The sequence below is a fragment of the Lepus europaeus genome, unplaced genomic scaffold, assembly GCF_033115175.1.
Source record: "Lepus europaeus isolate LE1 unplaced genomic scaffold, mLepTim1.pri SCAFFOLD_3_1, whole genome shotgun sequence".
NCBI classification, from domain to species: Eukaryota; Metazoa; Chordata; class Mammalia; order Lagomorpha; family Leporidae; genus Lepus; species Lepus europaeus.
The window spans coordinates 14,647,099-14,719,187 of NW_026909276.1; the positions used below are offsets into that span (position 1 = coordinate 14,647,099).

General features: G+C 41.3%; 1 protein-coding gene and 1 pseudogene across 2 annotated transcripts; one reads left to right on the plus strand and one right to left on the minus strand.

Moving 5' to 3' along the window:
* Positions 1-579: 579 nt before the first annotated feature.
* Positions 580-50,934, minus strand: LOC133755272 (zinc finger protein 665-like). 2 transcript variants are annotated; one of them, XM_062185447.1, is made up of 5 exons: positions 50,701-50,934; positions 8,900-9,060; positions 8,563-8,655; positions 2,557-5,193; positions 580-2,472 (listed from the first exon to the last, which is right to left on the minus strand). In XM_062185447.1, exons 2-5 carry the CDS (start codon positions 9,051-9,053, stop codon positions 2,261-2,263), a joined length of 3,096 nt encoding a protein of 1,031 aa, XP_062041431.1. In that variant the 5' UTR covers positions 9,054-9,060; positions 50,701-50,934; the 3' UTR covers positions 580-2,260. The 2 variants fall into 2 exon arrangements, with proteins under 2 accessions (XP_062041431.1, XP_062041432.1); XM_062185448.1 differs by having other exon boundaries at positions 2,375-5,193.
* On the plus strand, positions 25,760-36,928 carry LOC133755240 (vacuolar protein sorting-associated protein VTA1 homolog; annotated as a pseudogene).
* Positions 50,935-72,089: the final 21,155 nt, after the last annotated feature.

Here is a 72,089-nt window from a genome sequence, read left to right on the forward strand (position 1 = left end):
TCTTGCTATGTTTTGTAGAAGGTATTTCCCATTATAATAGAGTCATAGGATTTTTTTCTTTTTGTGAGTTGTCAGGTAACCATTGAGAGGTGACGTATGGTACATGACTTTTCTATGCATATGTTTTCTTATTTCTGAGTCTCTTCATGTGAATTGATTAATGGCATAATTTTTTCACATTCATTAAATTGACATTTTACTTTATGAATTACCTGATGTTACTTGATGTTTAATTTCTTGTTTTTTAAGATTTTTATTTATTTGACAGGTAGAGTTAAAGACAGTGAGAGAGACAGAGACAAAGTTCTTCCTTCTGTTGGTTCACTCCTCAAATGGCCACAATAGCCAGAGCTGCACTGATCTGAAGCCAGGAGCCAGGTGATTCTTCCTGGTCTTCCATGTGGGTGCAGAGGCCCAAGCACTTGGGCTGTCTTCTACTGCTTTTCCAGGCCAAAGTAGAGAGCTGGATTGAAGAGGGGCAGCTGGGACTAGAACTGGCACCCATATGGGATGGCAGCATAGCAGGTGGAGGATTAACCTACTGCTCCATGGCACCAGCCTGATGTTTAATTTCTGGCTATGGTTTTTTGAGGTCTATTGCACTTGAAGGATATGACCTTTTTTGAGTTGCATATTTATGCAAGCCTGAATTCCATGAAAATATACTTCCGCATTCATTACACTCCTAAGAAACCCCTTGTGTGAATTCTGTGATGTATAATGATCGATTTCTGACAAATGGCTTTTTGTAACACTAATAATATTTCCGAACTTCTTCATTTTTTAATGATTTACTTTATTTATTTGAAAGAGTTATAGAGAGACAGAGAAGCTGAAAGAGGTCTTCCATCCACTAGTTCACTCCCTGGATGGATGCAATGGCTGGAGCTGCCACAATCCAAAGCCAGGAGTCAGGAGCTTCTTCTGCGTCTCCCACATGGGTGCAGGGCCATCTTCTACTGCTTTCCCAGGCTATAGCAGAGAGCTGGATCAGAAGAGGAGCAACTGGGACTAGAACCAGTGCCCACATGGTATGCTGGCATTTCAGGCCAGGGCTTTAACTTACTGTGCCACAGCGCTGGTCCCAACCTTTCTTCCTTATGGGAGTACCTATTGTATGGGATGTAATTTCCAGCAAATGGCTCTGTCACATGGTTATGTTGATTTTGGAAAAAGTCCTTCACATTCATTATATTCTTAATTTCTATCCCTTGTTTGAATTACATGTGTTATGAGGTATTCCTTCTGACTAAAGGCTTTCCCACATTTATTACAAGATTTCCACCATGAAATAAATTCTCGATGTTATATTGTGTGATATTGGCATAGTTTTCCAACACTCATTCCATTCATATGGTTTCTCCCCCATGTGAATTCTGATGTTTTATGGGGTGTTACTTATGGATAAAGGCTTTTCCATATGCATTATATACAAAGTGTTTTCCCACATATGAATTAGATGATGTACAATGAGGGCTGAACTATGGGAAAAAGCTTTCCAAGTCATTATGTCCAAAAGGTTTCTTTTCATGTGAATTTTCTGATGCATTCTGAGATGTGACTTATCGCCAAGGGCTTTTCTACAGTCATTGCATTCATGAAGTTTCTCTCCTATGTGAATTCTCTGGTGTGATATGAGCTATGATTTACAACATATGATTTATAAAGGCTTTTCCACACTCATTAGATTTATACGGTTTCTGCCCTGTGTGAATTCTGTTTTGATATAACTTATAGAAAAAGGCTTTTACGCAGTCATTACATTTATAAGGTTATTTCCCTGTGTGAATCCTCTGATGCATTTGGAGTTGGAATTTAAAATCAAGTTTTTCCACAGTCATTACATTCATGAAGTTTCAACACTGTGTGCATTCTCTGGTGCATTATGAGGTTTGATTTTGTACAAAGGCTTTTCCAGTCATTATATTCATAAGGTTTCTGCCCTGTGTGAATTCCCTGATGCATGATGAAGGTTGACTTATGGCTAAATGCTTTCCACAGTTATTACAATCATGAGTTTTCTACCCTGTGTGAATTCTCTGCTGTGATATGAGTTTTGTCTTTTGTCAAAAGGCTTTTCCACAGTCATTACATTCATGAGGTTTCTGCTCTGTGTGATTTCGCTGATTTTTCATGAGGCCTAACTTACGGCCAAGGGCTTTTCCACAATCATTATTTATGAGGTTTCTCCCCTGTGTGAATTCTCTAGTGTAATATGAGGTATGACTTGTGTCCAAAGGCTTTTCCACAGTCATTACATTCATGAGGTTTCTCCCCTGTGTGAATTCGCTGTTGTTTCATGAGGTGTGACTTGTGTCCAAAGGCTTTGCCAGTTATTACATTCATGAGATTTCTGTCCCATGTGAATTCTCTGGTGTACGATGAGGTGTGACTTTCGTCCAAATGCTTTTCCACAGTCATTACATTTATGAGGTTTCTCCCCTGTGTGAATTCTCTGATGTTTCATGAGGTCTGACTTTCATCCAAAGGCCTTTCCATCACCATTACATTCATGAGGTTTCTCCCTTTTGTGAATTTGCTGGTGTACGATGAGGCCTGACTTTCGTCCAAAGGCTTTTCCACAGTCATTACATTCATGAGGTTTCTCCCCTGTGTGAATTCGCTGGTGTATGGTGAGGTGTGACTTCTGTCCAAATGCTTTTCCACAGTCATTACATTCATGAGGTTTCTCCCCTGTGTGAATTCGCTGGTGTATGATGAGGTCTGACTTTTGTCCAAATGCTTTTCCACAGTCATTACATTTATGAGGTTTCTGTCCTGTGTGAATTTGCTGGTGTATGATGAGGTGTGACTTGCGTCCAAAGGCTTTTCCACAGTCATTACATTCATGAGGTTTCTCCCCTGTGTGAATTCGCTGATGTTTCATGAGGTCTGACTTGCGTCCAAAGGCTTTTCCACAGTCATTACATTCATGAGGTTTCTCCCCTGTGTGAATTCTCTGGTGTATGATGAGGTCTGACTTTTGTCCAAATGCTTTTCCACAGTCATTACATTTATGAGGTTTCTGTCCTGTGTGAATTTGCTGGTGTATGATGAGGTGTGACTTGCGTCCAAAGGCTTTTCCACAGTCATTACATTCATGAGGTTTCTCCCCTGTGTGAATTCGCTGATGTTTCATGAGGTCTGACTTGCGTCCAAATGCTTTTCCACAGTCATTACATTTATGAGGTTTCTGTCCTGTGTGAATTTGCTGGTGTATGATGAGGTGTGACTTGCGTCCAAAGGCTTTTCCACAGTCATTACATTTATGAGGTTTCTCCCCTGTGTGAATTCGCTGATGTTTCATGAGGTCTGACTTGCGTCCAAAGGCTTTTCCACAGTCATTACATTCATGAGGTTTCTCCCCTGTGTGAATTCGCTGATGTTTCATGAGGTGTGACTTGCGTCCAAAGGCTTTTCCACAGTCATTACATTCATAAGGTTTCTCCCCTGTGTGAATTCGCTGGTGTATGATGAGGTGTGACTTGCATCCAAAGGATTTTCCACAGTCATTACATTTATGAGGTTTCTGCCCTGTGTGAATTCTCTGGTGTATGATGAGGTCTGACTTTTGTCCAAAGGCTTTTCCACAGTCATTACATTTATGAGGTTTCTCCCCTGTGTGAATTCGCTGATGTTTCATGAGGTGTGACTTCTGTCCAAAGGCTTTTCCACAGTCATTACATTCATGAGGTTTTTGCCCTGTGTGAATTCGCTGGTGTATGGTGAGGTGTGACTTGTGTCCAAAGTATTTTCCACAGTCATTACATTCATGAGGTTTCTCCCCTGTGTGAATTCTCTGATGTATGATGAGGTGTGACTTGTATCCAAAGGCTTTTCCACAGTCATTACATTCATGAGGTCTCTCCCCTGTGTGAATTCTCTGATGTATGATGAGGTGTGACTTGTATCCAAAGGCTTTTCCACAGTCATTACATTCATGAGGTTTCTCCCCTGTGTGAATTTGCTGATGTTTCATGAGGTGTGACTTGTGTCCAAAGGATGTTCCACAGTCATTACATTCATGGGGTTTCTCCCCTGTGTGAATTCTCTGGTGTATGATGAGGTGTGACTTTTGTCCAAATGCTTTTCCACAGTCATTACATTTATGAGGTTTCTCCCCTGTGTGAATTCGCTGATGTTTCATGAGGTGTGACTTTCGTCCAAAGGCTTTTCCACAGTCATTACATTCATGAGGTTTCTCCCCTGTGTGAATTCGCTGGTGTATGATGAGGTGTGACTTGCATCCAAAGGCTTTTCCACAGTCATTACATTCATGAGGTTTCTCCCCTGTGTGAATTCTCTGGTGTATGATGAGGGCTGACTTCCACAGAAAGCCTCTTCCACAATGAAGGCATTTATAAAGTTTCTCCCCTGTGTGAATTCGCTGATGGTTTATGAGGTATGACTTTTGTGTAAAGGCTTTTCCACAATCACTACATTCATGTGGTTTCTCTCTTGTGTGAATTTGTTGACATTTCCTGAGGACGGACTTTTGTCCAAAGGCTTTTCCACAGTCATTACATTCATAAGGTGAATTAATACTGAGTGATTTTCCACAAGGGTTACATGTGTAAAGTTTTTCCCTTGTATTTAGTCTGTGATTTATTGCAAGATGTGACTGGTGAATGACAGGTTCAACATACTTAATGTACTTATAAAATTTCTTTCTTGTGTGAGTTTGTTGATGCATATTGAGGCTAGAATTTTCATGGATAGCCTTTTCTATTTGAGTTGCTTTTCCAAAAGTGACAGTTGATTTATTACAGTTTTCTGCCATATGAACCCTCTCAGATTTACAGAACATCTTTCTTGTGAAGACTTTTGCTTGTCCAGTGGGTCCAAATGGCTGCTTCATGATGTGGATATTGTCATACTGACTAAGAGGCTCACAGAACTGGAGAGATTTTCCAGGTATCTTAGTGTTATCAAATTTCTCTCCAGCCTGTAGTTGATCAGGCCCACTGTGGGGATACACAGTGTGACATTTATTGCATTCCTCAGGCTTCAATCCTGAATAGATTCCCTTTTTAATAATCATTGTTGGAATATGGCTTGAATTTAAACTAAGGGTTTTTCTTAATTCAACTCTCTTGTGAGCTGATGTCTTGTTATTTTTCATAAAATCCTGATTCAGATTTTTGTCCTGACTTTCCTGGTTGATCTTAATCAGGTCATCCATTTTCATGACCACTGAAATGAGAAAAAAGCAATCATGTCACTGAATCACATGTTACTGTTTCTCCTGGCATACTCATGTAAAGAGAATGAAGTTACTTGTTATCCAAGTGGCATAAGATTTTCACAGAATCAGTATGAGGTATTTATTTGTGACCATTATATGGTTTTTCTCCTTCAAACCTGATCCTTTTTACTATGGGAATTTGTCAAGGATGGTAGAATGACATTTGTGCTATGATGTGTGGGATGCCTGCCCTGGCTACTCTGCTTTCAGTACAGATCTCTGCCTATGTAAACTGGAAGGAAGCAGATAATGTTTCATGTGCCTGGGAACCTGTGAGACACCAGGGAAGACTAGAGGAATTCTAGAGTTCTGGTTTCAGACTAGTTAGACTTAAGTGTTGCAGACATCTGGGAAGTGAGCTAATAGAGGGCCTCTTTCTCTCTCTTTCTTCTCTATCATCTGCCTTTCACAAAGATGAAATAATTATAAAATATTTTAAAGAATGGACAAATATTTAATAAAAATATTCACCCACTACCTAGCAACCATTTTTCCCCTGTCCTTTTTCTCCAGTTTATTTTTATAAAAATTGTGTGCTTTTTGATTCTCCGATATTTCAACCATAAACATGAAAAAGTTTTACTGATCATTTACTTGCAGGTGGAGAAGAGTGAAATGTGCCTGTACTTTAAGCAGGACAGCATTTAAGGAGTATGATTTGGATCTAAGATTGTCTCATGTTCAGTCTTCCTAGGTAAACATCATTTGTGGGATTTTTCAAATGAAAAACTACTTTGTCTCTACTCTATGCCAGCTTCCCCAAATTCCTAAGGACACCCAACACCTTCAGCCTCTCAGAAATACAACAGGTAGAGAAAAGTCCCAATATACCACTTTAGTTAAACACTCCCAATCAGTTTGAAGAATTTGTTTCTGCAAACTGGGATGTGCTCATCTTCTTTGAAAAGTGTTTTCTAGCTCATTCCGAAATCATCAGTGCTGGTTACCTCCTCTCGATTCTTTCTGTAAACATTCCTGTGTGATAATTTGAATTTCTAGATGCTTTTAATCAGTTGCCTCCTATTTTCACTGAAAGCTTCATTTCCTATGCTTTTCTTATCTTTTTATTTGCTTATTTTTCAATGATACTGAAAAATAAGAGAGAAATCATACTTCAAACTCCACCCTTAACAAAATCTGAGCCACTCAACATAAACCCAGGAGGCTACTTGACCTTGGGTCTCAAAAGCTCATTACTTTCTTGGTGAGTCTAGGATCACTTATTTTCATGTTTTATATAAGTTCATGCTTAGTTTATGATTTCTTTTCTTTCAAAGATTTACTTTATTTACTTGAAAGCTAGAATTATAGAAAGAGATAGACAGAGAGAAGCCTTCCATATGCTGGTTCACTCCCCATATGGGCACAACAAACCAATGCTGGGCCAAGATGAAGTTAGGAGCCAGGAGTGTCTTTCCTGTCTCGCACATGGGTACAGGGGGCCAAGGACTTGGGCCAACCTCTTCTCTTTTCTCAGGTGCATTAGCAGAGAGCTGGATTAGAAGAGGACCAGCTGGGACTTGAAATGGCACCCATATGCAATGCTAGTGCTGCAGGCTGGAGCTTTAACACACTGCACCACAGTGTCATTCCTAGCTTCATAATTTATGATGTCACAACACAGAGGCTTACTCATGACCATTTTTTTTTTTTAAGATTTATTTATTTAATTGAAAGTCAGAGTTACAAGAGAGAGGAGAGGCAAAGAGAGAGTAAGCTCTTCCATCCAATGGTTCACTCCTCAATTGGCCACAGAGGCCAGAACTGTGCTGATCTGAAGCCAGGAGCCAGGAACTTCTTCTGGGTCTCCCTCAGGTGCAGGGGTGCAAGGACTTAGACCATCTTCTACTGCTTTCCCAGGCCATAGCCGAGAGCTGGTTTGGAAGTGGAGCAACTGTGTCTCAAACTGGTGCCCATATGGGATGCTGGTGCTTCAGCCTAGGGTTTTAATTCACTGCACCACAGCACTGGCCACATGACCATCTTTTAGCATTTACTTATTTGCTTACTTGAGAGTCAGAGAGACAGAATGAAAGATAAAGACAGACTGAAACAGAGGTTTGCCAACTATAGGCTCACTCCTCAAATGTTTCCAACAGACTATAATTTTCTTATTTATTTGAGAGGCACAGAGGGAAAAAAAAAGAAAGAGACTAAAAAAGAGAGTTCACACTTATTGATTCAGTCCTGAGCAAGTTCTATGCCTGGGCAAAATCATGAGAGAGAACTCAATCTGAGCAACGAGTTAGAAATAAGTTTCCGGGGGCTGGCGTTGTGGTAAAGCAGGTAAAGCCACCACCTGCAGTGTCAACATCACTTATGGGCACCAGTTTAAGTCCTAGCTGCTCCACTTCTGATCAAGCACCCTGCTATGGCCTGGGAAAGCAGTAGAAGATGGCCCAAGTCTTTGGACCCCTGTACCCATGTGGGAGACCTGGAAGAAGCTCCTGGCTCCTGGCTTCAGATCAGTACAGCTCCAGCCATGACAGCCAATTGGGAAGTGAACCAGTGGCTGGAAGACCTCTCACTCTCTGTCTCTCCTTCTTCTCTCTCTCTGACTTTGAAATAAATAAATAAATCTTTAAAAAAAAAAAAAAAACAACAGAAACAGGGCGGCACCGTGGCTCAATAGGCTAACCCTCTGCCTGTGACACTGGCACACCTGGTTCTAGTCCCAGTTGGGGCACCGGATTCTGTCCCGGTTGCCCCTCTTCCAGGCCAGCTCTCTGCTGTGGTCCGGGAGTACAGTGGAGGATAGCCCAAGTCCTTGGGCCCTACACCCGCATGGGAGACCAGGAGAAGGCTCCTGGCTTCAGATCAGCGTGGTATGCCAGCCACAGTGTGCTGTGGCCATTGGAGGTGAACCAATGGTAAAGGAAGACCTTTCTCTCTGTCTCTCTCTCTCACTCTCCACTCTGCCTGTCAAAAAAAGAAAAAAAGACCAGAAACATTAAGATTAAAAAAATAAGTTTCTGTATGTTGCCTAACTAACAAGCACTGAAGGAACTAATAAGTGCATGAAGGAAAAGGTATAAAAGTATAGATAAGGACAAGTTAGAATTTGGGGAATGTATCAAACCTAAATAAAAGCCTTAGTAACATCAGGAAATGACTGGATTTTTTTTTTTTTTAATCAAAGAACATCTTCACTAAGAACAAAATTTAGAAAAGATACTGGTATCTCTAAATGCCTGTGTCTGATCCACAAAACCAGCTGTCAGCAGGAGTAAGGCTTGAGAAAATTTCATGGAAAGACTACTAGTCAACATATGCACACTTTCTGCTTTGGCCTCCCTGTCTCTTATGTGCAGACTGACCTGAAAGGCTCTGATTCAAGCATTTGTCCACCATCCATGGCTCTTCTCCTTGCTCCAACTTGAAGATTAAGTCAGGTTTGGTAATGCAGTGCCCTATTAATGAAAACAAAGTAAGACTTTGTAAAATCACTATCTTGGGTTATTTGAAGGACTACAGCTTGGTTAAGGAGCTATGCAACAAATGTTCCAATTTGAATCTTTTGTTAGATGGTAGATATTCAGATTATTCATGGACTCAAATTCTAATCCTGTCCAATATTAAACATTATAAAGTGTTCCCTTGCTTGTCAAATAGCAAGAAAATGTTATCTATGGGAATGTGATGGGTGTCACTCACCCAAGGAGAAGAGGCTGCTGTAGGTCTCCAGCATCACATCTCTGTACAGGATTTTCTGAGCATTGTTCATGTTCTGCCATTCGTCCCAGGTAAAGTACACAGCCAGGTCTTCAAATGCTATCATCACCTGTAACATTACACTTCCAGTCAACATGTTAACTCTGTCACAAAACAAACACTGACAGTTGTGTATGAATATGAAGGAAAAAGGAAGGATATGGTTTTACATTAGACTTGTTGAGTGTTTAGAAAGCCACACAGAGCATTCAACAGAGTCAAACCCATTATCTACAGGCTGTGAGAAATGCCCAAGCTGGAGGGAAACAGGAGGTTTAAATCACAAAGGCCACATCTGTCAAGGGGAATTGCACAGCAGGCTAAAAGAGGGGCAATACTGACTACACCGCAAGGTGGAGGCGCTGGCCTATTTTTTAAGATTATTTATTTGAAAGGCAGACTTACAGAGATTGGGAGAGACAGGGAGACAAAAGGATATATCTTCTATCTACTGTTCATTTCCCAAATGCCCACAATGGCTGGGACTGGGCCAGGTCAAAGCCAGGAGCCTGGGACTCCGTGGGTCTCCCATATTGATGGAAGGGTCCAAATACTCAAGTAATTTTCACTGCTCTTTCAATCAGATTAGCAGGGAACTAGATTGGAAGTGGAGCAGCAAGGACTCAAATCCTTTGTTTACATGGGATGTCAGCATTGATAGTGGAGGCTTAGCCTGCTGGATTACAATTCTGGTGACTATTGCAGGTTCTTAAACAAATCTCTAAGCATTTTTCTCAGTGAGTCACAAATGCAGATTGTACTGCAGACATTCCCAGGTTCTCTTTCTGGGCAAATAATTCCATTGCTTTCACTTTAATTATGTATAATGTTATTTCAAATGTTTATCATTTGAATGTTTTGGGCAGTATTTCCATTGCTTTCACTGTAATTAGGTATAATGTTATTTCAATTGTTTATCAGTAGAATAATCATAGACAAGGGCAGAAGCTAATTTGTATTCTTTGTCTTACCTGTATTTTCTCTCTTACTTAAAAATATTTATTAGCTTGATAGAGCAAAATGTTGATGTACTGAGAGATAGAGAGCTTTGACACATTAATTCACTTCCTAGATAACCACACCAAACAGAGGTGGGGCAGGACTGAAGCCAGGATTGAGGAATGGAATCTAGGCCTCCTTCATTAGTGACATCACCATTGCTTCCCCAGGTCTGCATTATCTGGGAGCTAAAAACTAGAGCCCGCATTGGAAATCAAACATAGACACTCTGAGGTGGCATCATAAACACTAAGCTAAATGTCTGCCCTGTCTTTTAATATATTTTTTCTCTGACATATTGGAAATGATATGCATGGTGTTTTCCTGGAAATTATTTTCTGTTCATTCCCATTGCAGTTTCACTGATGATTTCTTGCCTTTTATTCTCAATGCTTCTACATACTTCTCCTTAACATTGCCCATTCAAGAGTCAGTATTGCAGACCGGCACTGTGGCTAAACAGGCTAATCCTCCACCTAGCGGTGCCAGCACACCGGGTTCTAGTCTCGGTCAGGGCACTGGATTCTGTCCCAGTTGCCCCTCTTCCAGGCCAGCTCTCTGCTGTGGCCCGGGAGTGCAGTGGAGGATGGCCCAAGTCCTTGGGCCCTGCACCCGCAAGGGAGACCAGGAGAAGCATCTGGCTCCTGGCTTTGGATCAGCATGTTGCGCCGGCCACAGCGCACTGGCCGCGGCGGCCATTAAAGGGTGAACCAACAGCAAAGGAAGACCTTTCTCTCTGTCTCTCTCTCTCTCTCACTATCCACTCTGCCTGTCAAATAAATAAATAAATAAATAAGCCTCCAGTAGATTCTTCACACATTCCTTATTCTATTCCAGAATCCAATTCAGCTTCTCAAAGGTATTAAGGACTCCATTACTCTAACAATTCAAAAACAAACTTAACTGATTTGTGTTTTAGCACTAGGTAACTCTTCCACTTGCAGAATGCTAAGTGTTTACTTCATAGGTAGCACTAAAACACTGCTCAGTACATCATCTACATTTAGACTGTTTCAGACAACACGACCCCAAAAATGTAGCATATTGTGCTTAGTTTCAACTCAATTCATGTAACAAATATATATTTTGCTATAGCAACAGAAAGACAAGAGACCAAACTGCATTATGATAGATGACAGTAATGATTCATAATTGTGCCAAATTCATCATTCATTTCTGTATATACCATGAGAACAAATTTTATGTTTATTTTTCTATTTTAAAATTTTTAAAGATTTATTTATTTATTTGAAAGTCAGAATTACACAGAGAGAGGAGAGACAGAGAGAGAGAGGTCTTCCATCTGCTGGTTCAGTCCCCAATTGGCTGCAATGGCTGGAACTGCACCAATCTGAAGCCAGGAACCAGGAGCTTCTTCTGGGCCTCCCACATGGGTTCAGGGGCCCAAGGACCTGGGCCATCTTCCACTGCTTTCCCAGGCCATAGTAGAGAGCTGGAGCAGAAGTGGAACAGCAGGGTCTCAAACCGGTGCCCATATGGGATGCCAATGCTTTAGACCAGGGCATTAACCCACTGAGCCACAGAGCCAGCCCCATATTTTCCATTTTCATTAACTAGTATACTGGGACCAGCACTGTGGCATAGCAGGTAAAGCCACTGCCTTTAGTGCTGGCATCCCATATTGGTGCCAGTTCAAGTCCCAGTGGCTTTCCTTCCAATCCAGCTCTCTACTATGGCCTGGGAAATCAGTAGAAGATGGCCTAAGTCCTTGGGCCCCTGAACCCATATGGGAGGCCCAGAAGAAGCTCTTCACTTCTAGCTCTGGATCAGTGCCACTCTGGCCATTGTGGCAAATTGGGGAGTGAACCAGCAGATGCAAGACTCTCTCTCTCTCTCCCTCTGCCTCTCTGTAACTCTGGCTTTCAAATAAATTAAAAAAAAATCTAAAAAGAAAATAAATAAATAAACTAGCATTAAACACCTAAAATAAGTACTGACAAACTGGGGGATAATTAAAAAAAAAAAAAAAAAAAAAAACACTTACAGGTGATATATTCATTTTCTTTCCTCTTAGAAACATGTGGAGGACCCAGAATCATACCTGGAAGAGAAGGTGAATGACAAGAGTTCAAAGAAAACTCTGGAGGCCAACGCTGTGGCATAATGGGTAAAGCTGCTGCCTGCAGTGCCAGCATTCCATATGGGTGCTGGTTTGAGTCCTGCCTGCTCAACGTACAATCTAGCTATCTGCTATGTCCTGAGAAAGCAGTGGAACATGGTCCAAGTCCTTGGGCCCCTACACCTTCATGGGAGACCCAGAAGCTCTTGGGTCTTGCTCCAGCCTTTGCAGTAATTTGGAGGGTGAGCCAGCAGATAGAAGACTTTCTCTCTCTCTCTCTCTCTCTCTCTCTCTCTCTCTCTCTCTCTCTTTCTCTGCAACTCTTTCAATAAATAAATGAAATCTAAAAAAAAAAAAAAACTGTGCTTTCCTTCTGCACTGAACAGTGGGAAAAAAAGAATATGATAGAATGCATAAATAACAATAAATACATTAACCAAGAAAACACCAGCTTTACTGTGGAGGAATAAACCTGTAAAAATGGAAACACATAGGAAAATGCACCCACCTATATTATGTGGCAGAGATTAAACAGAAGTTATCATTGGTTTAATGAAAGCATTATCTACAGATTTTTTAAAATAATAGTGTAAAAGTAAAAAGAAATGATAAGAGTGTTCAAATAAATGATTATCAGAGATAAACATTATGTTGTTATTAAAGGTTACATTAAAAAAAGTTAACAAATACACATAATGTATATTTAATGCAGTGCTCTTTACCAGTAATGATTCTAAATAGACCTTTTCCCTTCACAAATCCCTGGATTGGGGCTGGCAATGTGGCCTAGCGGGTTAAGCTGCTGCCTGCAAACAGCATCCCATATAGGCACTAGTTTGATTGCCAGCTGCTCCACTTCTGATCCAGCTTTCTGCTATGGCATGGGAAAGCAGTAGAACATGGCCCAAGTCCTTTGGCCACTGTACCCATGTGGGAGCTCCTAGATCCTGGCTTTGGATTGGCACAACTCTGCCATTGCAGCAAACTGGGGAATGAACCGTTAGATGGAAGATCTCTCTCTCTCTCTCTCTCTCTCTCTCTCTCTCTCTCTTTGCATCTCCCTCTCTCTGTGTGTAACTCTTTAAAAGAAAATAAATCTTTTAAAAAAAAGACCCTGAGAAAAAATATTTGCAAACTATACTACAGATAAAGGGTTGATAACCAGAATCTACAAAGAAATCAAGAAAATCCACAACAACAAAACAAACAACCCACTTAAGAGATGGGCCAAGGACCTCAAGAGACATTTTTTGAAAGAGGAAATCCAAATGGCCAACAGACACATGAAAAAATGTTCAAGATCACTAGCAATCAGAGAAATGCAAATCAAAACCACAATGAGGTTTCACCTCACCCCGGTGAGAATGGCTCACATTCAGAAATCTACCAACAACAGATGCTGGAGAGGATGTGGGGAAAAAGGGACACTAACCCACTGTGATGGGAATGCAAACTGGTTAAGCCACTATGGAATTCAGTCTGGAGATTACTCAGAAACCTGAACATAACCCTACCATACAACCCAGCCATCCCACTCCTTGGAATTTACCCAAAGGAACTTAATTTGGCTAATGAAAAAAGCCATCTGCACATTAATGTTTCTTGCAGCTCAATTCACAATACCTAAGACCTGGAACCAACCCAAATGCCCATCAACAGTTGGCTGGATAAAGAAATTATGGGACATGTACGCCATAGAATACTATACAGCAGTAAGAAACAATGAAACCCGGTCATTTGCAAGAAGATTAAGGAATCTGGAAAACATCATGCTGAGTGAATTAAGCCAGTCCCAAAGAGACAAATATCATTTGTTTTCCCTGAGCACCAAAGGGGAAACCTGTTGAAGTGAAATGGACACTATAAGAAACAATGACCTGATCAGCTCTTATCCTGACTCTAGATGTACAATGTAATACTTAATCCTTTTTAGTATTTGTTGTTCTTATTGTTGTTGTTCTAGTACTATTGGTTGAACTCTGTAATTAACACACAATTATTCTTAGGTGTTTAAATTTTAACTGAAAAGTGATCCCTGTTAAATTTCAGAGTGGAAAAAGAGAGGAAGAAGATGTACAATTGGGGACATACGCAATCGGACTTGCCCCAAATGGTGGAGTTAGAAATGCGCCAGTGGATTCCAATACAATCCCATCAAGGTGGCATGTACCAATGCCATCTCACTAGTCCAAGTGATCAATTTCAGTTCACAATTGATGGCTCTGATAGGTCTAAGAGTCAAAGGGATCACACAAACAAGACAAGTATCTGCTAATACTAACTGATAGAATCAAAAAGGGAAAAAAATGATCCAACATGGGAAGCGGGATACACAGCACACTCATAGAATGGCAGATGTCCTAAGCAACACTCTGGCCTCAGAATCAGCCCTTAAGGCATTCGGATCTGGCTGAAGAGCCCATGAGAGTATTGTAGGCATGGAAAGCCAAGATACCATGGAAAAGAAAAAAAAAAAAAAAAAAGAAGAAGACCTAAATGAAAGATCTCTGTGAGTAAGATCCCAGTGGAAAGAATGGGTCATCAAAGGAGGTACCTTTCTCTGAAGGGAGGAGAGAATTTCCACTTTGACTATGACCCTATCGGAATAAGATCAAAGTCAGCCCACTATGAAGGCTTCCATAGCCCTGGCAACTCATGACTAGACCCTAGGGAGATTACTGAGGCCATGAACAGGAGTGTCAAATTGTTAAGTCAGCAACAGGAGTCACTGTGGACTTACATCCCATGTGGGATCTGTCCTTAATGTGTTGTCGAATGTGAAGTGATGCTATAACTAGTACTGAAACAGTATTTTTACACTTTGTGTTTCTGTGTGGGTACAAACTGATGAGATCTTTACTAATTATATACAAAATCGATCTTCTGTATATAAAGATAATTGGAAATGAAAAAAAACCCCGTGGTGTTAAATTGGAAATGGCATAGAAAATTATTTTTTTTGAAAAAATATTATGTAGGAACTCTGTCTTTAATGTGCTGTACACTGTTATTTAAAGCTATAACTATTACTCCAACACTATTTTTCTCACTTTGTGTTGCTATATGGGGGAAAACTATTGAAGTTTTTACCTAATATATACTAAACTGATCTTCTGTATATAAAGAGAATTGAAAATGAATCTTGATGTGAATGGAAGGGGAGAGGGAGCGGGAAAGTGGAGGGTTGCGGGTAGGAGGGAAGTTATGGGAAGGGGGAAGCCATTGTAACCCATAAGCTGTACTTTGGAAATTTATATTCATTAAATAAAAGTTTAATAAATGAAAAACAAAGTTCATATATATAAATATTTACAATGTAAAAAAAAAAAGACCCTGAATTTCACTTGACTTACCCCATGACATACCAGTAAATGTGATAGAATTATAAAATTTGTTAAAAGATTTATTTATTTGAAAGAGTTACACAAAGAGTAAAGGAGAGGCAGAGAAAAAGAGAGAGAGAGAGAGAGAGAGGAGAGAGGAGAGAGGGGGAGAGAGAGAGAGAGAGAGAGAGAGAAGAGAGAAGGGGAAGGGGGGGAGAGGAAAGGAGAAAGAGAGGTCTTTGAACTGCAGGTTCACTCTCCACATGGCTGCAATGGCTGGAGCTGTGTAGATCCAAAGATATGAGCCAGGAGCTTCTTCCAGGTCTCCCACAAGGGAGCAGGGGCCAAAGGACTTGGACCATCTTCTACTGTTTTCCCAGGCCATAGCAAAGAGCTACATCAGAAGTAGAGCAGCCGAGTCTCGAACTGACACCCATATGAGATGCTGGCACTGTAGGTGGTGGCTTTACCTGCTATGCCACAGAACCAGCCCCAGAAATAGATAATTTGTAAAGTATTTGCCTTCTCATATTTTCTTTTTCTGACAGTTATCTTCTGAAAAACCCTGGGGCCTGCCTATTGAAGAGATAGTATATAGGCTGGCGCCACAGCTCACTAGGCTAATCCTCCACCTGCAGCACTGGCACTCTGCATTCTAGTCCAGGTTGGGGCACTGGTTCTGTTCCAGTTGCTCCCCTTCCAGTCCAGCTCTCGGCTGTGGCCTGGGAAGGCAATGGAGGATGGCCCAAATGCTTGGGCCCTGCACCCACATGGGAGACCAGGAGGAAGCACCTGGCTCCTAGCTTTGGATCGGCACAGAATGCCGGCCATAGTGGCCACTTGGGGGGTGAACCACTGGAAGGACGACATTTCTCTCTGACTCTCTCTCTCACTAACTCTGCCTGTCAAAAAAAAAAAAAAAAAAAAGATAGGAACTGCCCAGCTGAGTGCAGCCCATAACTCAGAGTCAGAACTCCAAATCAAATGGCTATTTGTTAAGCCATTGTGTTTTCTGATTTGTCCTACATCAAATGCTGATATATATCAGTAAGTATGGCAGAAAGTTGAATTACATGCAAACTACAATGCATACAACTTCAAAATTTCATTTAGAAGTTCCCATAAAACAGGGCCAGCATTGTCACATAGCAAGTAAATCTGCCACCTGCAATACAAGCACCCCATATGAGCACTGGTTCATGTTCTGACTGTTCTGCTTTTAATCCAGCTTCCTGCTGATGGCCTGAGAAAAGCAATGGAAGATGATCCAAATACTTGGGCAAATGCTACCAATGTGAGAGACCCAGATGAAGATCTTGGTTCCTTGCCTCATTCTGTCCCGGCCCTGCTCAATGCGGCCATCTGTGATGTGAACAAGCAGAAGGAAGATCTCTCTGGTTCTCTCCTCTATATACAATATTTTCAAATAAACGTTTTAAAAACTTAGAAAAAATCTGCTATAAACACAATCTTTGCCTATCAATTAGACCTTAGAAAAGCTGTTAATACTAAAAAAAAAAAAAAAAAAAAAAAAAAAAAGTCCTGAGATTCACACAAATAAATTATCTGGAGACCATAAGATTGGTCTTCACATTTCAGCTTATATATGGTCATTGTGTACTTTGAGTTTATATTTTAAGAAGCTTATTATCACATGAAATCTAATTTAATATAATTTTACTATCTCAGAAAGCAAGATAAAGGTTCACAGTAATTTTCTGTAGCTGCATGTATACTGCATATTGTTCAAGAAGAATGACTGAAAGGGAGAAAATTTTTATGATATGTTTTTTGTTTTTCTTAAAGATTTATTTATTTGAAAGTCAAAGTTACACAGAGAGAGGAGAGGTAGAGGTAGAGGTAGAGAGAGAGAGAGAGAGAGAGAGAGAGGTCTTCCATCCGATGGCTCACTCTGCAAATGGCAGCAATGGCCAGAGCTGCACCAACTAACGCCAGGACCCAGGTCTCCCACATGGGTGCAGGGACCCAGGGACTTGGACCATCTTCTACTGCTTTTCCAGGCCATAGCAGAGAGCTGGATCAAAAGTGGAGCAGCTGAGTCTTGAACCCATGCCAATATGGGATGTGAGCACTTCAGGCCAGGGCATTAACCCACTGTGCCACAGCACCAGCCTCATGATATGCTTTTTGAAGTCACACACTCCAAATATAGCATTAGTAGCAAAAGGGAAGACATGCTCATGAAAGTTGTCTAAAGCAGTACTGTTTGAACTGGTGACAATTTCTGAAATGGATATGAAAAATAAAATGTTTTTTAATTAAGTGTGGCAAGATAGAGAACATTAGACAGAAGTTACAGTGCCAGGTATTTACAAATCATGTGACACTACACAAAGCACTTTCCGTGATCCCTGTTAAATATAACAGTGGGAAAAATAGAGGGAGGAGATGTACAATCGGGGACATGCTCAATCGGACATGCCCCAAATGGTGGAGTTAGAAATGTGCCACGGGATTCCAATACAAACCCATCAAGGTGGCATGTACCAATGCCATCTCACTAGTCCAAGTGATCAATTTCAGTTCACAACTGATGGCTATGATAGGTCTAAGAGTCAAAGGGATCACACAAACAAGACAAGTATCTGCTAATACTAACTGATAGAATCATAAAGGGAAAAAACGATCCAACATGGGAAGTGGGATACACAATAGACTCATAGAATGGCAGATTTCCAAAACAGAACTCTGGCCTCAGAATCAGCCCTTAAGACATTCAGATCTGGCTGAAGAGCCCATGAGAGTATTGTAGGCATGGAAAGCCAAGAAACACTGGCAAAAAAAAAGAAGAAGAAGACCTAAATGAACGATCTCTGTGAGTGAGATCCCAGTGGAAAGAATGGGGCCATCAAAGAAGGAAGTACTTTTCTCTGAAGGGAGGAGAGAACTTCCACTTTGACTATGACCCTGTCGAATAAGATCAAAGTTGGTGAAATCTAAAGGCTTCCATAGCCTTGGCAACTCATGACTAGAGCCTAGGGAGATTACTGACACCATAAACAAGAGTGTCAAATTGTTAAGTCAACAACAGGAATCACTGTGTACTTATGTCTCATGTGGGATCTGTCCTTAATGTGTTGTCCAATGTGAAGTGATGCTATAACTAGTACTAAAACAGTATTTTTACACTTTGTGTTTCTGTGTGGGTGCAAACTGATGAAATCTTTACTTAGCATATACTGAATCGATCTTCTGTATATAAAGATAATTGAAAATGAAAAAAAAAAACCTGGTGTTAAATTGGGAAATGGCATAGAAAATTAATTAATTTTTAAAAAAATATCATGTAGGATCTCTGACTTTAATGTGCTGTACACTCTTATTTAATGCTATAACTAGTACTCTAACAGTATTTTTTCACTTTGTGTTGCTATGGGGGGGGCAAACTGTTGAAATCTTTACTTAATATATACTAAACTGAACTTCTGTATATAAAGAGAATTGAAAATGAATCTTGATGTGAATGGAAGGGGAGAGGGATTGGGAAAGGGGAGGGTTGCAGGTGGGAGGGAAGTTATTGGGGGGAGTCATTGTAATCCATAAGCTGTACTTTGGAAATTTATAATCATTAAATAAAAGTTAAAAAAAAAGCACTTTTCTCCTGAAAAACAATTTGTTTCATCTTTTTGACAGAGATACTGGCAAAACTTCCTTGAGCTACCAGGAAGGACTATTAGAATACAGGGGGCAGGAGTCCTCCAAGATGGTGGAATAGGAAGAGAGCACACTGATAGTCTGGGAAAAGATAGTTTAATAAAAGTGGAGATACTGTAGTTTCAGGGAAGAGTTAGGGAAAAAAAACTGCAGAGGAAACTCTTCTGGAACTAGTGGGACATAGTGGATCTATGTGGAGGGCATGGGTGCCCACAGATTAGGACCCCAGCTGCCGAGTCCACACAGCAGCACTGGAAAGGGAGGTGAGGCAAAGCCTCAGTAGCCCAAGACACAGGTGGGGAAGTGGCAGTAAGAGCCTAGAGGGAACGAGGTTTGAAGCCCTGTGGGGGAAAGTCCAACAGGCTAACTAGAAGAGAGAAAAAAAAAATAAAATAATATAAAAAATAAAATAAAAGGGACCCATATGGATACGATTCTCTCCACTCACCTTACAAAGGCAAGCAAGACAAAGAGCAGGCACCATTTTGGACATACATAAAAGCTGCACCACCTCAGGGCTGCACCCACCCTCAAATAAGCAGAAAAACCTGACTCTGGTGAGGAGAAATAACAGGAGGTTAGGACCTAGTGAAAAGTGGAGCTTATGAACTGTGACTGAAAAAAAAAAAAAAAAAAACTGAAGGTGTATGGGAGAATTCATGGAGTGCCTGAGAGTGAGTACTCTCAGGAAATGCCTCATATTTGGTAACCTTAGCAAGCTGGTGGGAGATTGAAGGGGAAACTGAGCTTACACTGAGGACTGCACAGACCCTTTGTGTGGTCCTTGGGGTAGAGCAGACGAATATAATACCCACAGGGGCCAGAGCTCAGACACTGACTGCCTTCAATTCTGCTCAGCTGGGCAGAATTAATCCCTTCTGAATCAAAAAAAAAAAGAGAGAGAGAGAGAGAGAGAGAGAGAGAGAAAGAGAGAAAATTGAAAATTTACCATGCCTTACCTGGGTGTGTCACCCTTAACACTGAAGAACCAAACAGAGGTCTCTGGCCACACCCATCACAAGCCTCTAAGGATCCATCAAAAGCAGACAGTCCGCTTAATCAAGTCATAGTATCATGAGAAAAATCACCACATCAAAAAAAAAAAAAAAAAGAAACCAAAGAATATATCCACACTACCAAGCAACAAATGCAGAAACTAAGGAAAGAAGAACAAGAAAGACATTATGATACCCCAAATGAATAAGACACCCCAATTCAAGATTATAAAGGTGGTGAGATAGAAGAAATGCAAGAAGCAGATCTAAAAAAATTTATGATAAGAACACTTGGAAGTTCTCACAAATTCTTGAACTACAGAAATCCTTACTGGGCAGGGTAGAAAATATCTCTCATGAAAATGGAATCTTAAGGAGAAATCAAAATGAAATGAAGCAAGTAGTAGAACATCAAATTGTGATAGTGAAGAGAAATTAAAATGAAATGAAGAATTCAATAGATCAAATGACAAATGCATTTGAGAGCCTTAAAAAAAGAATCAGTGAAGCAGAAGAGAGAATATCGGACTTAGAAGACAGAGCACAGGAAAGTATACAGTCAAACCAAAGAAATGAAGAAGAAATTAGAAATCCAAAAAAATATTGTTGGGAATCTACAGGATACTATTAAAAAAAAAACCAACATTCAGGTTCTAGGAGTTCCTGAAGGCATGGAGAGAGAGAAAGGATTAGAAGGCCTTTTTAGTGAGATACTAGCAAAAAACTTCCCAGGTTTGGAGAAGGACAGAGACATCCAAGTACAGGAAGCTCATAGAGCCCCTAATAAACTTGACCAAAAGAGATCCTCACCACGACACATTGTAATCAAACTCACTACAGTGAAACATAAAGAAAAGATTCTAAAATGTGCAAGGGAGAAATGTCAGAAAACTCTTAGAGGATCTCCAATTAGACTCACAGCAGACTTCTCATCAGGAATCCTACAGGCTAGGAAGGAATGGCAAGATATAGCCCAGGTACTAAGAGAGAAAAACTGCCAGCCCAGAATATCATATCCCGCAAAGCTCTCATTTGTGAATGAAGGTGAAATAGAAACCTTTCATAGCAAACAGAAATTGAAAGAATTTGTTTCCACTCCTCCAGCCCTGCAAAAGATGCTTAAAGATGTGTTACACATAGAAACACAGCCATCAATATGAAAGAAGGTAAAGGAAGAAAACCTCCCAATAAAAGATCACATGAAGTTCAAAACACATATTAGAAATACCTTTGGGAAAATGGCAGGACAAAGTTACTACTTATCGACAGTCACATTGACTGTTAATGGCCATACCTCTCCAGTTAAAAGACACAGACTGGCTGAATGGATTAAGGAACAAAACCCATCTATTTGCTGCTCACAAGAAACACATCTTTCCAACAAAGATGCATGCACACTGAAAGTGAAAGGCTGGAAAAAGATATTACATGACAACAGAAATGAAAAAAGAGCTGGTGTAGCCATCTTAATATCAGACAAAATAAACTTTAACACAAAAACTATTGAGACAAAGAGGGGCACTATATAATGATTAAGGGATCAATTCAACAGGAAGATGTAACTATTATAAATGTATATGCACCTAATTACAGGGCACTAGTTTATTTAAAATATATGTTAAGGGACTCAAAAGGGAGACATAGACTCCAATACAATAGTAGTGGGGGACTTCATACTCCACTCTCAGAAATAGAAAGTTCAACCAGACAGAAGATCAACAAGGAAACAGCAGATTTAATCAACACTATAGCCCAAATGGATCTAACAGATATCTACAGAACTTTCAATCCTACACTTAAAGAATTTACATTCTGCTCAGCAGTGCATGGAACCTGCTCCAGGATTGACCACATGCTAGGCCATAAAGCAAGTCTCAGCAAATTGAAAAGAATTAAAAGCATAGGATGCAGCTTCTCAGACCACAGTGAAATGAAGTGAGAAATTAGCAACTCAGGAATCCTGAAAGCATATGCAAACACATGGAGATTGAACAACATGCATCACTGAAAGAAAATTACAGACCAATATCCCTGATGAACACAGACGCAAAAATCCTCAATAAAATCCTGGCTAATAGAATGCAATAACACATCAGAAAGATCAGCCACCCAGACTAAGTGGGATTTATCCCTGGTATGCAGAGATGGTTCAATGTTTGCAAATCAATCAATGTGATACACCACATTAACAAACTGCAGAGGAAAAACCATGATTATCTCAATAGATGCAGACAAAGCATTTGATAAAATACAACACCCTTTCATGATGAAAACTCTAAGCAAACTGGGTATGGAAGGAACATTCCTCAATACAATCAAAGCAATATATGAAAAACCCATGGCCAACATCCTATTGAATGGGGAAAAGTTGGAAGCATTTCCATTGAGATCAGGTACCAGACAGGGATGCCCACTCTCACCACTGCTATTCAATATAGTTCTAGAAGTTTTAGCCAGAGCCATTAGGCAAGAAAAAGAAAGTAAGGGACACAAATTGGGAAGGAAGAAGTCAAACTTTCCATCTTTGCAGACAATATGATTCTTTATTTAGGGGATCCAAAGGACTCTACTAAGAGACTATTGGAACGCATAAAGGAGTTTGGCAAAGTAGCACGATATAAAATCAATGCACAAAAATCAGCAGCCTTTGTATAACACAGGCAATTCCACAGCTGAGAAAGAACTACTAAGATCAACCCCCTTCACAATAGCTACAAAAATAATCAAATACCTTGGAATAAACTTAACCAAGGATGTTAAAGATCTCTATGATGAAAATTACAGAATCTTAAAGCAAGAAATAGAAGAGAATACCAAAAAATGGAGAAATCTTCCATTCTCATGGATTGGAAGAATCAATATCATCAAAATGTCCATTCTTCCAAAAGCGATTTATAGATTCATTGCAATATCAATCAAAATACTGAAGACATTCTTCTCAGATCTGCAAAAAATGATGCTGAAATTCATATGGAGACATAGAAGACCTCAAATAGCTAAAGCAATCTTGTACAACAAAAACAAAGCCAGAGGCATCACAATACCAGATATCAGGACATACTACAGGGCAATAGTCATCAAAACAGCATGGTACTGGTACAGAAACAGATGGATAGATCAATGGAACAGAATAGAATTGCTGGAAATCAATCCAAACATCTACAGCCAACTTATACTTGATCAAGGATCCAAAACCAATACCTGGAGTAAGGACAGTCTATTCAATAAATGGTGCTAGGAAAACTGGACTTCTACATGCAGAAGCTTGAAGCAAGACCCATACCTTTCACCTTACACAAAAATTCACTCAACATGGATTAAAGACTTAAATCTATGACCTGAAACCATCAAATTATTAGAGAACATTGGAGAAACCATGCAAGATATAAACATAGACAAGGACTTCTTAGAAAAGACCGCAGAGGCACAGGCAATCAAAGCCAAAATTAACAATTGGGATTGCATCAAATTGAGAAGTTTCTGTACTTCAAAAAAAAACAGTCAGGAAAGTGAAGAGGCAACCAACAGAATGGGAAAAATATTTGCAAACTATACTACAGATAAAGGGTTGATAACCAGAATCTATAAAGAAATCAAGAAAATCCACAACAACAAAACAAACAACCCACTTAAGAGATGGGCCAAGGACCTCAAGAGACATTTTTTGAAAGAGGAAATCCAAATGGCCAACAGACACATGAAAAAATGTTCAAGATCACTAGCAATCAGAGAAATGCAAATCAAAACCACAATGAGGTTTCACCTCACCTCAGTTAGATTGGCTCACATACAGAAATCTACCAACAACAGATGCTGGCGAGGATGTGGGGAAAAAGGACACTAACCCACTGTTGGTGGGAAAGCAAACTGGTAAAACCACTATGGAAGTCAGTCTGGAGACTCCTCATAAACCTGAATATAACCCTACCATACAACCCAGCCCTCCCACTCCTTGGAATTTACCCAAAGGAAATTAAATTGGCACATAACAAAGCTGTCTGAACCTTAATGTTTATTGCAGCTCAATTCTCAATAGCTATGACATGGAATCAACCTAAATGCCCATCAACAGTAGACTGGATAAAGAAATTATGGGACATGTACTCTATAGAATACTATAAAGCAGTAAAAAAAAAACAATGAAATCCAGTCATTTGCAACAAGATTAAGGAATCTGGAAAACATCATGCAGAGTGAAATAAGCCAGTCCCAAAGAGACAAATATCATATGTTCTCCCTGATCAGTGGCAATTAACCGACCACTAAAAGGAAGCCTGTTGAAGTGAAATGGACACTATGAGAAACAGTGACTTGCTCACCCCTTGTACTGAATGTTGATGAGCAACTTAATACTTTATCCCTTTTAGTAGTTCTTTGTTTTACTTAATACTATTGGTTGACCTCTGTAATTCACACATAATTATTCTTAGGTGTTTAAATTGAACTGAAAAGTGACCTCTGTTAAATATAAGAGGGGCAATAAGAGAGGGAGGAGAGCAACAATTTGGGACATGCTCAATCTGACTTGCATCAAATGGTAGAGTTAGAAACGTGCCAGGGGATTCCAATTCAATCCCATCAAGGTGGCATGTACCAATGCCATCTCACTAGTCCAAGTGATCAGTTTCAGTTCAGAATTGATCATAATGATAGGATAAAGAGTCAAAGGGATCACATAAGCAAGACTAGTGTCTGCTAATACTAACTGAGAATTAAAAAGGAGAGAATGATCCAACATGGGAAGCGGGATACACAGCACACTCATAGAATGGCAGATGTCCTAAACAGCACTCTGGCCTCAGAATCAGCCCATAAGGCATTCGGATCTGGCTGAAGAGCCCATAAGAGTATTTTAGGGATGGAAAGCCAAGACAATCCAGCAAAAAAAAAAAAAAAAAAAAAAAAAAACACCTAAATGAAAAATCTCTGTGAGTGAGATCTCAGTGGAAAGAATGGGCCATCAAAGAAGGAGGTTCCTTTCTCTGAAGGGAGGAGAGACCTTCCACTTGGACTATGACTTTGTCTAAGTAAGATTATAGTTGGAGAATTCAAAAAGCTTCCATAGCCTTGGCAACACATGACAAGAGCCTAGGGTGATTACTGAGGCCATAAACAAGAGTGTCAATTGTTAAATCAATAACAGGAGTCACTGTGCACTTATTCCCCATGTAGGATTTCTGTCCTTATTGTGTTGTTCAATGTGAATTAATGCTATAACTAGTACTCAAACAGTACTTTACACTTTGTGTTTCTGTGTGGGTGCAAACTGTTGAAATCTTTACTTAATATATACTAAATTGGTCTTCTGTGCATAAAGAGAATTGAAAATGAATCTTGATGTGAATGGAATGGGAGAGGGAGTGGGAGATGGGAGGGTTGTGGGTGGGAGGGAAGTTATGGGGGGGAAGCCACTGTAATACAAAAGCTGTACTTTGAAAATTTATATTTATTAAATAAAAGATAAAGAGAAAAGGAATACAGGGGGCAGCATAGCCCAGGTACCAAGTATATGACAGAGTAGGTTTCACAGACCTCCATTTCTAGAGATCATGATAGTGGAATGAATTAATGGGCATGTGGTAGGAAGCAATGCAGATGGTGACTCTCAGATAGGAGAGGTTATCCCTCTACCCCAGGCTGCACCATTAAGACCACTGTCTTTCTAATCCATTCACAACTCTCTTTTGAATGCTGGTCCAGAACTTCTATTACCACCAAGCCTTGAAAACTAATGGATGAGGTAAGTTAATATCAAGTATATCTTGTTCACTCTGGTCAGTATGATCCATAACCGCTTGGACAATGCAACTAGGATCTTTACTTTTTAATGACTCTTGTCTCTGCTCTTAGTCTTTTTTTTTTTTAACTTTTATTTAATGAATATAAATTTCCAAAGTACAGCTCATGGGTTACAATGGTTTCCCCCTCCCAAATCTTCCCTCCCACCCACAACCCTCCTGCTCTTAGTCTTAAGGTGTTATCTCAGAGAGTATTAAGTTGTATTCTGTTAGAAAATATTCCTATTTATTGAGCTCTCTTCTTCAAATACCATAACAACTTCTCACTTCCAAAGGAAATGGGACTGTTCCCCAGTACCCAAACTTCAATGTTCCCAGAAACTATGCAATGTATAAGTTCTGTAACCTCAAATGAGTAGCTATTGACAGGCTATACAGTGCAGGAAACCAGAAACTTCATTTAAAGGAGATACACCAGAAACCCCATAAATGCAATTGCAATACAGTGTAAGTCAGCCGGCACACATCTCACAATAAGGACATTTCACTAATATTATTGCTATACTCATCTTAAAGATGAGTAAACAGTGACAGAGGTGCAACCTACATTCAGCTCATATACAATTCAGCTCAAATGGTCTGAATATCCATCTACATCCCACGGCCATCTTGTATGAGACCAGTTGTCTACAGAAATTTTAGAACCCCTTTCTGTATATCTGGAGACCCATTGGTCTTCTGTCAGACACCTCATATACCTTTTTTTTTTTAAGATTTATTTTTATTTATTTGACAGGCAGAGTTACAGAGAGAGGTAGAGAGAGAGAGAGAGAGGTCTTCCATCCACTGTTTCACTTCCCAGATGGCCACAATGGAGCTGTGCTGATCTGAAGCCAGGAGCCAGGAGCTTTTTCTGGGTCTCCCACATGGGTGTAGGGGCCGAAGGTCTTGGGCTATCTTTTACTCCTTTCCCTGGCCACAGCAGAGAGCTAGATCAGAAGTGGGGCAGCCAGGATTAAAACCGACGCCCATATGGGATGCTGGCACTTCAGCCCAGGGCGTTAACCCACTGAGCCACAGCGCCAGCCCCTCATCTTCTGACAAAAAAAAAAAATCCTTGAAAATTCAACATTATTCATTTCTTCTATGTCTTTGGAACTGAGGATCTACCATTGGTATCCCTTCCTGAACCAGCCAAGGTCTATAGGGTGTACCTGAATGAGAGATTATAACGCCTCCAATCTACATCTGCACCTATGCCAACAAGAGACAGGAACCTGTCCTGCTCTCCAAAGTTCCTTTTACCCCCACACTAACATTCACAGACATAGAAACCAATCACACAGTCCTTGAGCAATATGAGGACAGCTTCAGGACCAGAAATTCTTTAAAGATGGTGGGGTGGTTGCAATGGCATATGCTGAGAAGGAAAATAAAGGAGACTTTTCATGATCTTTCCCTGTTGACATCATGTGCTAATGAAGCAACTTTCCCTGTAAAACAGTGCACACCTCCATTAGGAAGAAATTTGCTGGAAAATCAACCTCTTAGGATACAGCAGGGATACATAAAAACTTGTCTAACCACATGAAGTGCTCACATAATATTCCAATTCCTCATTAATTCCTGGCTTGGCAAATACATTTGAAAGAAACATACTATAAGTTGGCCAGCACCTCAGCTCACTTGGCTAATCCTCCACCTGTGGCACCGGCACCCCAGGTTCTAGTCCTGGTTGGGGTGCTGGATTCTGTCCCAGTTGCTCCTCTTCCAGTCCAGCTCTCTGCTGTGGCCCAGGAGTGCAGTGGAAGATGGCCCAGGTCCTTGGGCCCTGCACTCGCATCAGAGACCAGGAGGAAGCACCTGGCTCCTGGCTTTGGATCAGCGCAGCGCACCGGCCATGGCGGCCACTTGGGGTGTGAACCAATGGAAAAAGGAAGACCTTTCTCTCTGTCTCTCTCTCTCACTCTCACGCTCTCACTGCCTAACTCTGCCTGTCCAAAAAAAAGAAAGAAAAGAAGAAAAGAAACACACTATAAGTGGAGAAATTAAAATGTGGATAGAATTTTTGGAAATTGCCATTAAATATTTTATTATTTTTTCAATTCTCATAATTAAATTGTGGTTCTAAAACCTCAAATACTTCTTTTTTTGATTTTTTATTAAACTTTTATTTAATGAATATAAATTTCCAAAGTACAGCTTATGGGTTACAATGGCTTCCCCCTCCCAAAACTTCCCTCCCACCCACAACCCTCCCCTTTCCCGCTCCCTCTCCCCTTCCAATCACATCATGATTCATTTTCAATTCTCTTTATATACAGAAGATCAGTTTAGTATATATTAGGTAACAATTTCAACAGTTTGCCCCCATATAGCAACACAAAGTGAAAAAACTACCATTAGAGTACTAGTTATAGCATTAAATAACAGTGTACAGCACATTAAAGACAGAGATCCTACATGATATTTTTTTAAAAATTAATTAATTTTCTATGCCATTTCCAATTTAACACCAGGGTTTTTTTTTTTTTTTCATTTTCAATTATCTTTATATACAGAAGATTGATTCAGTATATAATTAGTAAAGATCTCATCAGTTTGTACTCACGCAGAAACACAAAGTGTAAAAATACTGTTTCAGTACTAGTTACAGCATCACTGCACATTAGACAACACATTAAGGACAGATTCCACATGGGATGTAATTGCATAGTGACTCCTGTTGCTGACTTAACAATTTGACACTCCTGTTCATGGCATCAGTAATCTCTCTAGGCTCTAGTCATGAGTTGCCAGGGCTATGGAAGCCTTTGGAGTTCGCTGACTTTGGTCTTATTCCGATAGGGTCATAGTCAAAGTGGAAGTTCTCTCTTCCCTTCAGAGAAAGGTACCTTCTTCTTTGATGGCCCTGTTCTTTCCACTGGGATCTCACTCACAGAGATCTTTCATTTAGGTCTTCTTCTTCTTTTTTTTTTTTTTTTTTCCTTTTCCATGGTATCTTGGCTTTCCATGACTACAATACTCTCATGGGCTCTTCAGCCAGATCCGAATGCCTTAAGGGCTGATTCTGAGGCCAGAGTGTTGTAAAACCTCAAATACTTCTACAGATACCTGGGGGGGGGGGGGGGGACAAGGACTCTTTTTAACTTTAGTGTTTAAAGAAGAAAATAATATCCCTGAATAAATCATTTTTAATCCTTTAAAATGAATCCTGATCATACCTACTAAAACAATTTGTGGATCATATTTCACAGTAAAATAGTAATAATTTGGTGGATTAATATGGCTGGAAAACAGGGTGAATGCCTTGTAAAATCTTTGTGAATATATAAAACTGTGCTATCTAGTAATTCTTTACCCAAAACTTCCTGAAATTCATCTGTCCATCAATCCAGTTATCTGTATATTTTTAACAAAGCTATATCAAAAAAAAAAAAAAAAACTGCACTTAAGTTGCGGTTTCTGCCAAAAAATTAGGCAAGAGACAAATATAAAGGTATTATGGAGCTCCTGCTTTTACTCCTCTTCTTGTCTAAATGAGAATTGGCATGAAATTATAGTCAAACTCTTGAGGATTTGAGTGATGGTCTCATGGGCCATTGACTGTTGGCCCACAGCTATTAGTAATTTTTTCTATGGATAGTGTATGAATTGTGCTATTCAAATTCCTATGTCATCACTGATCTGGTAATTGCCTTTCAGTGACTTCATTCTTCAAATTGAGGGACATCAGTTTTGAACTTCTATCTTAAATAACTTCATCTCAGACCCAGAAGAAAATTATTACTTAGTTCCCAGCATCATACAATGTAAACAGAAAATGAAGTTTTAGGCATCAAACAAGAACAGTATCATGAAATAGTGGATTCCCTTGTCCTTTCTGAAAATTATTGCTCCCTATAGTGGTAGCCACACACTTCTGACAGCAGGAGTTGGTGATTTTGGAATTACGGTTGTAAATTCTGTGGGGATTCCTGAGAAGAAAGTGGGCAGGCAGCAGGCAACACTCAATTGTTGTTGATTGATCTTTTACAACTCATTTCCTCTCACTGGTTTTAAATACATCTTTTTTTATTATTATTATTATTATTTGACAGGCAGAGTAATAGACAATGAGAGAGACAGAGAGAAAGGTCTTACTTCTATTGGTTCACTCCCCAAATGGTCACTATGGATGGCACTGTGCCAATCTGAAGCCAGGAGCCAGGTGCTTCTTTCTGGTCTCCCATGTGTGTGTAGGGGCCCAAGCACTTGGGCCATCATCCACTGCCCTCCCTGGACAAGAACCTGGTGTCCATATGGGATGCCAGTGCCACAGGTGGAGGATTAACCAAGTGAGCCATGGCACGAACCCCTACTTAAACCTTCTGAGTAATGACCAGCATTTATAATTTCAAACACTTGGAAATAGGAGCTCTAACACTTGATTTTACTGAATCAATAATGAAAAATATAGTCCCTAAGATATAAAGAGAGTGATGATCACAGAGTGAAACTAATTCAGCATCCTACAAGGACTAAATTTGAGGTCAAGCTTGAGCTACTTATCACTAATAGAAATGTCACTAATAGAAACAACCAGTGTTATCTGACCAAGTTTTACTAGGTGGGAATGGCATCCCATGTTTGTGCCAGTTTGTGTCCCAATCTCTCCACTCCTGATCCAGCCCCCTGTTATTGAACCTGGGAAAATAGCAGCAAAAGATGGCCCAAATGTGTGGGCCTCTATCCACACCACAGTGCCAGTCCTAATAAGTCTTATTAAAAACCTAAAGGAGGAAAATGTAAAATGTATAAATTACAGTTATATATAGGTATAAATTTCTGAAAAGTACATAATTTCATCCTTTTAGAGATCTAAAATTTATTTGTAAATTATATAATTAAAAGATAAAGAAACATTGATTTTTATGTCTCTTCAGCATAAGACATCAACTTTTCCAGGTTCTAGATGCAGTTATTCAGAGTTTCATAGATGTAATCAGTAATGTGGCTCAAATAAGTCTTACCCAGGGGATCCCAAATTTAAACAGGGTACTCAATACCATTTTAGAAAAGTTCCAAAATATGTATCAGAAGAAAAAAATAATTTATTTGGTACATCTCATTTTAATTATAGTATTACCTAAATTTCCAATAGTCAGATGTACTCAAAAAATCCCACAGGTGGGAGAGATGGCCTAATACAGCAAGTAATTATTAAAATAAAAATTTTAAGCTACAACTTAACTAGGGAAAATAACAATCCATAGGTCCCAAACTAAAATAATTAAGATGACATAATAAAAAAAGAAAACTCAATGTCTTCATGCATTAAAATTACATTAGATTTAATTAACAAAAAGGTGATTATCCCAGCTCTTTACCACTTGGCAGCCCAATTTTACCTGTTGAATCTGGAAAAAAGTAAATGGCATCTCATGGTAGATTACTAAAATCTTAATGCTATATGCCATTGATTATGTCCACCATACTTTATATCTAATATTAATATATCTGATGCCTCTTAATAGATAAATAACCCATCTTAACTATTACAAAAGTGGCAAATGTGTTTTGCTCAAAGCTTTCCAACAGCTCCTTAGTCTAGTTTGCCTTCACTTTGAAAAGACACTTCTAGGCTATACATGAGCATCTCATTGACTTTGCCATCAAACACAATTTTTGCAAAGAACTTAACTATACTCACCTTTTATCAGGAGCACAAGAACACATCACATTGATGACTTCCTCCCTGAATGAGACTATTTGACAGACTTGTGAAGAACATACAATGCTAATACCTTTTAGTCCTTCCTGGGTTTTGGTGCAATGCATGCCTCATTTAAAAAATTAATTGTCATGGGTGCTACAAATCAGCCCAGCTTAACTGGCCCCCCTTCCAATGAAAAGTGCTAAAATTCAGTCAAATTAAATTCTGTAGGCACTATCATTAGTGCTCTCAGTGAATTCTTCACTTGTGGAGCTCATACGCCTTCTAAATTCTTTGCATCATCTATGATATCCATTACTTCTCAAGGGTGTGATGCAAGAAATAACCTCTCTTGGAACCTTGCCATGTGCCAGTAAAATTAAATTAGATGGCTATTAACCATGCTATACTGGAAAAACAGTCACCTACACAACTTGAGCCTGTGATTCTACAAACCTTGATGTCTGGTAGGACTTTGGCCATGGATATATAATAGTAAAATGTGAGAATGGCTACTAAGGCCTCCTTAATAAATGATGGACCCAAAACTTGGCATACTCCTTTTGGCAGAGGGGATGGCTTCCAATGTCTACTGTCTATGTCCAGATGCCAGGGTACTGCAGGAGGTCACTATTCTAACAATAAAAAAGAAAAACCATTTAAGTTCAGCTGGACACCATTCTGCTGACTGTTGATCTCATTACTATTAATCTGGATGTCTTCACTGATGACAATCCCGAGACCCAAAGTAGTCACAGCCATTATCTGCTAACAAAAGCTTAAACCAAGAGTTATGGATTTATACCTGTTATAACACAATTCCTCAGAACCCATCTAGTCCAAACCTTGAGAGTTGGAAGCTGTTATACTTGGCCCACCCATAAATAGGACATAATTGTGCCAGATGGGCTCTATATCCTTGTACTGCAAGGAGGATGTCACAGATATTGATGCTCCAAACTTATCCAGCTCCCTGCTTATCTGTCTGGGAAAGCAGCAAAGGATTGCCCAAATGCTTGGGCCCCTGAACCCATGTGATATCTGGAAGAAGCTTCTATCTCATGAGATCAGCCTGGTCTAGCCCCAGTCATTGCAGCCATTTTGGAGGAGAATAAACCAGAAGGAAGATCAGTCTCTCCCTTTCTCACTCTAACACTGCCTTTCAAATATATAAATAAATATTTTAAATGTAATCATTTCAATACATTCTTCAGTGCTCAATCATGATGACCTTTACTATCTTAAGGACATTTTCATTTCTTTTTTAAAGATTTGTTTATTTGAAAGGCAGAGAGGGGGCTGGTGTGCTGCAGTATACAAAGCTGCCATCTGTTATACTGGCATCCCATATAGGCACCAGTTCAAGTCACACTTGTTCCACTTCTGATTTAGCTTCATGCTAATGGCCTGATAGAGTGGAAGATGGCCCAAGTACTTGGGCTCCTGCCACCCCCAGGGGTGACTCAAAAGAAGCTCCTGGTTTCAACCTGGCCCTACACTGGCCATTGGAGACACCAGAGGCATGAAACAGATGATGGCAGATCTCTCTATGTCTTTCTCTTTCTCTCTCTCTAACTGTGACTTTCAAATAAAGAAGTAAATAACTTTTAAAATGATTTTAGAAAGGGCAAAGAAACACAGAAAGTGGGTGAAGAGAGAGAGGAAGAGAGGTCTTCCATATGTTGGTTCACTCTCTAAATGTCTGCAACAGCTGTGGCTGGACCAGGCTCTCACATCCCCTAATAAGTAGTAGATCTTGCACTTAGGTGAAAGGAACTAAAGAATTTAAGCCACTACCCCATGCTTCCCAGAGATATTAAGCAGGAAACTAGTTTGGAAGTGAAACACTGAAAACTTAGATTAGCACTGCAATATAGAATGTGGGCATCACATTCAATGACAAACAAATTCGAAAACCTGGAAGAAATCAAGACACATGCTAGGTACAAAAATTGAGCCATGAAGACATATAGAAAACCTAAACAAACAAAAAACCAAGACAGATATTGAATCAGTAACAAAAGCCCTCCAAAGAAAAGCCCAAGACCAGAACGCTTCACTGCTGAAGTCTACCAGACTTTTAAAAATAGAACTAATTCCAATTCTTCTTAAGCTATTCAAAGCAATTGAAAGAGAAGAGTATTCCCAAACTCTTTCTATTTGGCCAGCGTCACCTTATTTTCTAAACCAGAAAATGATACAATAGAGAAAGAGAATTAAAGAACATTAAATCTGATAACCACAGATCCCAAAATTCTCAACAAAATACTAGCTAATAAAATCCAACAACAGATCATAAAGATAATTTACCTGGACCAAGTGGAATGTACCTAGGGTATGCAGGGATAGTTCAACATATGCAAATCAATAAATGTGATATGTGACACTAGCAAACTAAAGAATAAAAACCACATGATGATCAATAAATGAAGAGAAAGTATTTGATAAAAAGCAACCTTTCATTATAAAAACCTTAAGCAAGTTGGGAATAGAAGGAACATTCCTTATCACAATCAAGGCAATATATGACAAATCTTCAACCAATATCATATTGAATGGGAAATCGTGGAAGCATTTCCACTAAGATCTGAAACCAAAGTTGCTCTCCATCACTACTGCTGTTCAATACACTACTGACAGTTTTAGCCATGGCAATAATGCAAGAAAAAGAAATCAAAGGAAAACAAATTAGAAAGGAGAAAGCCTAATAACCTGTTTGCAGATGATATGATCCTAAATATTGGGAAACCAAAAGACTCCACCAAGAGATTATTGAAACTCACAAGCAAGTTTGGTAAAGTTGTAAAATATGAAATCAACACACAAAAATCAATAACCATTATATACACAAAAATGCCATGGCTGAAAAATAACTTATCAGATCAGTGCCATTCTCAATAACCATAAAATTTTTTATTACCTTGGAATAAATTTAGTCAAGGGTGTGAAAGATCTCTATAAGAAAAATTATAAAACATTAAAGAAAAAAAAAAGAAAACACAAAAAAAGGAAAAATCTTTGATGTTCATAAATTAGAAGAACTAATATCATCAAAATTCCCATTCTACCAATAGAAATTATTTTTAATTTTACTTTTACAATCATTTATTTATTTGAGAGGAAATTATAGAGAGACGGAGAGACAAAAAATGATGCCTTCTACCTGTTGGTTAATTCTCCAAATAGCTGTAATGGCTGGTGCTGGGCTGATCTGAACCCATGAGCTAGGAGCTTCCTCCTCATCTCCTATGTGGATACAGGAGCCCAAGCACTTGGGCCATCTTCCACTGCCTTCCTAGGCCATAAGCAGAGAGTTGGATCAGAGGACCAGCTGGGACCCAAACTGGCATCCATGAGATGCCAATGCCACAGAGGTTCAAACTACTATTCCACAGTGCCAGCACCTCAAAAGCAATTCACAGATTCAATGTGATCTCAATCAAAATACCAAGAACATTCGGAAAGAAGACATTTCTCTCTGTCTCTCACTGTCTATAACTCTACCTGTCAAAATAAAAAAATAAAATAAAAAAAATTTTAAAAAATAAAAGAACATACAGCATCACCTGATGGTTCAGGAGCATGACAAGTAGGACCCTGTGGTGGCCTATTACTGAACAGTTGCTCAAGAAATGATCTGAGGGGTGTTTGTTGGTAGTCAGTGTTTGATCATTACATATTTCACCAAGGGGGTCATTTATATGCCATGCAAATTAGAATGAAGATTGATAACAAAACTCCTGGGTGTCATAAATTTTTATCAAAATTAACAGTCAGTTAGGAGCTCTTAATAAATAGGTGGGGGGTTGACACTGTGGTACAGCAGGTTAAAACCCTGGCCTACAGTGATGGCATCCCATATGTGCTCCAGTTCAAGTCCCAGCTGCTCCACTTCTGACTCAGCTCTCTGCTCTGGCCTGGGAAAGAAGTAGAAAGATGGCCCAAGTCCTTGGGCCCCTGCACACATGTGGGAGACCTGGAAGAATTTCCTGGCTCCTGGCTTCAGATCAGCACAGCTCTGGCCATTGCAGCCATTTGGGGAGTGGATGGCAGAGGCTGACTCTCTTTCTCTCTGTCTTTCTGTAATTCTGCCATTATAATAAATAAATAAATCTTAACAACAACTATTAGACCGGACTTGGATAGGACTCAATTATCCCAATGAGAGACTTCAATGATGCAAAAGCAAAGAGGTTTATTGTTCTAGATCAATCTAGGGTACACTCCTCCAATCATCACAATGGTCATCTGATGAGGACCCATCCCATTTCCTTTGTGGGGTTTATATAGGGTTTTCAGAGACATTCTATACATTATAGCACCATCAGCAAATCATCTCATGCTGTGAGAATTTAAAGAACATCTCTTAAAATTGATTAGTAAATCCAGTGGTGGGAATAGACCTAGTAAAGTTGGTTAGATGGCTTTGGGGTTGATGCTTTTTAAAATGATTGGCTAAAGTGTAGGGTCCAAGCCATGAGGGTGTATGTTCCAAACTGCAGGGTTTGGGGATGTTATCAATCACCTTAATGGCCCAAAAATACACCTGGAAAAGACATCTGGATAGCAGGTATTTCCCTGCTATCTGCTGATTGGCTGTTGCTGGGGGAGTTTATCACAAGGGGAGTTTATTTTTCTTCTTTCAGGAGATTTTGCCAAAGGGTTCAGGGTCTGGTCAGGCCTGAGTTACAAGATGGAGGCCTAGTCTAAAATAGCTGTGCCTTGATCCAGGCTCAGATTCTTCACAAAAACAACAAAAAGAAACAGTGATAATAAGCTATTACCCAAGGAGTAGTTGGTTCTGCCCATTTGGGGAATTATTCTTGGAAAATGTTTATATATGCAGACAATGAACATTGTGCTGGGTGATTTCACAAAAAACATGATCATGTTCTTCTATACTGCAAGTCTTTTAACAGATGTCATAACCGTGCTTAACATAACACTGATGAATATGTGAAACACATGAAGTATGCAAGGTGGAAGGTAACATATATCCATAATTGCTTAAACAATGAGGAGACTCCTCAAGTAGGCCCTATTGCAATTGAGGAAGATACTGATGGTGAAGAAAATGAAGATGATGTAGTAGCATCTCTGCCCATTCAACACACCTCAGCCATCATCATCTTCAGCATTTGACCCAGGCAGCATGCCATCAGACAACTATAGTTGAATACAGGGTCCTCTGGGTGCACATGCCCTAGCCTACACACCAGCAAAAGTGCCTCATAGCATGGGTGTAACAAGGAATACTATCCAACCTACTCTATAGACTATTCCAGCCATTGATCCTGCACTTTTCAGTATGGTTTCCCAAGGCTATATCCACCTCAAACCTGAGGAGTTTGTGAGAGCTCAGAAATACTGCAAATATGCTAGCAGTGCCTTACAATATGAAGATGCAAACACTGCCATTCAGAATATACAGAAAGACCTCAAGTTACTGATGACTGACAGAGAATGAAGCCTTTGTACAACAGATCCATGTCTCTTTGGCATAAAGAATTAACTCCATTACTGTCTTCAGCCTATCAAGAGTACAATTTCAAGAAAGACTTCAGTTGAGTTGAATATGACAATAAAATCTGTGTGTATCAGATTCCTTTTGAAGCATTCATCAGTAGCCTCAACCAGTTTTTATTGTCCATTTAATGGCTTTGGTAATTTATGGGTACAGAGGGCAGATGTTGGCAAGATCCTAAAAGCACCCTTTGAACCCTGCTCCAGCAAATGAAAACACAGAAAATATATACTGGAAATAAGCTTTATTAATTTACATACATGAAGAGAATTTTTTAAAAGGCATACTATTTGGAGAAACAGATCATATTATTTTGCTGTAAAATTCTAAATCTAATGAAAGATTCCAGAATTGTCTAGATTAGAGATTATCTTTTTGTTTTCCTTAAGGCTTATAAAACAAATACAAATATCTTAAAGTGCTAGATAAACCTGAAAAAAATTATGTTCAAAACACAGTTTTTATTCATTAGAGTTTAACATTGACAGAAAGGAAAGTCATTCAGTAAAGAGGTAGAAATGCTTTCAGACTTAATATTAATAATGTTGGTTTCCCAAATGCTTTTTCTTATCCATTAAGCTTAAGGTGAATTGGTATTTTCTGCACTAGCAGTCTGACTGCATGTCTTAGAGAATGAAAAATAGAGGCCTGTAGAGATGCCTGAAGAGTTGGTGCTTTTAAGTTAAGATTCTTCTCAGCTGCTGAGGAGTTCATTCCATTGAGTGCATAACTATGGATGATTCAGAAGATTTATAAGACTTAAGATACTCAGTTGTTAAGTTTATGAATTTTGTGGTAAATTATGGACTTACTGTGTCACTCAAATTTGCTGTGTTAAAAAAATAAATACAAAGATTTTTTTTAAATAAAACTTAAAAAAAACTATAGGCTTGTATTGAACAAGATGTATCTAAACTTCATAAAATGCTGTTATTTTAATACAAAACATACATAAGCATATGTTTTAAACATAAATAATTGATTATAAAAGCTTGTGTTTCTACTCAAATACACTTGTGAAAAGAAATTACAATTTGGCTGGCGCCGTGGCTTAACAGGCTAATCCTCCGCCTCGTGGCGCTGGCACACCAAGTTCTAGTCCTGGTTGGGGTGCCGGATTCTATCCCGGTTGCCCCTCTTCTAGGCTAGCTCTCTGCTATGGCCCGGGAAGGCAGTGGAGGATGGCCCAAGTCCTTGGGCCCTGCACCCGCATGGGAGACCAGGAGAAGCACCTGGCTCCTGGCTTTGGATCACCACGATGCGCCGGCCGAAGCGGCCATTGGAGGGTGAACCAACGGCAAAAAGGAAGACCTTTCTCTCTGTCTCTCTCTCTCACTATCCACTCTGCCCGTCAAAAAAAAAAAAAGAAAAAGAAAAAAGAAATTACAATTTATCCACAAAATAATCTAGAATTTCCTAAAGTATCTAACTTAAATAATGAAGTAAAACATCCTAAAACATCTTTTCTTTGTGTGAATTTAATTACAGTACCTTACATTAGTATTCTCCAGCCCAAAGGTTATTAAATGTTTTGAAAGGGAGATAAACTCCATGAGGTTGGTAGATTTTCTGTTCTCAATTCTTCATGTACTTCGGGCTGGTGATGTGATGCAAAGGCTAATCCTCCGCCTGTGGTGCTGGCATCCTTTATGGGTGCCAGTTCTAGTCCCAGTTGCCCCTCTTCCAGTCCAGTTCTCTGCTATGGCCTGGAAAAGCAGTGGAAGATGGCCCAAGTGCTTGGGCCCCTGCACCCACATGGGAGACCAGGAAGAAGCAGCTGGCTCCTGGCTTTAGATCTGTGCAGCTCTGGCCATTGCAGCCACCTGGGGAGTGAACCAATGGAAGGAAGACCTTTCTCTCTGTCTCTCCCTCTCTCTGTCTGTAATTCTACCTCTCAAATAAATAAATAAAATCTTAAAAAATATATTCTTTATATATTCATATTAATTACAACCTCTTATTTTAGAAAAATGAGGGTTAATGGTTTATGACTTCTACTAGTCTGTGATTGTTACAAAGTAAAACTTCTAGTCAAGGTATGATTTTGTAAATTCCTTATCAGCAATCAAATTATTATAACAAAAATTATGGTACTAAGTTAATAGTCTTTAAATAAATACAAATTAGGAGAATATTTAGCAACTTAAAAACATCTCACTATCAAAATTATTCAGATGCAGACAAGATAAGCCTCCTTGTGGGGTAACCACATGCTGAATATCTTTTTTTATTTATATGTCTCACTGTCACAGGCTGAACAGCAACAGAACACAGTATGAGAATGATGAGCACTCCTCTAATTCTAGAGACATATGTGCCCTGTCAGGACTTCATTGGCCTAACTCATCAAAAGACTCAGGAATAAATGTTTCTGTTTTCAAGAGAATTGTGGGGCTGGCACCATGGCGCAGTAAGTTAATCTTTCACCTGTGGCACTGGCATCCCATATGGGCACTGGTTCTAGTCCCAGCTACTCCTCTTTCACTACAGCTCTCTGCTATGGATGGGAAAGAAGTAAAATATGGCCCAAGTGCTTGGGCCCCTGCACCCATGGGCAACTGGGAAGAGGCACCTGGCTCCTGGCTTTGGATCAAGCAGCTCCAGCTGTTGTGGCCATTTGGGGAGTGAACCAATGGATGGAAGACCTTTCTCTCTGTCTCTACCTCTCACTGTCTGTAACTCTGCCTCTCAAAGAAATAAATAAAATCTTTCAAAAAGTCTGTTAAAGTGAATTACAACCATCATTGTATGTTTTCTTTCACAACTTCAAGTGGACATAGCTCATAAAATAAAATAATTCATAGGTTGATGCCATGGCTCACTTGGCTAATCCTCTGCCTGTGGCACCAGCACCCCAGGTTCTAGTCCCAGTTGGGGTGCCGGGTACTAGTCCTGTTTGTTCCTCTTCCAGTCCAGCTCTCTGCTGGGCCCAGGAGGGCAGTGGAGGATGGCCCAAGTGCTTGGGTCTCTGCACCTGCATGGGATACCTGGAGGAAGTACTCTGCTCCGGGCTTCAGATCAGCAGAGCACTGGCCATAGCAGCCATTAGGGGAGTGAACCAATGGAAGGAAGACCTTTCTCTCTGTCTCTCTCACTGTCTATAACTCTACCTTTCAAACATAAATAAACAAACAAATAAATAAATAAATCATAGTTTCATAAATACTAAAGCTTAGACAATTGGTACCAATGAATAGCTTCTTTCATAATCTCTCTTTATAAATAATTAATAAACCAATTATTTTCTTCCTACTCTGCAAAGCCAGTCAACACAATTGATTTCAAATTTAGAATTTTCTTTTTTTTTTTTTTTTTTGACAGGCAGAGTGGATAGTGAGAGAGAGAGACAGAGAGAAAGGTCTTCCTTTTTTTTGCCGTTGGTTCACCCTCCAATGGCCGCTGCGGCCAGTGCATCTTGCTGATCTGAAGCCAGGAGCCAGGTACTTCTGGTCTCCCATGCGGGTGCAAGGCCCAAGGACTTGGGCCATCCTCCACTGCCTTCCCGGGCCATAGCAGAGAGCTGGCCTGGAAGAGGGGCAACCGGGACAGAATCCGGAGCCCCAACCGGGACTAGAACCTGGTGTGCCGGTGCCGCAAGGCAGAGCATTAGCCTGGTAAGCCACGGTGCAGGCCCAAATTTAGAATTTTCAAATCACCCAGAAATGCACAATGTTAATGCTTTTGCAGCTTTATAAGAGCATAAAATAATAACAATTTTTAATTCTTGCACTTTTTAACAGCAGGCAATGTTCAGCCTGAAGCCAGGATCCCAGAACTCCATGCAGGCCTGAGTGAGTTCAGTTAATTATGAGGCCACACAGTATTCAGTGACACCTGTCTTTATAAAGACACAGCTCAATACAAAATAAAACTCCCTACTCAGGACTTTTGAGATCCAAGAGAAAACTCAAATATTTTGCAGATGAGTGCAAAGCAGAAATCTGGAGACTTCTGTGAGCCAACAAGTTCCCTGCCTACCTGAGAATCAGCTTGTCACCAGGGAGATCAAGGGAAGAGGACCAAGCAAAGCCACTTGGAACCCGTGCCCAGAGTCTTATCTCTTGAGTGAGCATAAAGGCAGCCAAGTCATTGGGCACTGGCAGTTTTGGACCACCTTAATCCTGAAGTGGGTACACAAACTAGTCCAACTCAATTTGGGCTGAGTTATCAGACTGAAAATCTGGACAAAGATTGTCACCCATTAAGGAATCTGGACACAGGAATGGCCAAAAAAGAACCATCAGGAGATGCGCACAATAGGAGTCAGAGTACTAAGTGGGTAATAAATGCACAGATCCTAGACCAAGGCAACAGGCAATGCCAACCTTCTCTTTTGTTGCAAAGTTTTCTTATTTTATCTTAAAGGCCTTGAGAAACAGATCTGTAGACATCTCATGTGTAAGACAAACATGGATCATTCATAATTGGCCTATAAATATTAGCATTCTTACCCTGATCAATAAGCCTCAGGAACTAGCTCAGGGAGGGGCAATTAAAGGGAATCACTTCAGTTTCATTTCTAGGGAAGTGTATATCCTCCATGAACTGCTTCTTACAAAATATTTCTCCAATTTTCCAGGAGAAATACATCAACTCTGAAGAGGCTACTTTTTTTTTTTTTTTTCCATAGAGTCCAACACCTGTCTTGGGAATCACCTGTGATACCAGGTAGATGGATAAGAAAGCCAATTGGAATCATCAACTAGAAGACAAGATACTTTACCCAAATCACTATATTTCACTCTACAGAAAAACACAAACTGAATCACAAAGAACTCCAGTCAATCAATCCCCTGGTTTAATCAAAGGGCATATTTGCATTACTCCAGATATGCAGGCCTCTCTTTCTGTTGTACCTTCATGTGGACTATCTGCATAGGGATACAGAGTGAGGGGGAGGCTGCAGCAGTAAAAATGGTCAATGTTTCAATTATAAAACTGATTTTTAATTATCTCAAATTCAGTCATAAAAATTCTGCTCTAAGCAAGACACATAAAGCCAAGCTCATCCCTTTCTCAACAAAAATTTAATGCTAACTGCATATTTAGGAGTGTACTATTGCATTTAATTCCAGTACTTCTCTACATCTTATTTTTTAAGATTTTATTTATTTGAGAGGATGAATTATAGACAGTGAGAGGAAGAGACAGAGATAAAGTTATACCATCTGCTAGGTCACTCCCCAAATGGCTATAACAGATGGAGCTGCACTGATCTGAAGCCAGGAGCCAGGAGTTTCTTCTCTGTCCCCTCCTTGGGTGCAGGGGCCTAAGCACTTGAGCCATCTTCTACTGTTTTTCCAGGTCATAGTCATAGCTGAGAGCTGGATCAGAAGAGAAGCAGCTGGGACTAGAACCGGTGCCCATATAGGATGCCAGTGCCACAGGCAGAGGAATAAACTACAAAGCCACAGTACCAGCCCCTCTACATCTTATAAGCATATCTTATTTGTAAGAAGAAAACTGAAAAGTGAGTCAAGTATATCACAAATTATGTTAGAAATTATCTTTAATTTAAAAAAAAAAAAAGGAAAACCCTATAATAGAAATCCTCACAAATGACCTGTGCCCTATTACTTTATCCTTTGGAATACTTTTCAAGATTTCTTCTGGCCTTCTTACCTTCCCTTGTTCCTCATACCCTTTCAATATCACTGCCCTCTCTGTTCCTGCAGCTCTCTCCCTTTGGAAGCAGTCTTGTAAACTGTCAATCATTATTTCAAAATGTTTTGTAGGAAGAACCTGAATGGCCTTCTAATGTCCCTTAAATATATATTTCCATAAAATAGATGATAGAGGGGCTGGTACTGTGTCCCAGCAGGGAAGCTGCTGCCTGCACTGCCGCCAACCTATGTGGGCGCTGCTTTGAGTCTCAGCTGCTCCATTTCTGATCCAGCTCTCTTCTAAGGTCTGGGGAAGCAGTAGAAGATGGCCCAAGTCTTGGGCCCCTACACCCATGTGGGATAACTGCAAGAGGCTCTCAGCTCTTGGCTTCAGTTCAGGGTAGTTCCAGCCATTGCAGCCATCTGGGAGAAAACCAGAAGATGGAAGGCCTTTCTCCCTCTCTCTCTCTCTCTCTCTGCCTCTGCTTCTCTAACTGCCTTTCAAATAAAAATAATAATAATAAAAACAGACAGTAGAGCATACTGGGAAAGCCATTGCCTGTGATGCTGGTATTCCATATTGTGCATGAATTTATGTCCCAACTGTCTACTACTGATCCAGCTCCTTCATGTGCCTAGGAAAGCTACAAAAGATGGTGCTTGTGCTCCTAATCCCACATGGGAAATTTGGAAGATACTGGCTCCTGACTTTAATCCAGTCCAACTGCAGCTGTTGTGGCCAATAGGGGTGTGAACCAGTGGATAAATGATTTATGTCTCTCTCTCTCTTTGTAACTCTGCCTTTCAAATAAATAAATATTTTTAATTTTTTAAAAAATTTAACAAATGGCCCTATATATTCTGACTCATCTTGACATGTAACAAGAGCCAAGAACGTTGCTGCTGACTTTATGTAGTGCCTCCTCAATCTGTTCTATAAGAAAAAAATATGTATTTCTTTTGCTATCTGAGCACTCGAATCTAAAAGAAACAATACTAGCCAGTACAGCTCTGTTTAAGACTGCTCCTGCACTGAAGAAAAGTAAAGGAGCAAGGGGCCCAAACCCTGTGTGGCAGGCTGGCAGTCTCCTCCTCACTCTGCATCTGAGTTTCTGGTTAGAGATGGAGACAAAGGCAACTCCAGATACTGCAGTGGTACACAAACAGCCTCAATCACAGACACTCCTTGTGTTGTGCAACAGGAGAGCACAGAGCACTATGTAAGGGAGGAATACATTGAACGAAAAGGAAAGTATGTGAATGGACATAGCTAAGAATTTCCCCACTCTGCTGATCATGATCTCAAGGATGTCCAGGCCAGAATTCCATTTCACTTTGGAAAGCCCACTCCATAAAGTTTTCTCCACCTAGGTGTATTCTTCTGTGAGGAATCTGTCTTCCTGTGAGAGAGGGCACCACCACAGACTGAAAACCAGTCAAAAAGCAGAGTGATGGCTTTAATTCTCAGAGGTGAATGGACAACCACATCTATGAATTCTGCCTTGAAAAATAAGCTTCCTTCTGCTCTATGAATCTGATATAGGTTTGGGCTAAAATGAGAAACACAGAGACCAGTTGGGTCTGTTAGGTGAGAAGAAAGGAAGCTTGATTTCCAGTAGTTACTTTGTAGCATGTTAGTTTTGAGAGGATTTCATTTTCCACTTCTATTTGAAGAAATGGAAAGGTAGAATCTGTGCCAGCCTAACACATGGCAGCTTTAGCCATTGATGACATCACAGCTTGCTACCCAAAAGTGGCAGCCAAAATGAACTCAACAAATGAGAACCAAAATAAAACAGGAGTCTAACATAATACCAACATTTGTTCAGCAGATATTACCAAGATCCTGACACACAGCATAAAGGGCGGGGCTGGCTTTGTGGCACAGTGGATTAAGCCACCACCAAATGAAATACTGGGATCCAATATGTGTGTCCACCCTTTAAAAAAGATTTACTTGAAAGTCAGAGTTTTGGGGGCAGGTGATGTGGCACAGCTGGTTGAGACACTGGCCTGCATCCCATATGGTCACTGGTTTGGATCTTGGCTGTTCCACTTCCAATCCAGCTGCCTGCTAATGTGCTTGGGAAAGTGGCACAGTATGGCCCAAGTCCTTGGTCCCCTATATCTATGTGGGAGATCCAGAAGAAGCTCCTGGCTCCTGGCTTCAAATCAGCTCAGATCTGGCCACTGTGGCCATTTGGGGAGTGAACCAGCAGACTTAAGACCTCTCTATCTGTCTCTATCTCTATCAATAACTCTGTCAAATAAATAAAATAAATCTTTTAAAAATGTCAGAATTATGGAGAGGAAGGAGAGTCAGATGGGATGGCATTGTGGACTAGCAGGTAAAGCTGCTGTCTGCAGTGCTGGCATCTGCTATAAGTACAAGTTCATGTCCTGGCTGCTCCACTTCTGATCCAGTTCTCTGCTAGTAGCCCTGGAAAAGTAGAAGATGGTCCAATACCTGGGTCCTTGACACCCAAGTGGGAGACCTGGATGAAGCTCTTGGTGCCTGGCTTGGGCCTGGCCCAGTCTTGGCCATTGCAGCCATCTAGGGAGTACACCAGCAGATGGAAAATCTGTTTCTCATTCTCTCCCTTTCTCTATCTCTGCCTTGCAAATAAATAAATAAATGCTAAAAAGAGAGAGAGATCTTCCATCTGAGATGGCTGCAATGGCCAGGGCTGAACCACACAGAAACCAGGAGCCAGGCATTTCATCTGGGTCTCACACATGGGTTATAATGGCCCAAACAGTTGAGTCATCCGCTGCTGCTTTTCTCAGGCCATCAGCAGGGAGCTAGGTTAGAAGTGGAGCAACTGGGACATGAACTGCTGCTCATCTGGGAAGCTGGCATTGCAAATGGTGGCTTTTCCCATTGTGCCACAATGCCAGCCCCATGATTGCCAGTTTGAGTCACAGCTGTTCCACTTCTGATCCAGCTCCCTGCTAACACAACTGGGGAAGCAGTAACAGATGGCACAAGTACTTGGGTCCTTGCACCAACATGGGACACTGAGTTGGACTTCCAGGCTGGGCCAGGATTATTCATTGCAGGCTCTTGAGTGAACCAGCAGATGCAAGATCCTCATCCTTCTGTCTCTGCCTCTTTCTCTGTAACTCTGCTTTAAAATAAAAATTTTTAAATCTTAATAAAATAAAGAGAAAGGGTGAGAGAGTAGCCACAGTAAAGTAACAGAGCAAAGCTACAGTTGTGCTGTCCCTCAGCAGCCTTCTGCCTTAAGTGGGAAGTCTCTGGCTTACAGACACTGACATAAGACACATTCAAAACACATTTCAAAACAAGAGATGAGAGGTTTGCAAGGCATATTGATTTTATGATGACTTTCATCCATTAGGTACACTGGGTTTAGGTATAAGCCTTTTGTGCAGCCAAGTTAACCCATGGTCTAATTCAAAGAGATATACTGAGGAAGATGTGCTGACAGGGGAGACAATGTCCTATTGCTCTTATAGCATCATAAAGGGAAGGAAAAGGGCTACTCATGTCCATGGTTATAAGGAGGACAGAAGCACAAACATTTCAGAAGGGGGGAGCAAATTTCAAATATAGTTATTTTAAGAAAATAAAAGGAAGTAAATTTCAGAATATAACGTGGGGTAGAAACACACCATCAGTTCATCAATTCTCACAGGGATCCAGGAAAACTGCCCTGTCTACCCATAAACCAAATGTTTCAAAACACATTTTCTGATTAAATTCAGAAGATTACAGGAATCAGCACTCTGGGTGTTCAAATGCCAAATTAAGTTTTAGTTTCCACTATGGGCAGATGTAGCCCAATCACTCAGATCATGAGAAAAACTTTTCGATAAGAAACATGAAATATTCAGTCACACAGAATAACTGTGCTTAGTGCTCAAAGTGAACCCCAGGACAAGCACCCAGAAAACCTGTTAGGTCTTGGGGCCAGCTCCATGGTGTAGCATGTAAAAATTTATTTATTTATTTAAAAGGCAGAGTTACAGAGAGGCAGGGCACAAAGAGAAGTCTTCCATGCACTGATTCACTCTGAAAATGGCTGCAATGGCCAGAACTGGATCTATCAGAAGCCAGGAGCCAGAAGCTTCTGTTAGGTCTCCCATGCAGTGCAGAACTCAAGAACTTGGGCCATCTTCCACTGCTTTCCCAGCAGACAGCAGGAAGCTGGATCTCAAACCAGCACCCATACGGGATGCCAGCACTGCAGGTGGTGGCCTCACCTGCCATGCCACAGTGCCAGCCCTCAAAATAAACCTATTTTAAAAAGCATTTTAAATGAGGGATGGGAGAGAGTTTGTTTATCCAAAGCAAGGATAACATAACATAACATAACTACTACACAGAAGAAGCTCCTGGTTCCTGGCTTTGGATCGGCACAGCTCCGACCACTGTAGCCAACTGGGGAGTGAACCAGCAAATGAAGACTTATCTCTCTCTGCCTCTCCTCCTCTCTGTGTTCAACTCTGACTTTCAAGTAAAATAAATAAATCTTTTAAAAAAATAAGGTAACTACTAGTACTCATTAACTTAAAAAATATAGAAATGTAATGAAACTCAAAATATAACCAAAATCATCATCTACTACAAATTATAATTTTTTTTTTGACAGGCAGAGTGGACAGTGGGAGAGAGAGACAGAGAGAACCGTCTTCCTTTTGCCATTGGTTCACCCTCCAATGGCCGCCGCGGCCGGTGCGCTGCGCTGATCCAAAGGCAGGAGCCAGGTGCTTCTCCTGGTCTCCCATGCGGTGCAGAGCCCAAGCACTTGGGCCATCCTCCACTGCCTTCCGGGCCATAGCCACAGCAGAGAGCTGGCCTGGAAGAGGGGCAACCAGGACAGAATCCAGTGCCCCGACCAGGACTAGAACCCGGTGTGCTAGCACTGCAAGGCAGAGGATTAGCCTGTTGAGCCATGGTGCCGGCCCAGAAATTATAATCTTTGAGAGTCATATTAGACAAAATTTAACCCCTCCCCCCCTTTGAAAAATGCACATGGGACTGGTGTAGTAGGTTAAGCAGACCCTGGCAGTGCCAGCACCCCACATGGGCACTGGTTCAAAACCTGGCTGCTTCATTTCCAATATAGCTCCCTAATTCACCTGGGAAAGCAAAGGATGATGGTCCAAGTGTTTGGGCCCCTGAAATCAAGTGTGAGAACCAGAAGAAGCTCCTAGCTTCTCATTTTAGCCTGGCCCAGCCCAAGTCATTGTGGCCATTTGAGGAGTGAACCAACGGATGGAAGACCTCTCTCTGTCTCTCCATCTCTCTGTAAATCTGCTGTTCAAGTAAATAAAATGAATAAAAAAAAAAAAAAACCTATACAATGTTGTATTTTGGTTATTCCCTCATACAAAGAAAGCTCAGATAAACTGTAGATGAATCCTCCTGGCTTGATGCAATTCAGAAGGAGGATTGTTTTCTGCCACCCTGTGCTAGACATCAATGAGTTATTAATGGGAAGATGAAAGGACACATCAGACTGCTTCCTCACATGGCACCTTTTCTTAAATACATCACTGCTACATTATCAGATTATGTCTCTCATATGAAACATGTCTCTCCTAAAAATTTTAAAGAACTTGCCAGAAACTTATAGCAGAGCAGGGAATGATGTGCCAAGAACAGTGAGCCTGAGTAGTTTAGGAATCCTGTTCTTGGCTGTTTTCAAGTTCATATTAATGTACACACAACATAGTTGCTGATAGAGTGTCTTACAGTTGTTTCCTGGGTGTGAAGCAACTGTTTTCAGCAGAAATATAACTGCTTGCCCACTTACAAGCACTGTGATAGGGAGTACATGGGAGAAAAGGTCAAAAACACACTGGGTTTCAGAGGAAGAATGCTGTTACCCTAGCAACCTCTATCCAGGATTCCCTTTCTATTTTTACTTCCTAGGTAACCTTACTATGCTAAATGAGTTTCACAGATTAGTAATCTGGTGACAACAGGACTCTAACAGAATCTATGAATCACTCAGTTAATCAAGTGAAAACGTCATTATACTGAAAGTTAGTTTTCAGGGCCACATTGCTCTTTTTTTAAAAGATGTTTTATTTATTTATTTGAGAGGTAGAATTACAGATAGTGAGATGGATAGACAAAGAGAAAGGTCTTCCTTCTGCTGGTTTACTCCCTAGTTGGCCAAAATGGCCAGAAGAACTGCACTGATCAAAAGCCAGGAGCCAGGAGCTTCTTCTGGGTCTCCAACATGGGTGCAGAGGCCCAGGCACTTAGGCCATCTTCTACTGTGTTCCCAGGCCATAGCAGAGAGCTGTATCAGAGGAGCAGCTGGGACTCAAACAGGTGCCCATATGGGATGCTGGCACCACAGGCAGAGGATTAACATACTGAGCCACAGTGCCAGCCCAAAGCCACATCTTTTACCGTACTGTGTAGGCATCTCTGTGGGGGGAGAGGGGCACATTTTCCCTTTTCCTTACCCCTCTTCACATTAACACCTTGAACAAAGGCTTCCACAGGCCAGTCATTTTGAAAATCTACCACTAATATCCTCCCATGTTGAAAATGTCATGGGGTTAAACACAGAACCCAGAATAAGAAAAGTAACTTGAAGCTGGTGTTGTGTCTGAGCGGGTAAAACCATATGTGTGCCAGTTCAAGATCTGGCTGCTCCACTTCTGATCCAGCTCTCTGCTATGGCCTGGGAAAGCAGTGGAAGATGGCCCAAATGCTTGGTCCCCTGTACCTGTGTGGGAGAGCTGGAAGAAGGTCCTGGCTTCTGGCTTCAGATCCATGTAGTTCTGGCCATTGTGACCATCTGGGGAATGAACCAGCAGATGGGAGATCTCTCTCTTTCTCTCTATCTTTGCCTCTCTGTAACTCTGCCTTTTAAATAAATAAATATATATATATATATATATATATATATATATATATTTTAAAGTAACCGGCTGGCACTGTGTCTCACTTGGTTAATCCTCTGCCTGCAGCGCTGGCATCCCATATGTGCACCGGTTCTGTCCCAGTTGCTCCTCTTCCAGTCCAGCTCTCTGCTGTGGCCCAAGTGCTTGGGCCCCTGCACCCACGTGGGAGACCAGGAGGAAGCACCTGGCTCCTGGCTTCGGATCAGCACAGTGTGCCAACCATAGTGGACATTTGGGGGGTTAACCAATGGAAGGAAGACCTTCCTTTCTGTCTAATTCTGCCTGTCAAATTAAAAAAAAAAAAAAAAGCAACTGGCCCTCTTAATTAAAACCATATAGACTGTAAGATAATCAGCTTGGTGGAGCATTGAGTGACTGTAAAGAACTAGACAAGAAAAATTGATACTTTTCTGTATTTATGTTTTCGTAGCTCTCCACTATGAAAATCCAGATTGAAGTAGCTCATTATTAACTCACACGGTAGACTTGCATTAATTTCAGTTCACTTCTCACTTTGCAAAGGGATTGGCAGCAGGTAATAAAAGTTGACATCCCTAATAACATGAGAAGAATGGTTGAAGACAGAAATTGAAAAGCAGGAAAATAAATCAGCCTCAAGCTCCAGATTGAAAAAGAGTCTGTTAATTATACACGGAAGAGAGATCAATCCACAAAGCTACTGCACAAGCTTCACGTGCTGCTGGGAAAGTCAGTCAAACACACAGAGCCCCAGCTGTCAAGTGTGTCCCCGGGGTCCAGCATGGGGTCCATGAGAGCCAGATCCTACTCTGATCTTCCATCTCCACCTCTCCACTGCCTCGGGCTCCGGCTGAGGGCCACCAAGCCCCACCCAGCTGGAACTACCAGGGGATATAGCCTAAGGCCCAGCCACAAGGCATTCTCTGACCCACCCAAAGTGAGAATTGGGCTTATTTAAATGGGAATCCTTCCTTTGCGTGCTCTCAACTGCCCTGCTTGTGCCGTACCTCCTCCAGTGTACTTTAAGGAGAATTTGAGTGAGGCAGCCTGTGGGACCGGCCGAGAATTGGGAGACTGGGAAGTGGCTGTGGGAGACACAACACCTGGGCCCCAGCCTTGACTCTGCCAGAGAAGCTCCCAGGATCACTGAGAAGCAAGTGATCGAGGTCTGGGAGCCGCCACCCGCCATCGCACCCACCGCTCTCCCACACACGCATAGATGCCCCCTCCTGGTCTCCATACTTGCCGTGGAAAATCTCGGGAGCAGGTCCCCTTTCTTCAGGACACACGGGGAGCAGAGCGGAGAGGGTGGGACAGAAGTCACTGGAACTTGGGACCCACGGTGGCAGATGCAGAGGCACAGAAGCGGCGGGCGGCTGGTCTGGGGCTGCGCTCCCGAACCGCCTGCAACTGCACTTGCAGAGCAAGACTCCCCAGTGAATGCGGGAGAAGGAGCAGCGCGGCCTCTTGAACTTCTGTTCCCAACACCGAGCCACACGGAAAGGCACGCGCATACGCACGTTCTTCCGCATGCACACGCACAGGCGTTCAGAGAGGAAAACGGTAGAGCACCGGGTGACTCTGGGAAATGGAGTCCAGGCCAGGGCATTCCTGGATAGACTTACTGGCCCTCTTCTAGGGCTGCAGTGTGGGGTGGGCGGAGACAGGCTGGGAACCAGAGGGCCTTTGCTTTTGTTTACATCCCTCCTTCCCTTCCTTCCCACCCCAGACCTCAAGGGTCAGCTGCTGTTCTTCCTTTCTTGAACAAAATCTTAAGAAGTGACAGCCACTGCTGCTGAGTCCCAAATCCCAGTTCCCTCACACACGCTGTTTCCCTCAGAAAAATCCCACTGGCTGCTTTATTCCTGGACAGCTTCTCTCAAGTAATGAATGACAAGGATTTCAATGTAACTCTTAGCACAGGTGTACACAGCATAGTTTAACATCTAGATTTGAGAATACAATTTTTATTTGTGTCTTTTATTTGTGGTTCTTTTCAAAGCATTTTACACCACCCTCTAATTCACCAAGTACAAAAAAAAAAAAAAAAAAAGAGAGAGAGAGAGAACTGGATACAGGACTAACATTGCCAAGTATCTTCTAGGGGCCAGATTAACAGTAAACGCCTTACTTTGTATCAATTATACCTCATTTAATTCTGGAGACAGCATTCTCAATTTACAAAGAGAAAGCTGAGGTGGAAAGAGATTAAAATTGCATTTGCCCATGGAAGTATGGTAAAAAAAAAAAAAAAAAAAAAGTCTAGGTTAAAGGCCAACCAAAGTGAAATATTGGTTTAAGAAATCTTTTGGGACCAGCTCAGTGGCATAGTGGGCTAAGCCGCCTCCTTCAGCACCGACATTCTATATGGGAGCTGGTTCAAGTCTCTGCTGCTCCACGTCCAATCCAGCTTTCTGCTCTAGCCTGGGAAAGCAGTAGAAGATGGCCCAAATGTCTGGGACCCTGCATCCACATCGGAGACCCAGAATTTCCTGGCTCCTGGCTTTGGATCAGCTTAACTATGGCTATTGCAGCCATTTGGGGAGTGAACAAGTGGATGGAAGACTTCTCTCTCTCTCTGCCTCTGCCTCTCTGTAACTCTGCCTTTCAAATAAAAAAAAAATCTTCTATAAAAAAAGAAATATTTCTTTTATCTTGCGACTCAGTTTCTAAAACCCCAGATTTCTCATCTCTAAAATAAAAAGTGAGGAAGAGGAAGAGTATCTACAATCCTAATCTTCACTGTAGAGAAACACATAGGATTATAACTTATCTAAAAAAGAAAGGAGGTTCAAAGTTGCTATTGCTGTATGGTTATTTTTCTCATGTTTAATATCAAGATAGCATATAAACATTATGCATTCTTGGGTATATGTGTGGTGCTTGATTTTTAAGATTTTAAGTAGAAATGTAAATGGAAGCAGGATGACATGGAGTTCTGTTTGTGATTATTTCTGTTGATTATAATTCATGGGATTAGAATTGCTGGATTAGGAATGCTTAAATATATCCATTCATTTCACACTAATGTTTATTATGTCAGGCAATATGCTTTGTGTAGACTGCTTTTTCTTGCCAGATTGAAAGTTCATGAGGGCAAGAAACATGTTTGCTTTGACATTAAAACTCAGCATCTTGATAGAGTCATTCTTTTAGTTGAATGAATAAATGAGGCTATAAAAATTAAACAAATACAATTTCTGATCCCAATAACTACCTAGTTGAAGAGACAATGCAATAGATATCTATTTGATAACAGACACAATTAGATGAATGTATAATTTGTTGCTCAGAGACAACTTTGATAATAAAAAAGACATGTTAATGATGACACAGGGCTGAAATATATAAACAGAAACCATCCAGGGCCAAGCAGGTTAAATGTTCACCCAAAGGCATTCCATTCACTATTTAGTAAGCATTTACTGAGCATTCTTTTGTGTGGTGTGTTGAAAGAACTACCAGCCACATGATTTTCCTATATATTGGAATAAGAGAACCTGAGCAATCAGAAAAGGTTGGGATGAGCTAAGAGGCTTTTGACACAAAGGTAAGAAAAACAAAAAGCAGAGAGTTCAATTAAAAAGTATACCAATGGTAATTTAGTAGGATCTGAACCAAGGTATGGTGGTAGTAGGAATGAAGAAGAGGCAACAGATTACAGGGAGATCCAAAAGGCAGGAACAACAGAATTTCAATGATAGAATAAGGCAGGAGGGAACTCATTTGTAAATCTTCATTTGGATTTTATTATCTAATGGACAAGGAGTTCTCAGTACATTCATGTTCATCAGTAATAAAAGGCAACCTCCAACTGACTTATAAACTTTCTCATGGGTAGCTACTATCTATAAGCCTTATGTTGATCATCAAGCCAAATATTTTTGACTGCTACAATCTACAATGGTCCTCATTATGATGCAGTTACTTAGAAACTAGAAGACATAATCCGTGTCTATAAGAAAGGTCTAAATAAAAAAGTAAAATTCAGGGGCTGGCACTGTGGCACAGCAAGTTAACACCCAGGCCTGAAGTGCCGGCATCCCATATGGGCTCCTGTTCAAAATCCGGCTGCTCCACTTTCAATCCAGCTCTCTGCTATGGCCTGGGAAAGCAGTAGAGGATACTTGGTCCCCTGAACACACATGGGAGACCTGGAGGAAGCTCCTGGCTGCTGGCTTCGAATCAGCACACCTCTGGCCATTGTGGCCAATTGGAGAGTGAACCATCAGATAGAAGAGCTCTCTCTCTCTCTCTCTCTCTCTCTCTCTCTCTCTCTGCCTCCCCTCTCTCTGTGTAACTCTGATTTTCAAATAAATAAATGAATGAATGAATGAATATTTTAAAAAAAGAGTAGTAATGGCCAATATTTATAAAAAAAGTTAAGTTAAAAAACCCACAAAATCATATAATTCAAAGCTAAATTTGGAATACCTTGCTAATTCACAGTTTATATATTCACCAACCTTAGGTAACTAAAGCACAATTAAGCAGGAAAGAAGTAAAAAAAAAATCCCTAGAAAGGGGCTGGCACTATGACATGGTGGGTAAAGCTGCCACCTGCAGTGCCAGCATCCCATATGGGCATCAGTTCAAGTCCTGGCTGCTCCACTTCTGACCCAGCTCTCTGCTATGGCCTGGGAAAGCAGTAGAAGATGGCCCAAGGCCTTGGGCCCCTGAACCCATATGGGAGACCTGCAAGAGGCTCCTGACTCCTGGCTTCAGATTGACACAGCTCTGTCCATTGCAGCCAATGGGGAATGAACCAACGGATGGAGGACCTTTCCCTCTCTTTCTTCCTCTCCTTCTCTCTCTGTGTAACTATTTCAAATCAATAAATAAATCTTTAAAAAAACAATTTCCTGGAATAGCCAAAATGCACATTATAAAGTCCAAGTAAGGTGTCTAGCCACTGGCTCACCATCCTGACTCATAAAAACTCACTCTGTCCTGGCTACTCTGATATGAGTGGATGGACACAAGGCAGAAAAGAAAGCAATAGGTTTGAGCAGTGAATAAATGGAAAGGGCTCCAACAACAATGCTGCAGAGCTCTGTGGCTCCTAACTGAATGTGATATGCAGGCAGGCATCTCCTTAATTTCTGCCATGCTCTCAGTTGTTCTAGGACCATAGAACTGAGCACAACAATCAGAGCTTTCAAGTCCAACATCCACAATTCACTTAGTGATAGTGGAGCACTGTAGCTTTGCTTTATGAGTACAACTAAACCTCCACAATTTATATGTCATTCTGTTTGGATCCACTGGAACTGGAGAGCATATGGGGTCAGAGGGAGTAGAGGAGCATGGTGTGTGAGGGTCTCATGGTGGTGGTAGCTGTGCAGAGGGAGGGGTGGAGGAGGAGGAGAAGAGCAAGAGCCCCTAGCACTGTGGGAATGAGGAGCCAAGGATGAATGGAGATGGGGTGACTTGTCTGTATTATGCCTGGTACTCTCCTGGGTATAATTGGTGCAACACAAATAATGTAAATATCATGATTACCCTAAAGGCAATTTCAGTCCTGGTGGATGGATGACAAGGACATAGATAATTAAAAACAATGTGACAAAAGTTGTAGGTGCACAATACAATCACCTGCATCATTTGTGGATGCCATGCCCATCAGGCAGGAACCACCAGGTTAAGGTCAGATCTCAGGGCTGGCATTGTGGTGTAGAGGGCAAAGCCACTCCCAACAGTGCCAGAATCCCATATGGGCACTGGTTCAATTCCCAGCTGCTCCACTTCTGATCCAGCTCTCTGCTGTGGACTGGGAAAGCAGATGGCACAAGACCTTGGGCCCCTGCACCCTCATGGGAAGACCTGGAGGAATCTCCTGGCTCCTGGGTTCTAAGCAGTGCAGCTCTGGCTATTGCAGCCACCAACTGTGAAGTGAACCAGTGTATGGAAGACCTCTTCTCTCTCTGCCTCTCCTTCTATCTCTGTGTAACTGACTTTCAAATAAATAAATAAATCTTTTTTTTTAAAAAAAGAGTCAGATCTCAGAGGTAGCAGAGCCCAGAAATGACAACATTGTATGAAATGAAAATAGGCAGATGGTAGGTAGAAACTTGGTAACTAAAGCTGGGATCAGCACATGGATCTTGACTGGCAGGCTGTCAAACCAATCATTAACCTGGACTAGGCTGGGATCTCCCAATTTCTATCCTAGTGCCCATGTCTGCAGAGAGGCATAACCAAGAAAGAGAAAATCATCTCTGGTTTTGGCTGAGGGGACTGTGGGAGCTACCCACATTTGAAGCCAGAATCTTTTTAACCCTGAGATTCCCTCTTTCATAGGAAGGCTCTTTTCTGGCCTTGTCTTCTTAGCATAAACCTCTCAAGCCACCAGACCTCCCATAGACTCACATCACAGGGCACATGTGAATGTGAATGGCTGAATGAACAGAATCTTGAGGTATCATGTAAATGGAAGACTCATGAATCTATTCTCACCTTATGGGTGTACATGAAGGGGAGAAAACTGAGGCAGAGGACTTTGATCATGCTCAACCATAGAGTCCTCCTTACAAAGCAGAAAAAAAATTTTAAAAATTAAAAAAAAAATCCTGTTCAAACTTCAGAAGTGCCCAGTCTCCCACCCCTGAGTACATGCTCTAACAATGACAAATCCCCTAAGACCAGAGTTGGGCAGGCACTGTCTTGACTGTGTAGAAAACATTTGGGGAGGAAAAGCCCTGCCCCTCTAGAGCCCATTGGTCAAAGGAACCAGCAGAAGACTCAGAGGCTTGCCACATCACACATCTGCCCACAGAGAAGGATGGTCACAGATGTGCTGTGAGCTGTGGCCTCGTGGTACTGGCTGCCATTGTTGACACATCAGGGATGACTGGTGGCAGTGGTTTGAGCTAATCCTGCCTCTGCCTGGCCAGCGCTGCAGTATGCATGGAGCGAGTCTGCTCCCGGAGTACCTGATGAGGCCAAGGCATGTGTGTAGACCTACAGTCAGAGGAAGTATGAAGCACTGGCCTCAAGGTTGGAAAGTTGCCAAAGCAACAATATTTTCAGAAGGTGATGTGGCAGGGGTAGCCCTGCAAGGCAGTGTGGCCTCCTGACTATATGTCCTTCCCCTTATGCTCCTCTGAACTTAGATGAGCCTGAGTTGAATGCAACAACCTGGGTGGGTGATGTTGAGAGACCACCAGATGAGATTCTGGTTAATGTATGCAGGTTGTGGGTCATAATGACCACCAAATGTGCAATGTTGGGTGCTGTCCCATGTGTTCACTCACATGCCTGATTCTGAATTGGTGGTAGTAATGATGTTGGAACTTGTGAATAAAGGGCCTAATGTGGCTAATATTCTGCTTGTCTTTCCTACAAATGGCCCAACAAATGATATTTGCTTAAAACAAATATAGGCATGCACATAGCTTGAGACTTGACTGAGAGTTCTTGCAAAATGTAAGTACTCCTTGCTGACTTGAAAGATGCTAAATGTGTGGCTCCATATTGGGGATTTGGAGTTCTGTCATTAGAGCTGGATTTTGCCTTTGGTGGTGCACATCATTTTCTCTACTAGGTCTCTAACAACTCCTATGGCATCTACCCTTGCTAGATATTTCCTCAGGTCCCAGCTGAAAGGCAGCAAAACATGAATCCCATTATCGAAAGATTGACATCTGTGGTCTCTTTGTGTGAGACCCTCAGCTGTCGGGATGGAAGAGCAACAGCATCTCTCCACAAGAAACACTGGAGACAGGCCTGATGAGCCTGTCTGTTTATTAGCAATCAGGCTCAGAATTTATAGGGTAAGAGGGGTAGAAAAAACCTTGGGTGGCAACAGCAAGTCTATAGAGCAGAAGGGGCAACATGCCAAAAGGCCTCTAACTAATTGACTTATAGGTCACGTAGGACACATAGGCCCCTGGGCTCCTTTGTGCAACCAGCCCACATCTGGGAGTTGCTTATCAGCTCTCTGTTTATGAATCACAAAAGTATAGCCACAAGGCTTCCAACAGGAAGAGGGGATGGAGGAAATGGGTCTGGAGCTCCTGCCACCTGCCAGCAGCCAGGCTGTGGGGTCCCTCCTGGGATAGCGCACCATGCCCTCTCAACCTCCCACATGGGCAGGGCAGGCAGTCCCATGGGATCACCCACAGAAATCTATCCAAACTGCAAAAGATTGTGATTGGCTAAATTTTTATTATAGAATGTATATCAGAAATTTCCCACCAAAATCTGCTTTATTCTGACTTTGTCATACACAGTGATGGAGAAAGGACAAAAACCCTTATGTCCATGTTGATCTCCTACCTACACAACAAGCATTCCCCCGTTTCTCTGACTTGCTAATACAGCCTCTCCCCCCACCAACCCGCATTGACCAGCCTTGCCCTGCCTCAACTTTTGGGCACAACACTATGTGAAAACTCTGCTATCAGCCTGAGATCTCCCCCACTCCTCCCAAGCTGTCTCCCTCTATCTCAGCACTCAGACTCAGAGTCCAGCCTCAGCCCAAACCCTTCCCAGCTCACACTGTGACCTCAAAGGACCTTTAAATCTAGCCCAAGCACTGCTCTATCTCAGCAGCCCTGCTTTCGCTCTGACCTCCAAGCTCCTTCTTACCACTTTGTGCTATATAAAGCACTAGCCTGTAAGACAGGGGGTTCTCTCTTTGCTATGTTTGCTGGGAACTCTCTGCCATGCATTCACCTTGGAGTGAATCAACCTTCTGAATAAACATGGACTGCCTGTGGCTCCATGCTCTGTCTCCTCTTTCTTGGCACACAGCTTGTCTTGTTTTGCATGGAGATTTAAGATTACTACCGCAATCCCCGACCATTTAAAAGCTAATTTATAAATATGGACTTAGAATGTGGCCCCATTAATGTGTGTCTGTGATCTTAGAAGTTCTTTTGGCTGCTTTTATTGGGAGGTGGCTGTCAGGAAATAAACTGCTAGGAAGAAATTGATGAAATTTCCTTTGAATTCTGTGGTGCTTCACTGAAACTTGGAACACTTTGGTGATCTAAGATTAAAAGCTCATTAACAATTCTTACTCAAAGATGCTAAAAATAATCAGCTATCTAGATCATAGACCTTGGCTAAATGTTCTCTCCAACTTGAAATTTCTTTTCTTTTCTTTTTTATTTGACAGGTAGAGTTATAGACAGTGAGAGAGACAGAGAGAAAGGTCTTCCTTCTGTTGGTTCACTCCCCAAATGGCCACAATGGCTGGAGCTGCACCATTCTGAAGCCAGGAGCCAGGTGCTTCTTCCTGGTCTCCCATGCGGGTTCAGGGGCCCAAGCACTTGGGCCATCCTCTACTGCCCTCCCGGGCCACAGCAGAGCTGGACTGAAAGGGGAGCAGCTGGGGCTAGAACCTGGTGCCCATAGGGGATGCCACCACCACAGACAGTGGATTAACCAAGTGAGCCACGGCGCCGGCCCATCCAACTTGAAATTTTTAAAGACTTCACTTAAATGTATTTGGCATTGATGTTTTCAGAAAGGAAATACAAAGAGCTACCCTTTTTCTTTGACTTAGCTGAACTTAGTTGTGGGAAGGAAGGGGAATGTGGAACCCAGTGACTGGTGATGTCTGGAGACCTAAGCTCCTAATGGCTACTCCCATGATTTCCTACAGCTTTTATAACTGAGTGAAATCAGGTGAGAAACTCTAGTGTGCAAGCAAAGCACTCTGACAATCAATATGTTGTCCACAGTAGAGACTAGTACCTGAGGAGTCAATATAGTCATTTTTCAGCATGGTGATTGCCTTAGAGCCATGAGCTTCAGCCCCCTGGGTGTAAGAAATTCCCAATTTTTGGTCCCCCAAATCCAGAGAGGATTCCATACAGCTCACGACAAGAGAAGTTTTGACCAAACATGTGAAGCCCTTTTTGCATTCTTGGTAGGATTTCTCAGGATCAAGGTTCTAAGCATTTTGACCTTGATATTTCTAGCTGGACCTTTGGATATGTCAAAGGATATGCATCTCATCTTATAGAGGTAATAGCTACTTTGTCTCTTTGGATTTTATATAAAGTTCTGTTGTACAAAATCATGCTAAATGTTGTTATATTAACATGGATATGTTATTGATATAAATGTCATAGAAATTATATAAAAGTGGGCTGGCACTGTGGCATAGCAGGTGAAGCTACTGCCTGCAGTGCCAGCATCCCATATGGGCACAGGTTTGAGTCCCAGCTGCTCCAGTTCTGATCCATCTCTCTGCTATTGCCTGGGAAAGCAGTAGAAGATAATCCACTCATCTTGCCATGAGACCTCTCTGGGACACATATATGTGAATAATCATGACATTCAACAAGTGTGTACTAGCAGGCTGGGTCCAACAAATGTCCCTTTAGCAGGAGTAGGGAACATCCATAGTGTAGGCCATAAAAAGCCCATGAAATCACTTGGTCTGACAGTGCTAAGGCAACTGCAAATGGGATTTGAAATTCAATAAACCTATAGCAGGCTAAATCTTTTTTTAAAGATTTATTTATTTATTTGAAAGGCAGAAGGAGGGAGAGAGAGAGAGAGAGGTCTTCCATCCACTGTTTTATTCCCCACATGGCCACAATGGTAGGAGCTGGGCCAATCCAATGTCAGAAGCCAGGAGCTTCTTTTGGGTCTCCTGAGCAGGTGCAGGGTCCCAGGGATTTGGATCATCTTTTACTGCTTTCCCAGGTCATAGCAGAGAGCTGAGTCAGAAGTGTAGCAGCCAAGACTTGAACCAGTGACCATATGGGATGTTAGCACTTCAGACAGTGGCTTTACCCACTACACCACAGTGCTGGCCCCTGGGCTAAATCTTACATTGATAATTTGGTATGGCCTGTGAATAATGGTATAGATATACAGATGGCCCTTGGAAGAAACGTCCTTTGCTTTAGAAACTACAAACCAGAAACAATCATGGGTGGAAACAGTTTCACAGACAAGAATCACATGCTGACTATGCAGCAGTAACTCCCCAGGAAACTTTGGAAGGAGTAGCATTGCTACAAGGTATCTTAGCACAGAATGCTAAACTCAAAGCCCTCACCCATGCCTATGTCTAGGAGAAAGTAAGAGTCACAATTCTCACTGACTTGAGTTAGGAAAGAGGGATGTTGATGGTCTGAATATTGATTAAAGACATATTTTGCACCTTCCCTGGGTTCAAGAAAGATGGGAAAGGTATACAGAAATCTGTGTTACCCAAACTTTCTTTGTAGCTAGTCCATATCTCTGTTCCATTCATATGAAAACTAGCTATTCATCTTTGTTCTATAGATAAGACTGGAGAGTGTGATTTTGCACATTAAACACTGGCAAAGTGTTTTCAACATGTCTTAAAATGCTATGTCTAGACCAACTCTAAGGTTTTTTTTTTAATATAAAGATTTATTCATTTACATGCAAAATAGAGTTACAGAGGGAGAGAGAGAGAGAGAGAGAGAGAGGCAGAAATATCTTCCACCTGCTGGTTTATTCCCCAAATGACTGCAACAGCCAGAGCTTGGCTGATCTGAAGTCAGGAGCCTGGAGTTTCTTCCAAGTCTTCCATGTGGGTGCAGGGGCCAAGCACTTAGGCCAACCTCTGCTGTTTCCCAGGTATCTCAGCATGGAGATGGATCAGATGTGGAGCAACTGAAACTTGAACCTGTGCCCATCTAGGACACAAGCTAGTGAAGCAGGTGGTGGCTTTACCCTCCACACGATAGTGCCAGCCCCATCCACACTAAGCCTGAATTCATAACTCTACTGCTGGTTTGGACTGGACGTTTTCTGGCAGAAAGATTATTAATGTCTCTGGCTTTCATTATAGGTATAGAAATAGTAGTGTGTTCTTAGTTTCATTGATATAGAATGGTGATGCAACTGCAGGATAAAGCTGTGCAGAGGGGCTGGCACTGTGGCATAGTGGGTAAAGCTGCCACCTGCAGTGTCAGCATCCCATATGGGCACTGGTTTGAGTTTCAGCTGCTCCACTTCCAATCCAGGTTTCTGCTATGGCCTGGGAGAGCAGAGGAAGATGGCCCATGTACATGGGCCCCTGCACCTGTGTGGGAGACCTGGAAGAAGCTCCAAGGCTCTTGGCTTTGAATCAGCTCAGCTTTGGCCATTGTAGACATCTGGGGCATGAACCAGCAGATGGAAGACCTCTCGCTGCTTCTGCCTCTCTATAACTCTGCCTTTCACATAAATAAATAAATCTTTAAAAAAAATCTGTGCAGAAACTGGCAGTGCAACACTTTGGGGTGCTCTGCTATGAGCTGCTGGTGGGAAATCCACCTTCAAGAGCATCTCTCACACTGAGACATACAAGACACATCCTTAAGGTGGATGTGAAGTTTCCTGTAACAATGTCTTTGGGAGCCCTAGACTTGATATCCAGGCTTCTGAGATACCAGCCATCAGAGTGGCTGCCCCTGGCCCAGATCTTGAGGCACCCCTGGGTCCAGGCCCACTCCCGGAGGGTGCTGCCTCCTTGTGCTCATCCAGCTTCCTGAATCCTGTCTGCCTCTGTCTGCATTTGTGCAGGGAGCTCTCCTGGCTCTGCTAACTCATCTATTTTTTTGTGTGTTTCCTTTTTAAGATGCAAGATATAAATTAATAAAAGCTGAATTGTTTAGTACCAGCTGAAAAAAAAAAATGCAGAGGATCTCTACAGCTAAACCCAAGACTAGGAACTTTATTTAAAGAAATGCCTACAGGGATGGTGTTGTGGTGTACAAGGTACAATTGCCATCTGTGACTCAGCATCCCATATGCTGCTGATTTGAGTCACAACTGTTCCACTTCTGATCCAGCTCCCTGCTAATGGCCTTGGAAAGTAATAGAAGATGGCCCAAGTTTTTAGGCCTCTGCATCCAAGTGGGAGGAAGTTTTGGCTCCTGGATTCAGATCAGCACAGCTCTGGTCATTGTGGCCAATTGGGGAGTGAACCAGCAGGTGGAAGACTTCTCTCTCTGCCTTTTCTTCTCTCTGTGTGTAACTCTTTCAAATAAATAAATCTTAAAAAAAAGAGTTGTATGTATACTTATTTCAGAATATCTGACTGATCACCTAATGAAGATTTATCAAATTTATAAAATAAAAATCATCAGATTTATAATTTATACAAATTTATAAAATCATCAGATAGAATAAATCTGGTTTATAACTGGTTGGATCACTCTAAGTGGATGGATGTTATTTCAAAATTAATAGGGAGTTTATTTTGACCAAATATTTTAAGCCACTTTGGCATCCTTAACAGATTTCTCAGAATCAAGATTCTAAATTTTTTCACTTTGAGATTTCCAACAGGAACCCTTGATGTTTCAAAGGATATATCCTATCTTGTAGAGGTAATACCTGATTATGCAATTTAGATTGTATGTGAAGTACTGTTATGAAATTATGCTCAATTTTAAATTATATTAATATAGATATACCATTGATATATAAATTTCCTAAAAGTTATATGTTTTAAAATCTGATAGTTCTGTTGTATTGTTATCAGTCATGATGGTTATCTTGATAAAAAGGAGAACCAGAGGACTAAGGAAGACAATAGGTTTGTAAAATCATTCAGTTTCTATCCTTCCTTTTAAAAATATTTATCTATTTATTTGATAGGCAGAATTCCAGAGAAGAAAAGACAGAGGGAGAGAGATCTTCTGTTGGTTCACACCCCAAAGGGACACAATAGCCAAGGATGGGCCAGGTTTCGGTGATCATGTCTGCTTTATTAACAACCATGTATACTTTTTTTATTTTTATTTTTTTCTTTTTTCTTTTTTATTTTTGACAGGCAGAGTGGACAGTAGAGGGAGACAGAGAGAAAGGTCTTCCATTTTGCCGTTGGTTCACCCTCCAATGGCCGCCGCGGTAGGCGCGCTGCAGCCAGCGCACCGCGCTGATCCAAGGGCAGGAGCCAGGTGCTTCTCCTGGTCTCCCATGGGGTGCAGGGCCCAAGAACTTGGGCCATCCTCCACTGCACTCCATGGCCACAGCAGAGAGCTGGCCTGGAAGAGGGGCAACCAGGACAGAATTGGTGCCCTGACCGGGACTAGAACCCGGTGTGCCGGTGCTGCAAGGCGGAGGATTAGCCTAGTGAGCCATGGCACCGGCTTACAACCATGTATACTTTTTAAAGGGCTGGCAGTGGGAGAATAACTAATTCAGGGCAATACTAATTCTACAGGATGAAGCTGACATTGGCACTGCTATGCTTCTGCATTCAGCTTGAAGAGTAGATTTCCAGGTGGGCCTGGGCCACACCCAGGAGCAGTTTACCTGATTGGTGGTGGTTAGGGGAAATGCACCCAGGGATCCCATTGCCTGCCAGGAGGGAGGCCGCGGGGTCACTCCTGGGAGGCATGGTGCACCATGCCCTTTCAACCTCCTGCATGGGCAAGACAGGCAGTCTGAGAGGATCACCCACATCTCCCAAAAGGGTGCAGGAGCCCAAACACTTGGCCATCCTCTGCTGCTTTCCCAGGTGCATTAGCAGGGAGCTGGATCAGAGTGGAGCAACCAGGACTTGAAGTATAACCCATATGGGATGCTGGCATCATAGGTGGCAGCTTAACATGCTATGCCCCCTCTTTAGTTGCTTTAGTTGCTGTATGGGATGAATGTAAATGGCTCATGTCGATTAATCAATTTCATTTTAACCATGTATATTCAAAGATTTGTGCCATCCATAATTTTGTATTTTCTAAAAACACTTGAAATCAGTTTAACAGAAAATATTCTTAAATACAGATCTTAGGCTACTTTAGACACTAATTTCCAGAATGCTGAGGGAAAGAAAAAAACTAAAAATCCCATTAAACTGCTAGTAGAGGGGCAAGTGCTGTGGCACAGCGGGTTAAAGCCCTGGCTTGATGCTCCAGCATTCCATATGGGTAACAGTTTGAGTCCTGGGAGCTCCACTGTTGATCCAGCTTCCTATTAATGTTCCTGAGAAAGCAACAGAGGATGGCTCAGGTCCTTGGGCCTCTACATCTACATGGGAGACCCAGAAGAAGCTCCTGGATCCTAGCTTCAGATCAGCTCAGCTCCAACTGTTTCAGCCACTTAGGGAGTGAACCAGCAAATGGAAGTGCTCTCTCTCTCTCTGTCTCTGTCTCTCTCTGTAACTGTCTTTCAAATATATAGAATTAGTTACATGAGAATGAATTAATCATATTTTTGGATTTCTATGCTTTTATTTAATTTTTTTTTTTTGGTTCTGCATTTCAGTGTTTCATCTAGATTCAGGAAGATTTCTACAATTTCTATTGGTTACTATACTTTAGTACAGTTTTGTAAATAGATGGAAATTTTTACCTCTCCACCTACTTAATTCTTCTAAAATGCAAAACTTTTTTGATTTCTTGTGGCAATGTTATTGTATGAGCTCAGTAAGAATCCATTATCAGGGCCAGCACTGTGGCATAGCAAGCAAAGTCGCTACCTGCAGTGCTGGCATCCCATATGGGCAATGATTCAGGTCCCGACTGCTCCACTTCTGATCTGGCTATCTGCTATGGCCTGGGAAAGCAATGGAAGATGGCTAAAGCCCTTGGGCCCCTACACCAGTTTGGGAGAACCAGAAGAAGCTCCTGGCTTCAGATCAGCCCAGCTCTGACCTTTGTGGCCATTTCGAAGAGTGAACAAGCAGATGGAAGACATCTTTCTCTCCCTCTTACCTCTGCCTCTTTGTAATTCTGGCTTTCAAGTAAAAATGAATAAATTTAAAAAAAGAAGAATCTATTATCATCATACCACAATGTCCTTGAAAACATTAGCATAAACAAAAATTATGCACAGATATCTGGCATCATGAACTCCTAGCCTTGCAATTAGTGAATAGAGTTGTCCCTTCTTAGTGAACCCCAAAACTTGAAAATACCAGATATTGCAGTTAAAAAAGAAAATATAAGCCTGTCTTGGATTCAATTTTTAACTTTCAGAATTTTTGGTTCAGACATTATACATATTTCATGTAAGTAGTTAGCACACTGTAATACTCCTTCTTTCAGGTCACAACTCTGTTCATTGTTTTTGTTTTATTTCAAAGATTTAGTTTTTCATTTATTTGAAAGGCAGAATTACAGACAAAGAGGGAGAGACAGAGAAAGAAAGGTCTTTCATCCATGGTATACTCCACAAATGGCTGCAATATATGGAATGGGGCAAGGCTGAAGCCAGGAATCAGGAACTTCATCTGAGTCTTCCCCATGGGTGATGGGGTCCAAGCACTTATATCATCTTCTACTGCTTTCCCAGGTCCATTAGCATGGAGTCAAATCAGAAGTGACTCAAATTGGCACTCACATGGGATGTAGGCATCAAAGATGGCAGCTGAACCACTGGACCACAATACCAGCCCATGTTCATGGGCCTGAAAACTTTCACTGAGGTTAATAAACATTTCCTGTGTACTTATATGATGTTAATTATGGTATTCTGCTATTCGCTTGTAACCTTGTTCACTGTTTTAACATATAACTTCTGCATAGCTTATATGCATAGATGTAACTCAATTTGTTATCATCTTGTTGGTTTTGTTAAACACTTTTATTTTGAACTTTGGGCCTATTGAATGCCATACTTCTACAGAAGTACAATTCCCAGCAAGATAATCCTGGCTAGATACTTCAGGGCAACAAAGACTTCTGTATACGGAACAGATATATCTAAGTTTTGCAATGGACTACAGATAAAGATAGCCTGAAGACCACTCCTAAATCTTCATTGTTAATCAAATGTGACTAAAAACATATTTACACTGACATCTTCTCATCAAATGTTTCTATCTTGACATGGGTCTGCATGAAAAACCAGGTCAAATACAACTTTGCAACAAGAGACAGATAGAACATGATTGATCAGCTGTGATTTCAGAAATAGATCTTGATCATAAGGAAGAAACAAAAGTCAAGATGTAGTGAGTCACTGGTGTGAACTCTAAAGCAAATTAGATAAATCAAAGAAGCTATAAAGATTTTTAATAAATGATGGATAGTAACTGGCACAAAAAGACTCTGCTAGAACTACAATCTCTAGAGTGCCCTCCCATTTTTAAAAAGAGATAAGAACTAGATATGATACTTAATATTCTCACACCTAATGCTACATCTATATGCTATTTAAAATGATTGTCATCCTATGAGTCTGCTGTGTGGATTGCTTCTGAACTCAACATGTCTTAAAATGCATTGTCTGGCCTCATTCTAAGTCTTGTTTATTTTTGCTAAATATTTATTTTTTATTTGAAAGATAGCCTTACAAAGAGAGAGAGGGAGAGACAGAGATATCTTCCATCTGCTGGTTCACTCCCCAAATTGCTGCAACAGCCAGAGATGGGCCCACCGAAGTCAAGAGCCAAGAGCTTCTTCCAGGTCTCCCAAGTGGTTGCAGGAGCCCAGGACTTGGACCATCCTCTGCTCATTTCCCAGGTGCATTATCAAAGATGGATCAGAAGTGGAGCATCTGGGACTCAAACCAATGCCCATATGATGCTGCCAAGGCAGGCGGTGGCTTTATCCTCTACACTAAAGTGGAAGCCCCATGCACACAAAGTCTTAATCAGTGACTCTTCCTGGTTTTAAACTGAAAGTTTTCAGGCAGAAAAATCACTAATTTCTCTGGTTTCATTTGAGGTACAAAAATAGCATGTTGCATTTATTACTGATGTAGAATGGTGATGCACCTGCAAGATAAAGCTATGCAGAAGCTGGCTGTGTAAACCTTCTATTTATGCAGAAGATCACTACAGCTAAACCCAGAACTAGGGAGTTTTTTCTTAAAGAAACACCTACAGCAGCTGCTGTTGTGGTGTAACAGGTGAAATTGCCAACTATGACTCCAGCATCCCATATGAGTACTGGTTTTAGTCTTGGCTGCTGCACTTCCAATCCAACACGTTGCTAATGGCCTTACAAAAACAGTGGAAGATGACCTAAGTACTTGTGCCTCAGCCACCCAGGCAGGAGACCATGAAGAAGCTCCTGGCTCCTGGATTTGGCATGATCAAGCTCTGGCTGATGCCGCCATCTGGGGAAGTGAAACAGCAGGTGGAAGATCTCTCCCTCTCTCTCTCTGTGTTAATTAATAAGTAAGCAAATAAATAAATTAAGGAAATGCCTACAGCCTCCTCTCTTTTCATCCTTAAAATACCCTCACATTACCCCATAAATTTCATGAAGTACTCTAGGCTCTCAATGTTATCTGGATAATTTCTCTTCAAATGCAAAAAAATTGGTTGACTTTTCCAAACACCTTGTATTAAAGAGACTACTCATTGTTCTTCATCTGTTCTAGACACCTTAAAAATCAATTGACTATAGGTTAATGACTTGTTCTCTATTCTGCCCCATTGCTTAATGCATCTGATTTAATGCCAGTGATATGCTATTTTGATTACTATAGCCTTGTAAAATATATTAAGTAGTGTGAGCATTCCAGCATTCTTCTTTTACTTCAATATTGACTTGACTATTCATTATCCTTCACAGTTCTGTACAATTCTGGGGCCTTTAAAATATTTTGTTAAAGAGGGGCTGGTTGGCACTGTGGTTTAGTGGGTAAAACCACCACCTGCAGTACCAGCATCCCATAAGCGTGCCAGTTCAAGTACCGACTACTCCACTTATGACTCAGCTCTCTGCTATGGTCTAGGATAGCAGTGGAAGATGGCCCAAGTCCTTGGAGACCTGGAAGAAATCCTGTTTCTTGGTTTTGGGTCAGCACCCTGCCCCAGCCTTTATGTCCATCTGTGGAGTGAACCAGTGGATGGAACACTTCATTCTCTGTCTCTGTCTCTCTGCAATTCTTTCAAATAAATCTTTTAAAAAGTTTGTTAAAGAATAGCATTGAAACTTTGCAATTGCACTGAGTCTGTATATTGCTTTGGATAGTCAGAATATTCTAATACTATTCTAATTTAGGAATGTGAGTAATGTGTCAATTATTTCTATTGTATTCAATTTCTTTTATCAACATTATAAAATATTCAGCATTCAGGTAATTATCGTCCTAGATTAAATTCATTCCTATATATTTATTTTTTCTGCTAGAATTTGTTTTTCAAAAAATTGGTTCTTAGGTTATATAAATTCTCTTAATTTTGTATTCTATAACAGCTGCAAAGAAAAAAAGCATCTGGCAAAACAAACCCAGATTCATTATTTAAAAATTTCAGCCGGCGCCGTGGCTTAACAGGCTAATCCTCCGCCTTGCGGCGCTGGCACACCGGGTTCTAGTCTTGGTTGGGGCGCCGGATTCTGTCCCGGTTGCCCCTCTTCCAGGCCAGCTCTCTGCTATGGCTATGGCCCGGAAGGCAGTGGAGGATGGCCCAAGTGCTTGGGCCCTGCACCCGCATGGGAGACCAGGAGAAGCACCTGGCTCCTGGCTTTAGATCAGCACAATGAGCTGGCCACAGCGGCCATTGGAGGGTGAACCAACAGCAAAAGGGAACACCTTTCTCTCTGTCTCTCTCTCTCTCACTATCCACTCTGCCTGTAAAATAAATAAATAAATAAATAAATATTTCAAGAGAGAGGGCCAGGGGCTGATGCTGTGGTACAGCAGATTAACGCCCTGGCCTAAAGTGCCAGCATGCCATATGTGTGCCAGTTCTAGAACCAGCTGCTCCTCTTCGAATCCCCCTCTCTGTTGATGGCCTGGGAAAACAGTGGAAGATGGCCCAAGTCCTTGGGCCCCTGCACCCAAGTGGGGACCTGGCAAAGGTCCAACTGTTGCGGCCATCTGGGGAGTGAACCATTGGATGGAAGACCTCTCTCTCTCTCTCTCTCTCTCTCTCTCTCTCTCTCTCTCTCCTTCTCTTCTCTCTGTGTAACTCTGACTATCAAATAAATCTCTAAAAAAGAGAGAGAGAGAGACAGGGCCAGTGTTGCAGTACAGATGGTTAGGCCACTGTCTACAGCATCAGCATCCCACATGGTCACTGATTCAAGTCCCAGCTGCTCCACTTTTGATCCAGGTCTCTGCTACTGTGCCAGGGAAAGCAGCAGTGGATGGTCCAACTGCTTACACCTATGTTGGAGACTAGTTGAAGCTCCTGGTTCCTGGCTTTGACCTGGCCCAGCCCTGCCATCAGTTGGCATTCATTTGGGGAGTTGTACTAGTGAATGGAAGATCTCTGCCTCTCCTCTCTCATTGTAACTCTGACTTTCAAATACTAAATAAATATTTTTTAAAAAAAATGTATCTCAATAAAATAAAGGCCATAAATGACAAGCTCACAGCTAACACCACAGTCAACAGTGAAAATTTGAAAACTTTTCCTCTTAGGCAGACATTGTGGGATACTGGCTAAAGTCACCATCTAATGCCAACCTCTCATATGGCATTGGTTTGTGTCCCAGATGCTCCACTTCTGATGAAGCTCCCTTTTAATGACCAGGAAAAGTCAGCAGAAGATTCTCCAAATGCTTGGGCCCCTGTAACCCATGTGAGTCCCAAAAGAAGCCTCTGACTTTGGGCTGGCTCAAGGCTGGCCATTGCAGCCATCAGGAATGAACCAGAGCATGGAAGATTTCTCTCTGTCTCTCCTGACTCCTTGAAAATATAAACATTCCCAGGGCCAGCGCTTTGGTGCAGTGGATTAAAGCCCTGGTCTGAAGTGTTGGCATCCCATATGGGTGCTGGTTCTAGTCCAGCTGCTTCTCTTCTGATCCAGCTCTCTGCTGTGGCCTGGGAAAGCAGTAGAAGATGGCCCAAGTCCTTGGGCCCCTGCACCCAAGTGGGAGGCCCTGAGGAAGCTCCTGGCTCCTGGCCTCTGATGGCACAGCTCCAGCTGTTGCAGCCATCTGGGGAGTGAACCAGCATATGGAAGACCCCTATATCTCTCTCTGCCTCTCCTCTCTCTGTGTAACTCTAACTTTGAAATAAATAAATCTTTAAAAAAGAAAAGAAACACTTTGTGTTTCTGCGTGGGTACAAACTGATGAGATCTTTACTAATTATATACCGAATCGATCTTCTGTATATAAAGATAATTGGAAATTAAAAAAAAAAAACAAAAAACCTGGTGTTAAATTGGAAATGGCATAGAAAATTAATTAATTTTTTTAAAAAAATATTATGTAGGATCTCTGTCTTTAATGTGCTGTACACTCTTATTTAATGCTATAACCAGTACTCCAACAGTATTTTTTTTCACTTTGTGTTGCTATATGGGGGAAAACTGTTGAAATCATTACCTAATATATACTAAACTGATCTTCTGTATATAAAGAGAATTGAAAATGAATCATGATGTGATTGGAAGGTGAGAGGGAACGGGAAAGGGGAGGGTTGTGGGTGGGAGGGAAGTTTTGGGAGGGGGAAGCCATTGTAACCCATAAGCTGTACTTTGGAAATTTATATTCATTAAATAAAAGTTTAATAAAAAAAGAAAAGAAAAACATTTCCTGTAACAACAAAAATACAAGGATGTCTGCTCTCATCACCTCAATTGTGTATAGGACTGAAACATCTAGTGGGAGCAATTAGTGACAAAAAGAAATAAAACTGGAACTTAGCTATTTAGAAAACCCTAATGATTCCATGAGAGGCTATTCATTGTCCTGAATTGTGCAGCATGTCAAGCCATTGTTTGTGTTGCCAGCATTCCATATCAGAGCACCAGCTCTAATCCCAGCTACTTTGCTTCTGATCCAGTTTCTTGCTAATATGCCTGGGAAAGCAGCAGAGGATGGTCCAAGCCTTATGTGCCTGTTAACCAATGTAAGAGACAATGATGTATTTTCTGGCTGCTGGCTTCAGCCTGCCAAAGATCTGGCTGTTGTAGCCATTCAAGAAATAAACTGTCATTCTTACTTTCTCTTCCCATCTGTCTCTGCCTATCTCAGAGTCTCCAGCTTTTAAAACAAATAGGGACCAGCACTGTGGCAGAGGAGGTTAAGTGGCCTCCTGTAATGACAGCATCTCATATGGATACCAGTGTGGGTTCCATCTGCTCAACTTCCATTCCAGTTCTCAGGTAATACACCTGGGTCCAAGGTCCAAGTGTCTGGGCCCCTGAAACCACATGGGAGACCTGGAAAGAAGCTCCTGGCTCCTGGCTTTGGCCTGTCTCAGCCCTGGTTATTGCAGAAGTGAACCAGCAGATGGAAAAACTCTCTCTCTCTCTCTCTGTAACTGCCTTTCAAGTAAATAAATATTATAGCAAGCAAACATAGCAAATAAATATTTTTCAAGATTTCTTTCATTTATTTGAAAGGCAGAGTTACAGGGAGATAGAGAGATCTTTGATCTTGGTTCACTGCCCACAAGTCTACAGTGGCATGGCTGGGGAGCCAGAAGCATAGGTTGCAGAGGCCCAAGCACCTGAACCATCTTCCCCTAATTTTCCAGTGCATTAGCAAGAAGTTGGATAGGAAGTAGAGGAGCCAGGTTTCTAATCAGTGCACATGTGATATAGCGGAATGGCAGGTGGTGGCTGGACTAAAATATATATTTAAAAAGGAAAATTAAAAAAAACTATTAAATCCAAAAATGAATTCCATAGAGTTGCAGGATACAGAATCAACCAGGTTGTAGTAATTGTGCTACATCAAAAATGTTTGAAGCAATGCAGATTTATCTTGGAGAAGGACAGCCTGAAAGATTAATGCCAACCAGTGCAGCAGCTCAATAGGCTAATCCTCCACCTGCAGCACTGGCACACC

What these genes read in the sequence shown, in the direction of transcription:
- LOC133755272 (XM_062185447.1), bottom strand. Translation starts at nt 9,053, where the DNA reads ATGTTGACTGGAAGTGTAATGTTACAGGTGATGATAGCATTTGAAGAC. An exon ending in CAGCAGCCTCTTCTCCTTGG is followed by an intron (nt 8,656 to 8,899) that starts GTGAGTGACACC and finishes TTTCATTAATAG; the next exon opens with GGCACTGCATTACCAAACCT. An exon ending in CTTGAATCAGAGCCTTTCAG is followed by an intron (nt 5,194 to 8,562) that starts GTCAGTCTGCAC and finishes TTCTCATTTCAG; the next exon opens with TGGTCATGAAAATGGATGAC.